This window comes from Vigna unguiculata, chromosome 4 (assembly GCF_037176805.1).
Source record: "Vigna unguiculata cultivar grain cowpea cultivar isolate G323 ecotype 2 chromosome 4, ASM3717680v1, whole genome shotgun sequence".
NCBI classification, from domain to species: Eukaryota; Viridiplantae; Streptophyta; class Magnoliopsida; order Fabales; family Fabaceae; genus Vigna; species Vigna unguiculata.
Window position 1 is genome coordinate 44,188,828 of NC_140795.1, and position 72,089 is coordinate 44,260,916.

The 72,089-nt window shown below is 30.8% G+C and overlaps 4 protein-coding genes and 1 long non-coding RNA gene across 6 annotated transcripts; all 5 read right to left on the minus strand.

Annotated features, from left to right (window-relative positions):
- Positions 1-935: 935 nt before the first annotated feature.
- On the minus strand, positions 936-5,096 carry LOC146887274 (disease resistance protein RPV1-like). Its single transcript, XM_085671780.1, has 5 exons — positions 4,604-5,096; positions 3,310-4,405; positions 2,930-3,208; positions 1,631-2,290; positions 936-1,555 (listed from the first exon to the last, which is right to left on the minus strand). The coding sequence occupies exons 1-5, from the start codon at positions 5,077-5,079 to the stop codon at positions 1,085-1,087; spliced, it is 2,982 nt and encodes a 993-aa protein (XP_085527906.1). The 5' UTR covers positions 5,080-5,096; the 3' UTR covers positions 936-1,084.
- Positions 5,097-8,959: 3,863 nt separating this feature from the next.
- Positions 8,960-12,591, minus strand: LOC114181202 (uncharacterized). Of its 2 annotated transcripts, XR_003603770.2 has the most exons (5): positions 12,289-12,590; positions 11,832-11,931; positions 11,033-11,743; positions 10,782-10,948; positions 8,960-9,680 (listed from the first exon to the last, which is right to left on the minus strand). It is a non-coding gene; the product is annotated as an uncharacterized LOC114181202 (long non-coding RNA). The 2 variants fall into 2 exon arrangements; XR_014994291.1 differs by having other exon boundaries at positions 10,782-11,743; positions 12,289-12,591.
- Positions 12,592-15,654: 3,063 nt separating this feature from the next.
- LOC114180865 (uncharacterized) lies at positions 15,655-21,692 on the minus strand. The gene is made up of 9 exons (XM_028067157.1): positions 21,605-21,692; positions 21,441-21,497; positions 20,747-20,803; positions 20,499-20,675; positions 19,838-20,276; positions 19,327-19,755; positions 18,827-19,206; positions 17,520-18,737; positions 15,655-17,306 (listed from the first exon to the last, which is right to left on the minus strand). Exons 1-9 carry the CDS (start codon positions 21,690-21,692, stop codon positions 15,655-15,657), a joined length of 4,497 nt encoding a protein of 1,498 aa, XP_027922958.1.
- Positions 21,693-24,439: 2,747 nt separating this feature from the next.
- On the minus strand, positions 24,440-27,202 carry LOC114180866 (replication protein A 70 kDa DNA-binding subunit B-like). The gene is made up of 11 exons (XM_028067158.2): positions 26,998-27,202; positions 26,599-26,866; positions 26,405-26,501; positions 26,192-26,313; positions 26,023-26,107; positions 25,684-25,816; positions 25,450-25,604; positions 25,239-25,359; positions 24,991-25,170; positions 24,813-24,890; positions 24,440-24,699 (listed from the first exon to the last, which is right to left on the minus strand). Exons 1-11 carry the CDS (start codon positions 27,160-27,162, stop codon positions 24,490-24,492), a joined length of 1,614 nt encoding a protein of 537 aa, XP_027922959.2. The 5' UTR covers positions 27,163-27,202; the 3' UTR covers positions 24,440-24,489.
- Positions 27,203-35,095: 7,893 nt separating this feature from the next.
- On the minus strand, positions 35,096-38,483 carry LOC114180868 (receptor-like protein EIX2). The gene has a single exon (XM_085672359.1). The coding sequence runs from the start codon at positions 38,481-38,483 to the stop codon at positions 35,187-35,189; it is 3,297 nt and encodes a 1,098-aa protein (XP_085528485.1). The 3' UTR covers positions 35,096-35,186.
- Between the last annotated feature and the right edge of the window lie 33,606 nt (positions 38,484-72,089).

The window sequence follows — 72,089 nt, forward strand, 5'->3', positions numbered from 1 at the left end:
TTTCAAAACCGCCAAATAATAGTGAGTTTCAAAAATCTCAGACAAGTTTTAAAACTTCAAGTAATAGTGGATTTCAAAATCTTTCAGGAATAACTGGAGTTTCAAACATAACAGGCAGAAATCAGGGTTTCAAATATATTTTAATTGAAAAAAAAATAAAAAATTCTTATTATTATTACATTATATTATTTTTAATATTTAAAATTAATTTTATTTAAAAACAAGTGATTTAACTATGGTCTCAGATCTCTTGTGTATTATGTGTTGATGAGAAAGTTAAAATAAAAAAAAAAAACATTTTGATTTATGAAGTATAAGGACTCCTTTTTAATGCAGTGTTGTAAGATATTTAACTATCAATATTTATGCTTGAAACTGTTTTAAGAGTTAATTGACATTTCATCTATCTATCATATATGTTAGTGAAAATTGAAATTACATTAATCATTATTTTAATATATCCTAAATTATTTTAAATCATTAAATTTTTATTAAACTTATTGGTTTGACATAGTTAATAAATTTAGTTTTTCTCTAGAGTTAAACATGTGTTTGGTTTTTAATTTTTAGTGAAAATTAAAATTATTCTTTTTTCAAAATTTTGACACAATTAAATTTTGATCCAATTAAATTCATATCTTTAAAAATATGTGAAATTAGTTTTTTTAACAAAATCTATTAATTAAACATCAAATAAACTAAAATAAAATTTAATTAAAAAAATTAAATTTATGTATTTCGAAAATTAAAAAATTAAATTAGATTAAAATTTCAAAAATGAATTAATTATAATTTTCACTTAAAATTTAAGAGAAAAAAAAACATATTTAATTTTATTTTAATGATCAACTCATAAAACATAGATTCAGAGTGATATATTTCAAGAAGTTTAAAAAACATAAACAATTGATTCAGATGTTCATACACTTCTCCACTCTTCTATGTACTTCACTTAAATCTTACATCTGAACATAAAACACGTCCATAGAGCATAAAAAACATTAATATTGAAACCTAAAACAAGTAAAATTGGGAGAGAGTGTAATTGAGAACATAACTGCACTAAGGTACTTTTCTTGATGAATCAGATAACTGTGTACTTCCTAACTGTTTCATGATCAATCAGATACTTTTCTTTCTTTGATGAAACATGAAAACCAACACTCTTTAGGGATGCTTTTACTTTCACCTTTGACGAGGCTTCACATATCCCAAATGAAATCCTAAAGTGATTCCAACGATGTATATTGTTGAGGGGCCATACCAAACGACCATAGTTCTCCTTAGTCAGCCACACATGACTTCTGTCCAATGAATCAAAACCCCTTTCTCTCGCAAGTATCCTCTGGTCATTGATTATAATCTCGTATACACATGAAAGAATGCCGGTTGTAATAACATCTTTGTCCAACTCAAAAACTGCACCAAAAAACATATCCACTGCCTTACCATACAACCTTGAAGACACCTCAAGAGAAATTAAACCATTAGTACTTTGTTGATGAAACCAATCAGGGATGCTGCTACCCGGAAGCATAACTTCACGAACCGATTCCTAAAGCATAAAATTTAGTTTTAAGGTTTTGATAATTTTGTGGAAGAACACATACAAAGCATATACGTAGTGTACCTCATGGTATAAGAGATTTGTTATGTGGTCCTGGAACTGTTTATCGATCAGTTTAGAACAGTTAATGAACATCATTTGAGAAAACCTTGGTAAATTTGATGAGTTGAATAGTGTTGGAAAGCTTTCCAATGATCTACAATTGGTTGTGTTTATATATTCTGTATTTAGTGGAAGATTTGGAAGTTCCTTGAGCTGAAAGCAGTCACTGAGACCAATTGCAGTAAGGTGTTGCAAATTATGAAGGGTACTAGGGAGATGTTCAAGCTTTTTGCAAGAATCTAAGAGTAAGGTTTTTAGCCCATTTAGATATTCAATTGATTGTGGTAGTTCTTTTATGGAAGTCCCTTGGAGAAGGAGTTTTTCAAGATGCACCATTCTTTCAACAATCTCAGGGAACTTTCTAACTTTTGAGCAGCCAGTAAGGATAAGAGTACGTAAAGATTTCAACTTGAAACAACTTGGGAGGATCTTCAGATTAGAGCACAACAAGATGTCTAAAGTAACAAGTTTATCAAGAGATCCCACGGACTCATGTACCTTAGTTAAACTCTTGCAGTGGTCTAGGCTCAGACTCTCGAGGTTTGGAATCATTGAAAAGTCTGGAATTTCAGTGAGGTGCTCACAGCAGCTAAAGGATACAAGTTTCAAATCTCTGAAAATCTGAGGAAGATTAAACAACATTAATAAAACAAAATGAAAGACAATTATCACCATTAGTAAACTACAAACAACAACCCTTGACATTTAGAATAGAATTGTCAATTTGGGTCAGTTCAGAGGGTTGATCCTGATCCATGTGGGTTGGAGCCAAAAGAGTCCATAAAACCAAAAACTCCTCATTCAAAAATGTTTACAAAGTCAAAAAACTCACAAAAATCTTGTAGGTGAGTGTCACGGACTTTCTTTTTAAGCATGAAATATATATATATATATATATATATATATATATATATATATATATATATTTTAGATATATTATTAAACTTTTGATTAGAACTGGTCTGTCTCAGCTTTCAGCCTGGACTGGTCTAAGATGACTCAATTCGATCTTTAACTCAAACTCAAGGGATTATTTTTAAGAATTAATTAAAGTTTTTGATTGGAGTCAAATCCACCTTAATCTTGTCTCTAACCCACTTGAGAAGGATTTTGGACCTGTAACTTTTTTTTTGTCCCCTCATTTGAGACTCCCTAAGAGGGGTTTAATGAAGGTTAAGCAAGGGCTAGTCCACGAGGCAGTAGTCAAATTGACACCTCAATTTAAAAGTTCATTACATTCATTGAGAAAATGGTGTATACCTTAATTCCGTTCCACAAGGTTTTCATGAGACCATCAGTCAACTTCAAAGAAACAAGCCTCTTCGGTTGGAAGGTTGGTGGTAGAGTTGAAGAAGGGTATCCGGGCCAATCAATTAATCTTAGCTCATCAGATAAATATCGAATGTCATGTGAAATCTGTGCATTATTGATCATAAGAAGTCTAAGTCTTTTCATTTTTGTGAATGCTTTTCCACTTATGCTGACATGTTCATTTGGTTCTGGTAGATCTAGCTTTATTCCTTCAATGTTATTAGTTCCCTAGTGACAGATAACAATCCACACAAAAATAGTTAGGTACATTATGAGTGAATCTTTGAAGTTGCATAGTTGCATAAATATGTTCAAGGAAAAGTGTATACCATATTTTGGTTCAATACATGAAGAACATCCTCATGAAACCAGAGTCTGCTACGCTTACCAGGCTCTTTGGGAGATTCACAACGAACAATTTCCTTAGCCATTTCCTGCAGCAACTCATGCATCCAAAGCTTGTTCAGTTCTACAGTAATGAGAGACTTATCTCTTAAAACTCCAATCCCAATATCCGAGTGGAAGTCACAACCATCTAATATCATTTTCACATACTCTTTGTCCTCTCCCTTAAAGAAACATGCAATATCCAGAAATATGGCTTTCTCATTCTCTTCCAACCCATCAAAGCTGATTTTAAGTACTTCATAAATCTGCTTATTTGGAACTTTTCCCAGTTTAGCCAATGCACTAACCCATTCTGCTCTAGCTCTACCACACAGGTGAGACCCCAAAACTGTTAGTGCCAATGGCAAGCCCTTGGCATGGTTTATTATGTGTAAGGAAAGTTCCTCATAATTTGTTGGAGGAAAGGGTTTTTTGAAAGCAAACCAACTGAACAATTCAAGAGCATGGCCATGACTTAATTCCTTGACCTTGTAAGCTGCTTCCACGTTGTGAACAATTAGCAAATGCTCATCTCTAGTTGTTATGATGATTCTGCTTCCTGCTCCAAACCAACTACATTCCCCGACCAAACACTCCAGTTGCTGCACTGAATCAACATCATCAACCACTATGAGAACCTTTTTACAATAAAGTTTGGCTTTTATCAGATTAATTCCTCTATCCTTGTTTCCCACTTTAAAATCTCCATATTTGAAAACCTCTGAAAGAAGTGCTTCTTGTAGTTGAACCATGCCAAGTCTTTGATTCGAAACTTCTCTAACATTTGCAATGAAAGCACTAGCTTCATACTCATTAGCAATGTGGTTATAAACAGCTTTAGCAGCAGTAGTTTTCCCTATTCCCCCAATGCCATAGATTCCGAGAAACCGCACATCATCTAATCCAGTTTCCAAAAGTGATTTAATATCTTCCACTACTGAATCCAGTCCAACAGCATGTTTAGCTACATTGAGAGGTGTGTGGTTCAACTTGCTCAATATCTCTTCAACAATTCTTTTCACAAACTTAGATTCCAACCTGCCACATAAAACCAAAATGACTTCAAACTATGTTGTAAACTACAACAATGAATGACATTTACCATCATACATCATCATACATCATCTTCAGTTCAAAATCTTAAAGCGAAAATTTATGTCTTTCTACTTATATATATATACTGAACAAAAAGCATGGAACAGAAGAAGGGTAAGTAATCTCTTAAAGGATACATACCCATCTTCTATGTGCCACCCAGACAAAGTACTTACTTCGCATAACGCTGCTCTCCACCTTTTCACCTTGTCCACATCATCCCTAAACATGTCTTCATGGTTGGTCAAAGCTTCTTCAAAGCTTCCCTTTTGTTCTCTCACCTGAGATGGATTAATGTGATAGAAAACAGGCAAAACAAGATGAGCTTTGGAATTCTTACACTCAAGGATCTTAAGGAGTTCATCTAAGCAAGAGGTGGAAGAAGCATATGTCTTGGATAATACAACAACTGATATCCTTGAGCCTTCAATAGCACAAAAAAGTGAAGGTGAAATTTTTTCTCCCTTCTTCAGTTCTTTGTAGTCTATGAAAGTGTTAACTCCTTTCTGACAAAGAGCATCATGGAGATGGCTTGTGAAACCCTTTCGGGTATCATCCCCTCTAAAGCTCAAGAACACATCATACTTCCTCTCGTAGGACTCACAACTCAAACCCATTCTTCCAGTTTTAGAAACTAAATGGAATTTATGTTGGTTATGAGCACAATTTGCAACAGAACTATGTAACGAATGTTTATACGTAGGAGATTCAATATTGACTAGAGATAAAGAATAATCTATACTATATATAACTGGCTGCAAAAACTTAATATAAATAATAGTAAAACTTTGGGAGAGTCGTGATGATCCGCTATGGCGTCATATCTATAATATTATACACTCTTGGATACATGGTATTATAAGAAGTAAATATCCACGTCTTTTCTTTAATAATAACGTAGCCATTTATTAGTTTTTCATCTTCACTATGAATAAATTATGTAGTCTTTTGCAGAGCAAAGCAAATTCAAAGGTTCTTTTCAAAAATGAAGGCACACTGATGATGTAAGAATTAACCAAATGGCGTTTCGTAGGATTAAGGGCCGTGAGCCAACTTATTATAACAAAATATTTGAGACGTTGTAAAAATTCCACGTTCTCCCTCTTGATCAATGGCCACCACATCTCGATTCAGCCAGAACCTTTAAATAATTTTTACTCTTTGACTACGAAAATCCACAGTTTGTTCCAACCCTACTCAAATTCTTAATCACGAACAAGTATAGCGTTCTCGAGATATTATAGAAATTTGTCTCTGTTTTATTTTTAAAAGACACCTCAGGTATCAAAGAGTTTTAAAAGACACCTCAGGTATCAAAGAGAATATTTAAATTACATTTGACATCAATTCTGAATGATATAAAATTTCTTGAACATACCGAAACACAATCAAATTAAGCAGATCAGACAGAGATGAATGGCTGATTTTGTTTATCCTATTTAAACAGACAGCAAAAGTTATATTTAATTAAAGTAATGTTTTATTAACTCTTTTCTACACTTTAAATGCGTTTTTAGTTTACATGGATTTCTTATTGCTCGTCTATATTATGAGTTAGTATAAAATTAACATTAAAATATATTGTAAAGACTCTTTATAAACAGTCACACTTCACTATTAAAAAATATTTTATTAATAATTATTTTTTAACTAATTTATAAAATAAAAAATTATTAATTACTAAAATAATAATTATTATAAATAAAAATTATAATTAATTTTTAAATTGATATTTTAAATATTATTTGTTCCTCGTATCCTTATACGACATAATCTTCCCTTTTAAAACTTTAATCGTTCAAAATTTGATCGCGTAATTATGCCTTTGGTCTCTATTTTGGAGTTAAAATCTCAAAATGGTACCCAAATTCTTAAAAGTCTCAAAATAGTTCCCTTTTTTATTGAAACGTCTCACGTTTGCCCTCTTCGTTAAGTCAAGGTTGACGCTGTTAGAGGGAGTGCCACGTGTCAGTTCCTCGATTTTTTGAATTTTTTTAAAAAAATCAAAAAATTGTCACGTGTCAAGCTACCATCGTGCCACGTGGCAATAACAGAGTGACGTGGCAGTGTCAGTGACACATGTCAGTACTATGCCAAGTGTCATTTTCTTATTCTCAATTTGGTCCCTTTATTTTAATTTGTCTCAATTTAGTCCCAAATTTTGTAAAAATTAGCAATTTTGTTCCTCTTCAAATTGAAACACAAATTAATTTTATATAAATGTTATACAAATATTTTTATTAAATTTGATATTTTTATTCAAATTGTTATTTTTATTATATATTTTTAACATAGCTAAATTTATTTAAAATTATGTTTTATATTCGACTTTACTTAAAATTGTTTTCAAATTTTAAATTTATATGTGTTTTATTGTTACATGAACTAGTTAATTTATGAATTTTTTTCTATTAACATTATTTTCTATTAGCAACTTTTAAACCATTTTAAATAAAGTTAAATGTAAAATATTAACTAAATGAACTTAATTTGGTGAAAAATATTTACTTGAAATATAAATTTTGATGGAAATATTTGTGTACATTTATATAGAAATTAAATTTGATTTCAATTTGGAGAGGGACAAAATTGCTAATTTTTACAAAAATTGGAACTAAATTGAGACAAATTAAAATAAAGGGACCAAATTGAGACTAAGGAAATGACACGTGGCGTAATACTGACACGTGTCACTGTCACTGTCACGTGGCACGATGACAACTTGACACGTGGCAATTTTTTGATTTTTTTAAAAAATTCAAAATAAATAAAAATTCATAAAAAAATAATAAAAAAATAAAAAAAAAAATCGAGGAACTGACACGTGGCATTCCCTCTAACAGCGTCAACCTTGACTTAACAGAAAGGGCAAATGTGAGACGTTTTAACAAAAGAGAGGACCATTTTGAGATTTTTAAGAATTTGGGTACCATTTTGAGATTTTGACTCCAACATAGGGACTAAAGGCATAATTAAACCTAAAATATTTGAATTGCAATTTAATGATGTTAGAGGCATGAATAAGTTTCAGATGAAAAAGTATTCAGATGAAAAAGTGTGGAAGAAAGAAAGAAATTCTGATCTTACATTTAAAATATATAGTTGAAATTAAATTTAATCAGAATATTTTTTACCGTTAATTATTTTAATACTTTTCTTCTTCCCCACTTTTTTGGCGTTCCAAGACAAAAATCTTGTGTTAAGTAAATAACACAAGTTCTGTATTATTAACTTAATTCTAGCTTTTTTTTTAATCCAATCTCAATAGATAATTAATTTTAAAAAAACGAACTACTAGATTTTATTCAAAATATAAATAATTTACAGTAAATTTGTTTTCTAACACCCACTTCACAGAGATTTACTGGGGTTTGATAATTTTGTAACAAAATTGAAATTGTGTTATTTTTTATGTTTGGATAAATTAAAATCTTAAATTTTTTTTTTTTTTGTTGGAGAATACAAGAGCATGAAGCTAAGATGTCATTACAAAATTTAATTATGGTCTCATCTTAAAATTGTGTTAAATTCTTTTAGAACTCTCTTCGATCACGGAATTGGATTCCTCCCTGAAACGAATAAAAATAATGCAGATGGATGACATCATATTGAAAGAAAGAAATAAAATCAAAGTATTGCAAAGACTTAATTAAATTTAGTCTTTCATAGAAATAAACCTCACACCATTACAAGACATCACATAGTAATATGTATTATTTCAGAGAGGGTCTACTTAAATTTAATCTTATTATTACTACTACTATTATTATTATTATTCTCGTATTATAATATAAGTCAATTAAGATTAGTTTACATGCGCTCTAAATTCTTTTTACTTTACATGTTAAAAAATTAAGCGCACGACTCACAATAAAAAGAAAAAAGGATTTAGTCTTTAAAATGTTAGTCTTTATAATGTTATTGACTTTGTTGATTGCAAAATTAGTTCTTCAATAAAAACGAAAAAGGGAAAGAGATATATTGATGGAGATGCTTTGAGTTGTTGATATTTCTAGTAGTGCACACATTTGATGGGTTAGAAAATAGCTCACTAGTAACAAGGAAATAGAAAAAAATGTATAACTAGTCCAAAATTTTTAGTCTTTCTAATTGTGCCCATTTTATGGATTAGAAGATTAGGTTGTCATATGCAAAGACTAAGCTATTTCAAAGATGGAGTTGTTTGTTCCTTATGTGTTAATAATCAAACAATAGAAAAATTATTTTTTCTAGCAGAAGCACACCAATAAAATAAGAGTAAAAATAAAAGTTTAACATAAGTATCCAAGTAATAGATTTATTGAATTGTAGTAACAACACTTAAATTTACTCTTCATATTTATAGTAGACTTATCCTTTTTCATTCTTCATATTTATTGATATGAGACTTTAATAAATACTCACTTAAGAGTTGTGGCCAAATATTCTGTCTCCCAAGTTTCACCAACTTAAGTCCCTACCTTTATCCTCACAAAACATACGTAGATGGAGAACACATAATACAAAACTATAATTTGGAAACTTGGCATTTAAAAGGAGAGTGTTTCTATAATTGGCCTTTCATACAAGACACAATACATAGTAGTTTTCAATTATTCATGTGAGATGTTCAAAATGTACTTATATACACTTAGGTCTGTCACTAGATGTACATCTTTGATCCCAGCAATGCTTGTCGGGTCAACAGGTCGGTTGGGTCGTTGGGCTTGCCCGACATGTATGAGTCGTCAGGCTTGCCTGACACCTCTAGGTCCTCTGGTCCACCAAATCTGTGTGGGTCGTTGAGCTCGCCTGTCCTACTTGGGCCATCAGACTCGCTAACCTGTCTTGGTTGTCAGGTCGATTCAGCTCGTCTATGTATTCAAGCCCACCTGACTCGTTTGGGTCGTTAGTCCTAGTTGGGTCGTCAGGCCCATCCGACCCGTTTATGTCGCAGGGCCAACACGACACATCTTGGTCGTCAGGCCTACCTGGGGCGGTGTGGGTTGTCGGACTTGATCAACCTGTTTGAGTTGTCAAGCCCGCCCGACCCATATGTGTCATCAAGTCACCCTCGTCCGTTTAAGTCGTCAGGCCCGCCTAACCCGTTTGGGTTATCGGGCCTGCTCGACCTATTTGGGTCGTTGGGCCCACTCAATCCGTCTGGGTCATCGGGCTGCTCAACTTGTTTGTGTTGTTAGGTCAGTCTAATCCGTCTGGATCGTCAGGTCAGCCCAACCTGTCATTAAAGAGGTAAAAATATTAATCAATTTAGCTTCAACTTCAACACCAAGAACATAATGGGAAAGAAAATCAATAATTCTATGTCAGTGTAACTATGACTGAAACAAGCTTCATTGGAGTTCATCCATAGTCTGTGATTTCTTCATTATACAAAGAAAAATTGCAAATTACAATATAATACAGAGAAAAATTCAAGAACATGTTGTCAAGGTCCATGGTAGATAATTTGACATATTTAGTTCTTCACAAAATATTAAAATCGTGTAACTTTTAGTAAATGTAACGACAAAGAACATAAACTTTTATAGTATTTTAAGGCACCATAACCATATATTTTATACTACTCTTTGAAGCATGAGAGGAAATTTCTTCTAGTGTTAACTTCATAACATAATCTATTCTACAAACAATCTCATAAAAATAATATTTGAGTTGTGTAGTGTCAAATTATAATTTTTGTATATGTTAAAATATTGTTTTTTATATACTTTTATTTGACAATCCTAAGAAGTATTATTTTATTTTTATTCACGTAAGTATGATATTTTATTATTATTAATTAAGTATAATAAAGTTTATTTTTATTAATTAAGTATAATATTTTGTTTTCTGTGGTTTCAATGTATAATTTTTTTTTATATACTAAACAACATCAAAGGCATCTTGCACAGTGAAACTCAAGCGTCTTCCATCCTCACCGTTCCCTGCATCAAACCTCCCAATATCGAAGCAATTTGGTAAGCCATTGATGCAGAACACAAGCTTGTAGTCGGTACTATCATTTTCTACTTTCCCTTTATCTCCTCATTAGCCCCTATCACCTTACACTTACATTTAATAACCCACCCTTCAGATGCATTCCCTCTTTGCCTTTTCATGCTCCAAACCACATGTTCATGCCTCTCAATCTTCACTATTTAATTACAAAATAACACTCACTTCTTCATTCTAATTTCTCTTTAAATGGAAGGACTTGAAAAAAAAATAGTAGATATTAAACCAGCAAAGCTGTTTTAGCCTAATGATTCCATTCACTAGAAGAGCTCTTGATTTGGAAGAAAATTAATTGGAAAAATCAACCAATTAAGATACTTACTTTCCAACCAAAACACCATCTCCAGCAACAATTTTTATTATGATCTGTAATTCTCTTCAACTCCACGATTTCCATTCCCATTCTCTCTCTCTCTTCTTGCTCTTGCACTCCAATATATTTAACTCATTGGTTTAACTCATTGATAGGGCAGTAGCTGAAGAAGCATCCTGTAATCAAATATTGATTAATATATTTAACTCATTGATACCAATAGTGTTAAAAGACAGAGAGGATGAAGAACTTGGCATTACCCCAGTTTTTCTATAAGTAGGAATATTTTCTTCAAATGTTCTAAGTATTGGCTTAACATCATCCTTATTGGTGCAACCTTCAAATAATTTCTCCCTATCTCATAACTTATCTACGGCAGAAGGAAGAAACTGCTACTAGTCTTTATAGTCAAAATGTAATAAATGTTTTGAAAGTGATTTACCTTTTTGTTTGTTTTTAACATCAAGAGGTGAAGTATAACTCTTAGTTATTTACGGCTTGGGCTCATCTATTTCAATATAATTTGTGCCAAAATACAGAATCTGTTAGGTACCTGCTACAGTTTTGCTAAGATAGGTAAGGGAAGGAAAAGAAAACTAGGTTAAAAAAAATTTATCTCTCTGCCATTCCATTACGTTCCAATCCCTTAAATAGGGAACTTGTGGTCCAGTAGCTTACAGAGGAAAGAAAATGCATATTGGACTTAAAAGCCTCTTTCATAAAACAAGCATATTTAAACTACTGAAAAAAAACATTTGTTTTTTTTTTAAAACAAAATCCTTCAGCCAATTAGGTTTCTTGTGCACTCTAGTGGGCCTCTTCATCATTAAAGCCCGTGTTGTATCATAATCCAAAAGAAAATGCTTTTCAAATTCCAAAATTGGAGGCTGGACTTTAGTCACATTTGTTTGAGAGGGTTTTCCTGCTTTAAGTCCTTTGACAATGCCACCTAGAATCTCTAGCACCATGGTCTGCACCAAAATGGTTAAGTTGATTAAAAAACTTGTTAATGGTGTGAACATTAAGATCCAAAATAAGGCAACTCAAAGAACCTCAAACCTATTTCTTCTTCTGTAGAAAATCTAAAGGCATCATCAGTTGTGGTTGCAAGAACTTTGTGATGAAGACAAGGTAGATGATCCATGAACTTCTGTGAAACCTTCGAAATAAGCATCGGTAAAAGATGAAACAAGAGAACATAATAGGATCGTGTAAATTGAAGACATAGATCATGGAATAAATTTGAGTGAGTTAGGGCATGATTAAGAGAGATGAAATTGAAAGAGGGAGACGAAATCAAAAGCAATGATGTAGGGAAACGAAATCGAAACAGATGACGCATGAAACGAAATCAAAAACAACAGGGAAACGAAATCAAAAACAACAGGGAAACGAAATCGAATTAGCAGAGAAACGAAAACGAAAACGGAATCGAAATTGAAAGCAGAGAAATGAGATCGGAAGCGAAATAATGATAAAAAGCAAGGAGACGAAATTGGAATCAAAAATTCATTACCTTGAACTTCATACAAGAACGATGGAGGTACAGTGGAGGCACGCACACGAAGCGTGCATTTTCTTCCTTACACGATGAAGACGAAAGAAAGGAAGAGGTAAGGGAATGGACGATTTATTCGTTTAATTAAAATTTACCAAAAAAGGAAATATGAATAGAAATAGAAAAGGTGGAAGAGAATTAAAATGGAACAGTTCTTCATCACACCGTCTTTGTATATGAAACTAAATCTTCTTTTACAGCAGAAATCTTGGTTCTGCATATTAAACTCTCTCTATTATATATACTCCTGGCGCAATGCCTTCTTTCTCCATTCTAAACATGTTCACTCTTTTATATCAGTAATTCACTTTAAATTTTCATATGGTTTAATTATATGTATGGCCCAATTTTAGAGTCAAAATCTCAAAATGGTACCTAAATTTTTAAAAGTCTCAAAATGGTCCCCTTTTTTGTTGAAACGTCTTACGTTTGCCCTTCCCGTTAAGTCAAGGTTGACGCCGTTAGAGGGAGTGCCACGTGTCAGTTCCTCAATTTTTTGAATTTTTTTATTAATTTTTTTTGAATTTTTTTTTATTTTGAATTTTTTTTTTGAATTTTTTTAAAAAATCAAAAAATTGTCTCATTGTGCCACGTAGTAGTGACAGTGACACGTGTCAATATTACGTTGTTAGTCTCAATTTGGTCCCTTTATTTTAATTTGTCTCAATTTAGTCCCAATTTTTTGTAAAAAGGAGCAATTTTATCCCCCTTCAAATTGAAACAAAATTTAATTTTATATAAATGTTATACCAATATTTTTATTAAATTTGATATTTTTATTCAAATTGATATTTTTATTATATATTTTTAACATAGCTAAGTTTAGTTAAAATTATGTTTCACATTCAACTTTACTTAAAATTGTTTTCAAATTTTGAATTTATATGTGTTTTATTGTAACATGAACTAGGTAATTTATGATTTTTTTTTCTATTAACATTATTTTCTATTAACAACTTTTAAACCATTTTAAATAAAGTTCAATGTAAAATATTAATTAAATGAACTTAATTTGGTTAAAAATATTTACTTGAAATATCAATTTTGATGGAAATATTTGTGTACATTTATACAGAAATTAAATTTGATTTCAATTTGGAGAGGGACAAAATTGTTCAATTTTTACAAAAATTGGGACTAAATTGAGACAAATTAAAATAAAGGGACCAAATTGAGACTAAGAAAATGACACGTGGCGTCATACTGACACGTGTCACTATCACTGCCACGTGGCACGATGACAGCTTGACACGTGGCAATTTTTTAAATTTTTTTTAAAAAATTCAAAAAAAAAATTAAAAATAAAGAAAATTCAAAAAAAATTAATAAAAAAATTCAAAAAATCGAGGAACTGACACGTGGCACTCCCTCTAATGGTGTCAACGTTGACTTAACGGCAAGGGCAAACGTGAGACGTTTCAACAAAAAAGGGGACCATTTTGAGACTTTTAAACATTTGGGTACCATTTTGAGATTTTGACTCCAAAATGGGAACCAAAGGCATAATTAAACCTTTCCATATCAACAGAGTTCGTAGATTATGAAAAGTCTACACTCATTTTTATTGGAAGAGTCTTCGTATTGAACGCTTTGTTTTTTGTTTGAACTTTGTTTACTTGAAAAGTCTTCCCATTCAAAGTCTTTGGATAGGTTGTTATGTTGTCTTTCCAATTCAATTTTAAGTTGAACAATACAGTATCATGAAAAATGATCATATTAAAGAAAACATTTTAATCCTTTATTATTAAACATTATTAGTCATGATTATTAGAGAATACATGTTTAAATTTTTGTCTTGTATAATTTTGTTTATTTTTATTTTCATTATATTATTAAACATATTGCCCATATTTTATTATTTTATTTTTTTGAGTGTTTTATATATATATATATATATATATATATATATATATATATATATATATATATATATATATATATATATATATATATATATGCATAGGCCTTTTTTTCTGATGAGATTAGGTTATAATTAATAAATGTTGAAAAATACACACTTGAGTATGTGATATGCAAACCCATGCAACTCTTCCATTAATATTTTATTTCTTTAATTTATTTGATTTTGTTAAACTATGGACTTAATGCTGTTGAGCTCATAAGATTTAAATATACAATTTTTTATGTCATGTTAGATATTGTAAGTTTTTTTAACATTTCTTATTAGTTTGCTATGTTTTAATTTTTTTTATTTTACTTTTCATTTCAATTATTTATTTTATCAGCATAATATTTGTAGCTTAACCCCATTGATTTTAAACAAATAAAGAAAACCTTTTTTTTTTCATAATTGAACCAAATACAAGGAGTAATTATATTTAGAAGAATATTCCACACTTCTTGTTGGTCCTCCAAACGGAAATTTAGATCTGGACTTTTCAAATGAAAAACTAGTGTAAATCACAAACAATAAACAATACGAGAAAAATTAAGTAGAAAGAACGAAAGAGAAAAACAATTAATTTTAAGAACAAATCACTCTCCATTCAGTGATCATAAATTATAGATTAATTTGGAATTTATTAAATACGTTCTAGGAGCTAATTCCCAAACACCTTACTCTTATGGTTCTTGAAATTAGATTCAAAAGATGACCAGTTTTGAAAAAAAAAAATATTACAAAAACAGGGAGAAGTGTCCTTAAAAATATTGCAGACACAGAAAATCTTTAATGTCAAAAGAAGACTATCGTGTATGAAACAGAATTGAGCACCTTTCATTTCTCAATACATAGATGGAGTCTGCAATTGGTCTTTCATAGAGGGCACAATAGATTATAGTTTTCAATGTTTCTCAAATGTTCACAACTAGTCCTTCTACCCGTGCAACGCACGGGTTTTTTTAATATGTAATAATTGTGGTAATAGCAATGGGTTTTTGGATATTTAATAATCTATATGATGATAATCTAATGTTTTAAAAAGATGTTGACGTGTATCAATGGAATAGATCAATTTAGAATGTAATTAAAGTTGTATGTCAAGTTAAGATATGATTTCATTGAATATTGTCGTCAAGCACCAACAACAAAAATATGACTAATATACTACTTTGTTAATATAAGAATTAAAAAAGAATAAATGACATACCTAGAATGTATCCTTTGGTATTGAAGTTCATAAATTCCTTTTGGACATAATTTCCTTTTGTACACAATGACTTCTTTGTTCAACTTTTTCAGTACAATGATTTTCCTACATGGCAGAAAATAACATAAATCAATTGATATATATTTATAACAGTTTTGAAATGAAAAATAAAATTCGAAATGACATACCTATAATTGATTTCTTTTCAAAGAGTTTAAAAAATTTCTTTGTACACAACGTTTTTAGTTGTGTTTGTTACCTTTCCATCTTCATCCAATATAAGTATTTTCAATCCTCTTTTGGTTTTGACTCTAGAAATAGCAACATATAGTTGGCCATGTGTGAATACAGGTTGTGGAAGATAAAGGCCGACTCTAGAAAGTGTTTGTCCTTGACTTTTGTTAATCGTCATTGCAAAGCATAAAGATATCGGGAATTGTCTTCTTTGAAATTTGAAAGGCAACCCTGAATCAGATGGCACTAAATCCATTCTTGGTATAAAAATGCTGTCACCAATGTTTTTTCCAGTAATTACAGTTGCACATATTACATTCTTGCCTAAATGGTTGACTTGCAATCTTGTGCCATTGCATATACCTTTTGCTTGATCAATGTTTCTCAAGAGCATAATAGGAACACCTGTTTTCAACTTCAGTTTATGATTTGGTATCCCTGAACATTTGATATCATTTAAAAATTCAGATGTAAAGCATTCAGATTGCACTTCATCTTGTTCATCAGATTGGCAAGGTGTATTTGAACTTAAATAAGTCACCTCATCACCACCAATTAAGGACAACATGAAATCATTTACTTGCTCTACAGAATCATTTGTTGGGCACAAAATTGCTCCATCATCAAAATAATTAGGATTCAACATGTTAACCACAAATTGAGGATAGACAAATTCAACCAATGACAATAAAGGTAAATCTGTGTTTGTAATCAGGATCTGTTCGGGAATTTCAACCATGCACTCACCATTCTCATTTAGATCCATTTTTGCGTCTCCAATCTTCAAAATCCAATCAGCAAATTCTTGAATATCATTGGCTGTTTCAGTATTTGATGTAGTACTTAATCTCATGTTCTTGGATAACTTTAGCACTTTACAACAATTCCATAACTCTGAATAGTTGATTGATGATTTTATGATATCAAACCTAGATCCTTTTTTGATAACTGGTAGAATTTGTCTAAAGTCACCTCCTAACACAACTGCTTTGCCACCAAATGGTTTGTCTTTATTGGCATCATCAACATTTCGCATAATATCTCTTAGTGTTCTATCAAATGCCTCAAAACACATTCTATTCATCATTGGTGCTTCATCCCAGATAATCAAACTGGTAGCCATAAGAAGTTTTGCCCTAAGACTACCTTGTGCTATGTTGCAAGTTGATTCTTCATTAATTAACAGTGGGATGTAAAAGGTAGAGTGTGCTGTTTTTCCACCAGGAAGTAATAAAGAAGCAATTCCACTTGATGCTACGTTCAAAACAATCATGCCTTTGCTTCTTAGACCAGCCGACAATGTCTTCCACATAAAAGTCTTACCTGTACCACCATAGCCATATAAGAAAAAGAATCCTCCCTTCTTTGAAAGAACTGCTGTCATGATATCCTGATATACATCAATTTGTTCATCATTCAGTGCTTTAAACAAACTGTCATGTTCTTTCGCCATGTCTTGTTTATTATATTGCAGCTCATCAACAATAAATCTATTATTGAATGTATGTACATTTGAAAGATCAAGTTGAGGTAATGAAGGATAATCTTTCAAACTTCTACCATTTGACATTAGCATTTCCTCTATTTCCAGCAGACATAGTTTTTGTAATTCAGCAGTCTCAATTTGAAGACCTGCAAATACATATATATAATAATCATATACATATATATAATATAATAATAAACAACTAAACTTGAGAAGATCTGTAAATAAGTAAAAAACAAAAAATACAGATTATCAATCTGTAAAGTAATATTGTGTATAGATTGAGAAGACCTGCAATAAGTAAATAATACAATTAAAATATATATGTATACGAAATTAAAAGAAAAAATATGAAGTACCTGGTAAGTTCATCTCCTTCCTTTTTTGGTACAAAATTCCATCACATAAGATACTCCAAGTAGAATTCCAAACTATATCTGGTTTAGAAATTGTATTCATGGACAACAAAGTAACAAATAATCTTCTAAGTTGATACCCACAAGCAAATTCACTTGCTTCTTTGATTGCATCAATATATTCTTTGTCGTCAGCCAACAATCCCAAAACATAGCAAGCTTCTTGGTATGTTTCATAATACTTTCCATCAATTGTCTTAATGCTTTCATAATCAATACAACCTTTTTGAATGGTCAGTAATATCCTCAAATAATAAAGTTCTCCAGACCCAGGAGGAATATAAGTAAGTCTACCAATGTTGTAGCCTTTCTTCCTTGGTTTCCATTCTTTTTCTTTGGCAAACCACACAAATTTGCTTGGAAATTCTGAATAAGTCAATTGTTTTCCTTCCTCATAAACTTTGTTAGCCTCAAACCAAGCTAGAAACATTGTGTTAGCATTTTCGTATCTGTTGAAGATCACATTAATATCATCATCATCTTTAAACAAAGCTGATTGTTGGCCAGGAAGATGAAAGGTCAATCTCTGAACAGGAGGCCATCTGTGATGGATGTCAAAAGAAAATATTCTCCAAGCAGCTTCACATGGTGATAGATACCTACAGTCGTAATACCTTTTGATCTCATCAATAATGGTTGATTTTTCAGACTGTGCAGAGTTGTTGCTTATTTTAAGAGTAGCTCTGTCCGGACCTTTGTTCACATATTTGAACAAATATTTTATTGAATTGGTCTTGTTGCAATACTCTGTATTGACGTGTGCTTGATACCTCATTAGAAGTGGTGGATTGTAGGGAACAACACTTCTATTGTCCAGCTTAATTCCATTCTTCTCAACAAATCTACCATTATCAAGTCTTCTATAGCATGGATATCCGTCTTCATCAATTGAAGTCGAAGATGTGAATTTTTTTGGATAAAATTTAGAACATCTTCCTTCCTTCATGCAAGGTGAATTATGTCTTGCAGGTCCGCATGGTCCATGAATCATGTAACTTGAGACAACTTTTTCCAATTTGGGGTACAAATCAGAATTTGGCAATTCAGCTGATATTACTTTATCAATATCAGTTGAATTCTTCAACTTGCTTTCTCCATCCAACCATAAAAGTATATGTGCATGAGGTAGACCTCTTTTTTGAAATTCTACTGTGTACATTCCTGCATATATAAATAAAAAGTAAATATAGTTGTGAGAATTTAATTTAAGAGAAAATTATATAATGTATATAACTTCATATATAACATACCTGCAGTGCTTTTTCCAAAGAAGTCCTTTTTCTTAAAATCTGTCATCATTTCATCCAGCTTCATTTTGAACACTCTACATACAATATCAGGTCTATCCGAAGCTAATAAGCCTTTTGCTAAGACAAATTCTTTGATTTCACTCCAATTGACATTGCATGTTATAGTAATGAACAAATCCGGATATCCAAATTTTTTACAAATTGCCATAGCATCTTGACAATTGTTGAACATGTATCTGGTACCACCGGTGAAAGAAGCAAGCAAGACAATACGTCTTCCAATTAAAGAAGGATCTGTCTCTCCTCTATTAACAGCTTCTTGTAATCCATTAAGAATATCACAGCGAATTAACTTCTGATTCACTCTGATGAATGACAACCTTTGCGCTTCAACCATTGTATAGCAATCCACCAGAAACTGTTGGAACAATCTGCATGCATTCACAATATTTCCTGGTTCTACAGCTCTTTGTTGTATTCTAAAGGCAATAAATTCTCACAAAGAAATTCTAACTCTTACCCTGGATTTTGTTTTTGAATGACATTCTCTTATTGGTATATCCTCTTGATAACCATCTTCTCCATATGGAAACATGAGAGGATATTGCAGTGGAATGAAAGCTGTGTGAGTTTCGTGCAGTCTGGTTAATTCACCAGAACATTTTTTGACCACTATATCTCTGCCTACATCCATATTGCCAAAATCACCAACTATAAGTGCAGCTATTTCATCACATGAAGGTGTATTGTAGACTCTAGGGTCTTTGTTTCTGCCTCTAAATAGTCTTAGCGTGAAATCGGATTCCATATGTTCCAGTGACAAATCTCTTACTCTTCTAAAAGTTTTCGCAAGAACATTGTGATTGTCAATCATTTGAATCAAATCAGCAACCAATGATTCATCTATAACATATTCCTTTGTGTTTGAACTAAAAAATAATAAAGAGAAAACATGACAACACATTTATTTAAATATTTCATCTAATGAAATTATTTAATAGATTCACTGACCTGAAATGGTTGACTCTGTTAGTCATTTCATTTTCGGTATCATATATGTAGAGCTGTGCAAACTTTGGCTTTGATCCATGCTCTGGCAATAAACTGCCAATACGGTGATAGTTCTGTCCATTCAGAATAAATTGTGGAGGAGCAGAACCATTGTTCGTTGAATTATCAATCTTACCACCAATTGAAGTAAATGAAAACATGCTATTGTATACTCTTATGTTTTGTAAAAATGATTTGCTTCTCTGATCTTCACCATTTAACAAACCTTCAAGAAGATTAGGTGGTCTTTTTAATAGTGGAATTTGTACTTTTCCCTTTTGACAACACAATGAGAATTCAACTCCCTTTGATGTGTTACATTTTTCTGCTCTTTCTTCATACCAAAGTTGAGCTTTACAGTATTGGCATTCCAAGCAAGGTTCTCCAATATTGAGCAATTCTGAAAATCAATATAAAACATTAGAATGAAGCTGCGAATATTTTAATCTGCAGTTATATACAATTGTGTTGGACATTATGTACCTTGTAACTCTCCTTTGCAATACAATTCGTTTGTAGTTGTAGTACTTGTATGATGTTCTTCAATATTAGTAAGATGAAAACTAATTAATGATTTAAAAGGAATTTATATTAACATCAATAAGTTTAATATCAGAATTACCATCATCTCTTATTGTTGCTGAATCATCGTTTGTTGTGTCTGAATAATTATGTTGTCTTGTTGTTTCATCATCAAGATTGAATCTGTTTTGAAGTGATTGTATGACTTGAAAAGGATATTTCACAACTTTATTCTTAGAAACAGAATGCGACCCAGTTACAACATCTGATCTCCCACCTATGAAAAACAACAAAAAACAATTGTCCTACCTGCATTGGCATTGTGAGTATGAATCCAAATGTAATTACCTGCACTGGAATTGTTTCTATTTTGTCCATAATTTCTCTGACTGTTATTGTTAAAAGCTGGAGTCATTCAAAAACATTGATATAAAATCTAAAATTGTCATCTCAACATTTATATAAGAAATTAAGAATGATGTACAAATATACCGAAAGGACTATGGTAAGTTAAAGTAGAAGTTGCAGATTGTGAAGTGATTTGTTGTTCAAGTAAAGTACTTGAAAAACTTGAGAATTTGTTGACAGTTTCTGCATTGAAACGAAGGTTAGTTTTAAGTGGTACGGAATTAATATTATTCATAAACAATGTTAAAATTAAGTATTGGAAGAACTTCACAACTGACCAATTTGACTGTGAAATAATGAATTCATATTGTGAAGGTTGTTGTTGTTGTTGTCAACATCTGGAAAAGGATTATTGTAGAAGCATTGTTATTAAAGAAATAAAAAAAAAAGACTTCATTGATTCATTTAACAACATTCTTTAAAGATATAGATTAGAAAGAAAAGAACTTACTAATATCCAACTGTTGTAATGGATTCCTGTCTATATTTTGGTGAAATGATGTTTGTGTTACAGTTGGTATATCTGTGAGTAAAACAACAAAGATGATTGAGTATGCATCTGTGTTGTGAAGTTAAAATCCAAAACATACAGTTACAAATATATATGTAAAAAGAAATTCTGAGATTTATTTACTTTGAGACGTATGGTTTACAAATTTAGTTTTCTTTCTTGCATTCTCTTCTTTGTCATCTGCAACATCGAAAAACATAGAAACATACAAATGCATCATTTATAAATAAATTATTGATGAAGAATTAGAAAACATAAATGGATTAAGTAAGATGTTAATGACTTACATGAATGTTGATGATTTTTTGCATTGAACCTCTGTTGTAGAACCAGTTTCCTTCTCAGCCTTGCATTTTTACAATCGTTATGCTCCATTACAGTACAGAAATGTTATGGAATAGTTTCAAAGGTTACAATGGAAGAAGCAAAAATAAAGGTAAGTTGACTCAATGGATGAAAAAGTGATTACTGTTTTATTTCTATATTGGTGAATGTCTTTGTTCAACTTTTTTGTGTAGCTTGTACCTCTAATCACAATTGTGGAAACAGAAATATATGTAATTATAGTACGAAGCAGTTTTTTCAGAAGAGACAAAGATTAAAATAGAAGACAAACATAAAAAACAGAAAGAGCATGCAGTACTGAGTGTTACTATATCTGAATCATTCATATATATAGCACTTATTTCAGAGTTTATTTGTTCTTGCAACTAAGAAAACATTTCCTTTTTATGTAGGTACAATCAGACGTGTTTTTTATGCAGTACTATATATAGTAAAACAAAGAGAACTTTTTCAAAGGAATTATGTACAATGTTAACCTCATTATGTATAAAAATGGTAACATACAGTAAGTGTATGCACATACTAAAGCAACATACATCCATACATATGATTATAGACATGATAACTTTTCATTATTCGTCCAACTATATATCTTTCAATTTCATCATATATATTTCATTTCAATTATAGAACAAAATAATTTTATTTATGAATATGATACCATAACATGTATGAATTTTCATCTTTCAGAGTAATTCAGAGAAGCTTCAAAGAGATTTCATTGATAAGAAGGTAGAACTATACATATGCATTGCTGAAAATAAAAGAACTTGTAGGTTGAAAACTACCTAAGTGGCAGAAATAAAAACAAAACTATTTATTGTAACTGTAAATTAAAAATTACAATATGTTAGCACTTTGACATTCTGATTGCTTTTCATGTGGTCCACTTCAAACACCAAGTCAATAGTTTGATGAAATCCATGAGCAGTACAAAATTCCTTCCAGCCACTTCCAATTTTGCTAGACTTCTTAGGATGATTTCTCAACAGTAGTTTGCACTTAACTGTTTTACGCGGTCCATAAAGAAAAATGTATTTAAAACTTCCTTGACGAAGATAATTGCCAAAATCAGCTGGCAAATCCTAAAACATACATAAAGTATTAATGAAATTAGTATATGGATTAAATTTTAAAAATAATCTCGAAATATAAATAAAAATATGATACAAACATCCATTCAGTAAAAAATATGAAATTAATCTCACCAGATGGCTAGCATTGCATTGATTTGGATTCAGAAAAATTTTGAAATGCAACTTCGGTCCATTGAAAAGGGGTTGATCTGCCTCAATTCTTTTAAGAAAACGTGCAATAGACAAAGGTTTGCATTTACTGGGAAAAATAGTGATGTGGAAGCAAGAATCACCAACATATCCAAAATAAATAGTGTGAAAATCGTGAAGATCATATATGTGCCTTAATTCAGTCCATCCTCCAATTAGCATTGGTTTTTGTAAATTCTTGTTATAAGTAACCACATGTCTATTGCCTTCTTCATCTCTTAAAGTCCATTGACGGTCAAGATCGTCATCATAAAAAATGGCGAATGCACGATCCACAAAACCAACAACCTCGAAAGACAGAATTTTTTGAAGAAAAAATTGGATTAGTTAAGGTGAAAAACAGGATATTGTAAAAGAGAAGAAGAAATCCGTCTATGAAATAGAAAGAGTAGAAGAAATCTTGTAAAAGAAAATACGTCTGAAAAATTTGACAATGAACTTACCTCGTCCTGAAGGTGAATAATAGAGAACTGGTACCTACACATTCTATTAATAACATCATCTTCATTGAAGTTGTTTTCCATTTGCTTGGAATTTGAGAGAGATAGTACAGTAAAAGTTTGAAGAATGTAGAATATCCTTGAACTGATCTTGCCGTTTAATGTTCATGGTAGAATGGAGATGAATATTTATTTATAGAAGACAAATGACACATGAAAAGACGGGACGATTACAAATAGATTCTTGAACAGTAATGTAATTATTACTGCATTGGAAAACAGGAAGAAGATAATAACAGAATAAAACATTAAAAATATATAACGTTATTAAAGATATATTAAATTATTCTATTATGCTACAAATATAATAATATAATATATGTAATATAAACCAATAACAAATTTCCAAAAATAAACTTCTGTAATGTATGATATTATACGTAAAAATATAATATTTCATTCGTACTTATTGTATAATAAAATGTCAAATATATCGTAGAAGGTTTATAAGTTAGTAATTAACAGAAGATAAGCCAAAAAAAATATTGAATAAAAAATGTATATGGCATCCAATTCTGTTGTCAAAACTTAAAATCTGTCAACAGATAATTCCTTTGCCATATTTATATTATTTATGAAAAGTAAATATTATGAAAAATAGACATTTATAAATAATGTTATGAGAAAAAATATAGATATGTTATTTATGAGTGGCACAATTTTAAAGAAGATTTCTTTTTCACAAAAAACAGGTTTTATACGACTTTCATTACATGATGCTACAAAATGAAATCAATTTCAGTAAGTTTTGATGTAGCTGGTAGTCATCCTTGTTGACAAAAATTGAAAAATGTCAACAATATCTTGTGCACCAGCATATAAAATAATTTTAATTCTAAAAAATTTAACTCAAAAGCGCATAATATTGTAATCATGAAATTGAACTAGAAGTTGAGGTTCAGATGAAATTAAAGATGAAATTTAACATAGAAGTTGATGTTTAGATGAATTTAAAGACAACAAATAACGTAGACATATTACATCCCCAAAATGAAAGCCATAAAAATAATTGTCTTGAAATATAATAACTAAAAGTGGATCTCAAATTGCTGATTTTTCCTTCTTAATATTTCTTTTTAAAAGCTTCAATGAAACATTGTCTTCTTCGATGGATTCAAGTGATGCAGTCTTCTTTCCAGATTCTCTCTTATGTGAACTGCTAGCATCATCGTTGGTTGGATTATCTTGAATTAGTTCAGGTGATTGGGATCCAGACTCAATTGTTTCTTTGGTAAATCGGACTAATAAATCCTACAGTATTAAAAGTAAATTTATTAAAACAAAATCCACATACAAAATTGATAACATTATTAAAATTATTAAAGAAATCATTGTTTTTAAAAACAATAATATAAGTTGTATACCTCTGAAATATTAACGGTGGACTCATTCACTATACGCATTTTTTCCCTGCTAAACTCACCATTCCCAGCATAAACATCCTTCAAATAGGTAGAAATAATGAGATTATAAAAAAGAAAAAGATGACTGCATTATAAAGAGATTACAATGTAAAAAATATTATCTTAAATTACATCTTACCACAGATTTCAACGAAGAATCATTGAATTTGTCAATGATATCATCATCAACACATATTTTCTTCACTCTGAAAGACTGTTCAAGTTTGAAATTCTGATCGTTCCTACTTTCCACTTTAAAAAGCAGACTTCTATCAACTAACTCATCAAACTGCTTAGGCAAATTTCCAGAAGAATTCATCTACAAAAAAAAAAAATAATTAAACATTGTGTAGTTAAATATATAAGTGGACATATTGAAGAGTATACCTTATCATGAGCGTCTAACATATCAGCACAAGTTTTTTTGAAAAGGGTTGTTGCATCCCTATCAAAGAGGACAAATGTGGTTGAATCGGAAGAGTCCATAACTCGGATCTTAATCCTATATCTGAAAATTGATAAATAAATTTCATCAACCAAAGTTGTAATTACCATGTTGTTTTAAATTGACATTAATATTAAAAACCAATTCGTTAACCTTGGAAAGACTTTTATAACATGCTTGTTACACTTCTCACAAAAGAACATCTTGGAATCTGGATAAACAGCTTTGTTGCACACACAAACAGTATACCACCAGTCATCGTCAACCAAGATATGCTTAATTGTTCCAAACAATATGAAAGTGGTGACCTTTCAATATAAAAAACATTAATGAATGTATTATTGTGAATAAGAAAAATTGCACAATGATACAAAAATATATTCTAACCTCTTTACAATCTTTTAGACCTTGAATGTTGGTTCTAGGTGTAAGTGTTAAAAAGTCCTCTTCGACAGTATTTTTGGAAGTCTGAGAAAGTTGCGTTAATCCTTGAGAAGGAGATTCATTGTTCTCAAACATTCTGTGCAAAAGGAAATATAGTTATACTCATAAAAATTAAATATATTATTGAATGTATGTATATCTGAAATATCAAGTTGACGCAATCAAGGATAATTTGCATTACAAAGTAAAGAAAAAATTGTTAGTTGGAATAATATAGTGTATGTCATATCTGAAATATCAGATACACTATATTTTGAAATATAAATATCGAATAAAAATTACCTTGATTTATGTTCAGATGCTTCCTTGAAGTTAACATTGTACTTAATACGGGTGCAGAACTTACAATTTTGAACTTGAACCTTATCTATATTTAAAAATATAGTGTATGTGAGAGTAACATGGAATAAGTAGTACAAACTACTTTGTAAAAGTAATAAGAAAATTTTACCTTGAAAAGTTTTGACTTTCGCAAATTCTATACTTACAGCAGTATTTTGTACTTCTCCACTCGAAAGAAATACATTCAGTTCATCCACATAAATACCAAACAAAGTACACTCTATTCGAAACCTAAAAATTAAAGTGCAATATAATGTGATGTAGTTATTTGGAAAGAAATATTAAAAGAAATTTAATATAGTATAGTATAGATATACAATACCCATCAGCTTCTATTGCTATGACATTTAATTTTGTTGTCTTTCCATCAACTTGCAATTCTCTTTCAGTCCCCACTCCGACCAGTAATCCCAAAATATCTAAAATGCATTGTATATGTATTAAATCATATACTTTAACAAAAAATGTTTATTAATAAAAAAATTAATAGTAACGGAACTAAAAAGATTAACTTACCAACCAAATAATCAGTATCAAATGCAGTGGTTGTCAATAAAGACAAAGGTGTGTATTGTGGTTTAATATCAGGAACCAAATTAACATTAACCAAAGAAACTTTTGTACCAAACTGGAAATTTATCTTATAAGGGTGGTGTGTTGTTCTGTATATTCCAGAATTCGGAGCAACACTGAAGTTTTGTATGGCATAAACATGGCCTTCAGAAATGTCATTTTGAAATTTGTAAATTAGAGTACGTCTAATTGAAGCATGTATTTTAGAGCCCTGAAACAGATAAAAAGAACATTTATAAATTTTAGTATAAATATGTTTAGCATACGACTATTTAATTCATACAAATTTTTAAACGAAAGTAGGTGTAATGGAAGAATTTCAAGAATAACAATAATAATAACCTCTTTGTCTTGAATAACGAACTCCATGGAAAAAGGACACCTCTGTTTAGTGAAATCAGGAACAAACCATGAACGAATGACCCTAGCGATAATATTCCAATTTTCCTTCTGAGGGCTTACTTCGCTTATGCTCTGGCTTTGGTTTGGAACTTCACAGAGAGACATGTTGAACTCACAAGAACAATATTGAAAAGTGAAAAGTAAAAAAGTCCGGATTAGATTGGAGACATATTTATACTTACATAGATAAATAAGGAACTAATAAGACAAAATTTTAATGCATACAACTAAAGTAAAGAAATACCAAAAAAAGGTTGAAATAATAAGACAAAATTTTTATTAGTCAAAGGAGAGTAAAAGAAGTTAAACGATTAATCAAGACGTGGATATGGAAATTTTTGAAATGCTAGAAGAAAGCAAAAAGTAGAATATATTCAAATAAGGACTCTTCAAACATGGAGTACGAACGTTTTGACAAAAGTCATGGGAATATATATTGGTGAAACCTGCAAATAACATCTATTGATGTCAGAAGAAATAAAGTATTGATATTCATTTATTGAAAGGTTTCATAGAAAAGGAAAATTCAGAGAAAAGCATTCTGATGAAAATAAAGCATGAAGCAGATTACTTGAAAGTCATTAAAAAAAGGGTTGGCGTGATGGAGTAAGCAATGAACAATTAATTGAAACAGTAATGTGGAAACAATGAAAAACTGCACATACATGCATACATGCTGGTTTCTTATGCATTTACGAAAGAGGAAATGTAGAAAAAAGTGATACCAAACGATAATGTCTTAGACGAAATTTCAGAACTGCAAATGTCATATCATTTCGTCTGTAAAGCAAGAATACTATATTTGTATATAAAACAAATGAAGTACATACCTGTGATGACTGGAAACGTTAATGGCTTGTAAGAATACGTTAATGTATGTGAAACGTCTTCTGGATGAAGAAACTGTGTTGGATCTATACAAAAAGACAAATAAAAGTATGGTGCAGAAGCAAAACAATCTTCTAAGAGAAGGAACTTTGTTAGAAACTTCGAGGAGAACTTTGGATTATTTAAGTTAATAACGTGAAAAAATAAAAAACAAAATATATCAATAGTACAATTAAATATTTTATGAAATGACGGATGCTTACAGCAGAAGAAATCTCGTGGAAGGTGGAAGATAAAGAAACATAATGAAGCAGTGCAATATGTCATATCAATAGACATTGAAATCAAATATTAAAAAAGTATTATAAGGGATGTGTATGAAAAATGTTCTGGAAAGTTATATATTTAAATATATATAAAAAAAAATTAAAAAGCAGAGACATGATATGATTTGTGTCTGACAGTAATTAACTGCCACAGATTTACGTATATGGAAGAAGATATGGAGCAGGTATGAGTAAATAACTTTGCAGAAGTTCAAAATACACCGACTAAAACATATACATATATATAATATAATAATAAACAACTAAACTTCATACAAAACATACAGATTATAAATCTGTTAAGAAATATTGTTTATAGATTGTTCATAGCGGATGATAATAATCATTTATATTAAGAAGAACATTGATATCATTGCTTGCTTGTTGACCGTCAACCTCAAAAAGAATTATATCTTTTTCCTCGAGTCCATGAACTTCACGAAAACGTTTCCATCCACTTCCTATCTTGACTGATCTAGGTCTAATCAACAACTTGCATTCAACTCGTGCCTTTGGACCGTAAAGAACAATGTGTGAGAACTGAGTGTTGGCAAAATATTGTCGTAAGTCTGAATTTAAGCCCTGAGAATAAAAAATATAAAAAATAATATCGACAAAAATTAATTTTGTACGTGTCAAGATTAAAGAAAATAAATGATGGAAAAATAAGATAAAAAAAATCACTAGAAAGCTTGCTTTGCAGTTGTACTTAGAAAGCCGGAACTCAAAATGAATTAACTTGGTCCTTATGAGAGGAGCATTTGTTCTAACATGACTTAGGAATTTATGGACAGTTGATTCTGAACAATGATCGTAAAAGTGTATTTCAAAAACAGAATTCCCGGTATGCCTTAAATAACATAGTTTCGGTGGTTGAATTTGATAAAACTTTCTTATATCAACCCAGCCATCAGTAATTCGCGGACCATAGGTATTCATGTTGAAGGTAACATGGTGAACATGGCCTTTTTTATCATAAATAGTCCAACGTGGACCCAGTTCAATGCCTAATTGAATGACAAACAAACGATTGACGAACGCAAAATCCTTCATAATAAAACCAATATAAAAACAGAATTAGTAAAGGATGTCGGAGAACACTGATGGTAAATTTTTTATAATAAGCAAGTTCACAAAAACCTGGTCTTCCATGAAAATAGTAAAGAATCCACCCTTCCATTTTGAGCCAAGTATGGATTGTTCACCAAGGATGCATTGCTTAGTGGTCATCTGTAAAATTGGAAAAATAGGTTTGTTTTGGGAAATATAAATTAAACGGACTGTAACAGTGTAGAACAAATTGTTGAACATGATGAAAATAATAGCTTCTAAGAACGTCTGTTTTAAAAAATGAGAGAAAGATAATGAACAGAACCTAATATAAAAAAGACTGCTTAAAAAAATCAGAGAAAGATGAAGAAAAAATATTATAAATACCACTGCTTATAGAAAGGTCTTCTTAGAAAAATGAAAGGAAGATGAAGATCAAAATCGATTATAAAAAAGGCTGCTTATAAAAACATGCATACAATATGGCGAGAAAGATGAACAGAAAATATTATCAAAACCACTGCTTATAGAAACGTCTGGTTAGAAAAATGAAACGAAGATGAAGATCAAAACCGAATATAAAAAAGTCTGTTTCTAAAAACATGCATAGAATATGGCGACAAAGAAATATAGGAGATGAAGAGAAGTAGAGTTGATAAAAGGGTTTAACAGTCATACCTTTTTGTAATGAATAAGAACTTCTTGAAGTGGAAGCGGATGGCTTGTTATCGCAGTGTAATGGTGTTAATGTGAAGCAGAGAAGATAAGTTAATTACTTTCATCCTGCAAAAAATATTAATGAAACAAATATATACCAGACAGTGGAAGAGTCTGGAGAATGAGATAAGTATGACACGGCAACAGACACTGCAATCATCATTCTCGTGAGATGTGAAAAACATAATGAGAAAAACGTTTCAAATATCTAAACGTCTCTTGGAAAAAGAAATGGTCATTAATTTAATCGGCTGAATGATTTGAAATAATGAAAGAGTGTTGCAGATGATCGAGGAGTTCAATCATCATTACCTCGAGCAGTGGAGTAATTAATGCGGGGAAACCTGATAGACTGGTTGAATTGAAATTAATAAAAAGAAATATTTATTGAAATATTAAATAAAATGAATTACACTAATTAAAAATATAAATATTGAGATGTTGCTCAGCAAATATATAATGATTAATATTTAATGTCTTTTAATGACGTGTCTGATTAAAATTATAATTGTAAAACACATTCATTTATATTTTGTTTAAAGTTTTGATTTAAATGTAATAGTTTAATTTTATAAAAATATATTAGTCATTAATGTCTTTGATAAAAATGTACAAAAGTCGTAAACATAACAAAAAATAAAAAAGATCATACAGACTAAATGTATAAAAGCAAACACATAGACTAATATATGTTATAAGTGCATACAAAATATAATTGACCTAAAAATCTTCTTATAGATTGATATATATATATATATATATATATATATATATATAAAAGAAGATTAACAAAAAGAATATACAACATGTTATAACTTAAAACCAGATTAATGGATAAAACACTTTGATATGGTTCGTTGTTGTGTGTCCTTCAACTTCAAAAAAATCCTCACGATGATCATCTGCAGAAAGTTGATGAAGATTACAAAAACTTTTCCAGCCAGTTCCAATCTTAACAGAATAAAGTCTTATGATCAGTTTACATTCGACTTGTCCCCGTGGTCCGTGTAGAACAATAGATCTAAGACCACTATTTTTAAAATAAGTGGCAAATTCTTTTTCAAATACTGCAACAAAAAGGAAAAAATATCTTACTTATTCAGAATCCATGTAAATAAATAATCAAAGAAAAAAAAAACTAACCAAGTGGCTGGATCGACAGTAGTATGTTGATAGTTGAACTTCAAAATGCTTTAAGTCTGAAGTATGTAGAGGACGACGAATAGAAAGATGGTTGAAGAAGTTGGCTTTCAATGTTGAGTCGCAAACACGTTTAGAGACGTGTAGTTGGAAGGACGAATTTCCAAAATATTTGAACACAACCAATTTGTCAGACTCATCTGCATAAAAAGAGATTAAATCATTCCAGCCTTGGGTGATCATTGGAGTGTGAATATTCATGTTGTACGTAACAGTATGAACATTCCTTTCGTAATCAACAATGGTCCACTGTGAACCAAGGTCCTTCAAATTACGTATTATGAAGAGACGGTCGACGTACCCAAAACCCTTCAAAATAAGGAAGTTTAGAATAAAGAAATACAAACCAAAAATAGAAAGGAATGTGAATGAATAAAAAAAAACCTGGTCTTTCAAAAACATAGTGACGAAACCGCCAAGCATTTTGCCAGAAAGTATGGCTTGTTGTGTGCGCACGGATTCCATTGTTAGAGAAAATAGTGGGTATGAAGAATAATTGGAAGAGAAGATAATGGGTCACACAAAAGAAATAAGATTTGTCAGTATGTAGACGCCAATATATAGAAAGAGAAAACGAAAGGTCATTACTGTTGCAAATATATAGAAAGAGAAAAGGATAAGTCATTCCTTTTGGTAGGGTCCGTACTTACAGGTGAAGCGTGCATCACAATTTATTCAATTAATTGTGAATATAAAAGTGAAAAAAAAGGACGACTTAAAAGATAATAGGGTTGAAATAATAAAATAAATATAAATAAATAAATAATTACAATTACAAATTTAAGCTTTGTGAACTGTTATTTTGAATACACAGAGAATACAAAGGGGTTTTAAAAATTAAAAGAAGAAGTCGAAATAAATTAAAAATAATAACAAATTACGACATGAAAAAAGCTCACATCTATGTGTTGGTAGTCTGGCGTTCAAAAGAAAAATGATGAACATAAGAATCGTTATTTTGCGGTTTAAAAAACATGTTTGTGTTTTAATCTTCATTTCAAGAATTAAAAAAACTCAAACTTAAGATGAAGCAATATCGAGAAAAGAAGAACAGAAGAATATGATCTGCAGAAAGCTCAGGAAAATAGATAAAGAATCGCCATACTGGATTTTTTGGTGGTTAAAAAAGATGTATGTGGTTGTACTCTTCATTTCAACCTTGTATATACCTGGAAAATAAAATGAACAAAACAAACCATCAGATCTTTGCAAAAAACATAAAGAACCATAAAAGTTCGGTTGAGAAACCAAAAAAAATAAAAGGTTTCGACAAAAACAAAAAAATCATAGGAAAATATAACATGAATGTGTTTGTAGTCTTCAGTTGAACGCAAACCCCTTCAAGGAAGATGATGAACAGAAGAAGATGAACAGATGAAATGTAAGAAAGATATAAATAGCCTCGCCAGAGTCGAGTTTTTGCTGCTTTAAACAGAAAATTGTGCTCCTACTCTTCATTTGAAGCATTTAAACACTGAAAAATAAGATGAAGCAAAGAACCAATAGATATTTGAAAGAAACATAAAGAAAAATACCAGTTAGGTTCAGAAACAAAAAAAGTAAAGAGATGAACAACAAAAATGGACAGATGAACGGCAAATCTGACATTCAGATTTTAAGCGTCAGTTGAAGCCTGTAAAACAAAAAAACATGATGAACAGAAGAAGACGAATGCTTCAAATGAAAGAAAAATAGAAAAAGCAACTCCAGACTGGTTTTTTGGCTGCTTAAAAAAAACCACTGTGGTTGTAGTCTTCATTTCAAGCATTTACACTGAAAAATAAGATAAAGCAAAAAAACCATTAGATCTTGGTAAAAAAAATCAAGAAAAATACCAGTTAGCTTGACAAACCCAAAAAAAAAGATATCCACAACAAAAATGGACAGATGAACGGGAAATCTCAGATGCATGTCTTTTTAAGCTTCACTTGAAGCCTGTAAACAAAACAAACATGATGAACAGAAGAAGATGAAACGATGAAATGTAAGAAAAATAGAAAAAACATCTCCATATTCAGTTTTTTGGTGGAAAAAAAAGATGTCTGTGGTTGTACTCTTGATTTCAACCATTTATATACCTGAAAAATAAGATGAACAAAAGAAACCATTAGATCTTTGTAAAAAAATTCAAGAAAAATACTAGTTACGTTGACAAAGCCAAAAAAAAAGATATCCACAACAAAAATGGACAGATGAACGGGAAATCTCAGATGCATGTCTTTTTAAGCTTCAGTGGAAGCCTGAAAACAAAACAAACATGATGAACAGAAGAAGATGAAACGATGAAATGTAAGAAAAATAGAAAAAACATCTCCATACTCGGTTTTTGGGGGGTTAAAAAAGATGTCTGTGCAAGTACTCTTGATTTCAACCATTTATATACCTGAAAAATAAGATGAACAAAAGAAACCATCAGATCTTTGGAAAAAACATCAACAAAAATACCAGTTAGCTTGAGAAACCCAAAAAATTAAACATCCACAACAAAAATGGATAGATCAACGGGAAATCTGAGATGCATGTCTTTATAAGCGACAGTTGAAGCCTGTAAACAAAACAAACATGATGAACATAAGAAGATGAACAGATGAAATGTAAGAAAAATAAAAAAAGCATCTCCAGAATGGTTTTTTTGCTGGGTCGGTCAGAGAGAATGAGAAGATAGAGAAAGAAGAGAGATGGTTTTTTTGCTGGGTCGGTCAGAGAGAATGAGAAGATAGAGAAAGAAGAGAGATGGTTTTTTTGCTGGGTCGGTCAGAGAGAATGAGAAGATAGAGAAAGAAGAGAGAAGGCGGTCGCAGAGAAAATGAGCAAGAGAGAGAAAGCATTGAGACAGAAGAAGCTGAGAAGACTCCGGAAGAGAGAGAAAGAAAATATCAACTTCAGTTTTTCATCTGCTTTTGCAATTATTTTTAAAACTTGAAAACGCTGAGAGAGTGACACGTAAGCTGTTTTACCTTTTGTAGATAAAAATTTGAATTATGAAGAAGATCATATATATTATTCAATGTAAAAAGTTTCCTTTTGTTAGTTCCCAATTGTATATAGTATTAGATGTAATGATTTCAATGGTTTTTTTTTTTTTATAGATATTAAGCACTTTCTCAATCCATTTATAAATTATAGAGGTCAATACAAATCAATCAAACTAACCTATTTTATCCTGCATCTGCTTCCTTTCCATTACTACTTTTCTTTACTCTCTACCTCTTTCATGAATCACTTTTCTTTTATAAGCTTTTATTTATGGCATTCAACATTTACCTTTTAACAATGAAAACTGAAACTAACAATACCAATTAATGAAAGCAGTACTCCTCCGATTAATCCAATGTATGAGAATTTTTTACATATCTTTGATCAAAAGTCTATCAAATGCAGAGAAGACAATTTTGCCTATTCAACAGAGTTCCAATGGGTGTCATTAGAGCTTCATACCAGAGTCTCATTTTTCTCCTGTTTATATGTAAAATGTTAAAATAAAATGGAATAAATTTAAAAAAATTAAGAGATAAAGTTAAAAATGTTACATCCAAAACTAAACGTTCACAAAGTATTTGAATCTTGCTGTTGAGAAAGAAAGTAGTCTTTTTATAATGCCTTTGAATCTTGCTATTGAGAAAGAAATTATAACCATCTATAAATTTGAATACGAATGCCTTTGAGTATCTAAAACTCAAGCAACTCATTAAATATATTGCTTCAATTCTTTTCAACAAGAGTTCTACATGGTTCAAATTAACTTCACACTGTCTAAATTTTCTAACAACAGATTGCAATTTGTTAAATTAGCTAGAATTTATCCATAATAAGTTGGACATGTAGATTCTTTAGCTTTGAAATCCACTAGTAATTTAAATAAATAACACTCCCATATTTGAAAATAAATCAAACAAAACAGAAATTACCTGAAAATTTGATCAACTATGCAATACAGAGTAGTTCAAATTAACTTCCATGTTTTATAATAACTTTATTTCTCACCACATTAGATATATTGTACTGACATTAGAAAAAATATTGAAGTTTGAACCACACATGATCAAGGAAATGAAAATAGGCATAACGCCATGATCTACAAATGACCAGAGGACCAACTACTATCCAAAATCCCACCATATATCCAAATGTCATACCCACATAAAATAAGTTTAATCCATGCCTATCACTCCCTTTGCCATTCTGAATATAGCTTTTGTCATTGGAGATGCAACTGATGGGTAGTGGTGGGCCACAAAGATTGTTGCCAATAAAGTTTGAGGCATCAAAGGTTTGCAACTGAGTTCCTGTTGGAATTTTTCCATTCAAATGATTATAAGACAAGTCTAGCATGCTTAGAAAGCTCAAATTTGAAATAGTTGGAGGGATTTCACCAGAAAGTTCATTCCTTGAAAAATCAATGGACAACAATGATCCCATATTACCAATGTTTTGTGGAATGTGACCACTAAGTTGGTTGTGGGACAAGTTCAAAAACATCAAACCATTTAAATCTGTGACTTCTCTGGGTATTTCTCCTACTAATTTGTTATTTGACAAATCAATGCTTGTTACCAACCCGAGAAAGTTTTTGTATTCATCTCCTCTTCCTTTCAACCAAAGACGAACACTGATTACAATATAATCTGAATATAGAAATGTATAGTTTCTAGCAGAAAAATAGATAAGAGCAGTTGTACTTTTGTTCATCTGGGTCATGGTCTTCAAACTATTAAAACAAGTAGGTATGTTTCCAGTCAGATTATTTTGTGCAAGGTCTAACACTTGAAGAAGACTCATATCACATATTTTATTAGGAATATGATCCGAAAATCTATTTGATCGAAGGATAAGAACCTTCATATCTAAAAATCTTTCTCCAACCCAAGTTGGAATTGTTCCTGAAAAATTATTTTCTCCAAGATCCAACAAAATCAATTTATTGGTCTTTTTCAAAATTGTAGGAAATGTTCCCGAGAGCAAGTTTTTACGGATGCTTAATGATTCTAGCTCTATCAAGGAACTCATGGATTGGGGAATGTTTCCAACAAAATTATTATTTTGTAAATTTACATCCAATAGATATGGCCAGATGTCCCAACAATCTGGTATTTCCCCTGATAAGTTATTCGATGCAAGATTGAGAAATTCTAATTTCATTGGCTTCTCTTGACCTTTGCATAAAAAATCATCCATGGATTTGGAGAATGAATTGCTTGAAAGGTCCAAAAAACCCACACCATTTGAAAGTGAAGGAAATTTGCCACTTAACTTATTTGCACTTAGATCAACAGTAATTATAGATATTGGATTCTTTAAAGTAGTCTGAAGCTCACCATGGATATGATTATGAGAGAGATTTAGAAAAGAAGCTTGAGAAAATGTTTTCCAAAACCAATAGGGAATAGAATCCAAAATTCCCGTGTTAGGCATCGCTAAATAATCAAGTTTGTCTTGTGATTGAATCCATGAAGGAAAGTTGGAACTTAATTGCCAAGAACTCATATCCAAATAAGTAAGTTGAAAAGTAGGATGCCAGTTGGTACCCACTTTTAAAGTCAAATTGTTTCCTGGTGCATAAAGGTCACTTAAACTTGTAAGGTTTGTGAGATGATCCTCTGTGACAACTCCTTCAAAATGATTATAACCAATATCAAGATTTGACAATTTAGAAAGTGATCTAAGACTTTCAAACGGATTTCCACTAAGTTGATTGTTGGATAGAGAAAGAGTTCTTAATGATGAAAGTTTTCCAAGAGATAGTGGAAGATTGCCAGAAAGTTGAGAGCTTTGAACTACAAGTCTTTCGAGTCCATGGGAGATACAAGGAATAACAATATCTAAAATTTCATTAATACATTGGTTGAGTTTAAGATATGAGAAATATATTGCCCTTAAGTTGCAGAGATAACCAAAAGAAGTTGGAATTGGACCTTCAAGTTGATTGTATGACAAATCAAGTGTAACTAGAGAAGTCATATTTCCAAAGGCATCAGAAATATTTCCTTGTAAGTTGTTGCTTGATAGGTGCAAGAACTTGAGATGAGGAAAACTACTATAAAACCAATGAGGTATAGAAGATGAAAATGAATTTTCACTCAAATCAAGATTTTCAATAAGTGTGAGATTTCGAAGACCATTAGGAATTTGACCTTCAAAGTTGTTAACATATAAAAAGAGAGCAACAAGTTTCTTTAGTCCAAACACCCACTTTGGAACAAATGAAATTTTAGAATTATAAGAAATGTCAGAAACATCAAGAGTGACGAGAGACGAGGAGTTAAGAAATGATGGTTGATTGGAGTAAGGAAGTGTGCATCCTGACAAATGTAGGTGCAGCAAAGAAGAAAGAGGTTGGAGGGTGTGAAGCAAGTGAAATGATTGGGATAGGTTTGCACCTCCTAAATCAAGATATTCAAGCTTAGTAAGACTTGACAACCAGTCAACATTTCCAATAAAATAACTTTTGTCAATAGAATCACCACTTCGAAGATCCAGGTAGAGCAAGTTGGAGAGATTTCCAATTTGAGAGGGAAGTGTTCCATTGGCAGCACCGCTTAGGTCTAGATACGCCAAATTGGAAAGATTTCCAATCTCAGGAGGAATGTTGCCCATAAATCCAGAATAAGAGAGGTCCAAGTGAATTAAGGAGGTCATTGAGCCAAGACAAGAAGGAATTGACACACCTCCTTCAAATGACCAAGTGTGGCTCAAGTCAAGATAACGAAGTTTGGACATACTAGATAGCCAATCAACATTTTCATAACTTTCAAAATAAAGATAACTGAGATCAAGGTAGAGTAAATTGGAGAGATTTCCCATTTGAGAAGGAATATTTTTCTTGAATCCAGCATAAGAAAGGTTGAGATAAGTTAAGGAAGTAATTGTTGCGATGAAAGAAGGAATTGGAATATATTGAAAAATATTGCCGCTGAAATCCAAGTAATTCAAATGCTTCAAATCAACCAAACAAGGATTTATCTCTCCACCCAATGCCACTCTATTATACTCTTTCAATGCTTCTTGGTATGCTTCTTCATCCAATGGATAAGGAAGGCTGTCATCGAAATCAGGAAATGAAGTTCTGAGGTGAAGCTCTGAAACATGAGATGTAATGTTGTTGCAGACAACTCCATCCCAGTGGCAGCAATTGGGATTGATAGAAGCATTCCAAGAAGAAAGTCTATTTGAAGGATCTGTGAGATTATGCTTCAACTTTAACAATGTTGCTCTCTCACTTCCCATGCACACCGTCTCTCTGCCCACACCAAAAGTTGACATAAATAGTGAATAAACAAACACAACCGTAAAAAAGGAGGAAGTCATTTTTAACAAGCTATTATAAAGAAACAAGTGCTTTTTCATTACAAAGAAGTGGTTATGGGTTATGCTTACATACTAAATGCCCTATTTATAGAGAGAACTGCATCGCCTTTTCATAGTTGCGCTATCTGTTTATCAATTTTAATTTCTATGCTAATTTTATTAAATCAAATTCACCTCTCAATATCACTTTCATATTTTATCTTCTCTTTTATGGGACCTTACAAAAGATCAGCATTCCTCCTCTTCATCGATGCCAGCCAAAACGTTTAAATATTTTTCATTCTTTGAGGATGTACTAAAGAAATAAACCAGAATCATATATTTAAATAAACAGTTAACTTTCATTTAACCAAAATAATTTTACAATTAACTAACTCCATAAATCACTTCTAACTTTCTACTTTTTTTTAGCTTGATTTCTTCTCACTGAAAGCCAAGAATTACTTTTTAAAATTAGTATTCAAATCCATTTTAAAAACTCTCTTCATAAATAGTGAAGGTCTCACTAATAGTGAAGGTTGGTTCCAACTGGATGAAGATTTTAATGATTAATTTGTAGATAAAAATAACGAAAGGATTTATGCCTCATGTAATTGTAAAAACATTATTCACTAAATTACACTTGAAAAATGTTTACTGGAGTAAAAGAAAAAAAAATCTAATCAAACTTATATTTTGTATTAAAGTTTTCATGAACAAAGATTAAAAAAAAATATTTGAGTAATTAAATCTGAAAGAATGAGAGCTAAGTTAGTAATTTTTGTCTAAAGATTAGTCAAGATTCTCGATAGTTTTAGATCCCTTTATTTGGTTAGAGTTCTTTCTGGTGTAACTTTCTTTAAGTACTTACATAAAATAAACTTTACTACGATCCCTTAAGTTGGGCTCAAACCTCTTTTTATTAAACCATTATAGCATATCAAAATCCATTCCACAAGTAGGAAAATATATACGCTATCTATTTAACAATTTGTTTTGTTTAGACTAAGAAAAAGATAAGATTTGAAGGGTAAGATTCGAAGGGAAAAGAAAGGAAAGTTAATGATAATTAGTGAAATATGTGATAGCTGCGATAAATTAGAAAAAATAGCTTAATGGGTAAAAAAATTAAATTACCAGTTTACACTTATATATATATATATATATATATATATATATATAGTAATTTAAATTAAATTATAAATAGTGTATATTATATTATAATGAAATATAAGTTATTATTTAAATTAAAAAAATATTGATAAAAATATGATTTTTAGAAATTAAGATGGAATTAATTTTTTGAGATTAGTTTAAAAAAATTTAAGTAATAATTTGACATTATGAAATTATTTTAAACTTATATATGTTTTAGTTTAAAATTAATATAAATTAAATAGGAATAATTTTGTTAAAAAACAAATTATACATTAATAAAAATAATTTAAATTCAAAATTATACATTTGAGATCAAGTCTAAGTATAATAAAAAAAGTAAAAAAGTGTAAAAGTAAAAAATTGAAAAGGTATAAAAATAAAATGATAATTGCACGAAGAAATTACTTTATTTTGTACTTAAATCTTCTCGCTTCAAAAAAAGATCACTCTCTTCTCTGTTTCTCTAAATTTGGTTTTATAAATCAACTCAAATCAATAAATACTAACACAACACTCACTTCCACTTTAATGTTTTGCTACAATAAAACAAAGACTAAATGTTAAAATCAATTTGACTTTTCAAAAAATGAGTAACATCTTTATCTTTTGTATAATCTTTTTAAAAGTATCAATTTAAAGGAGGAGAAGAAACGTAAACGTAATTTAGATGCTAAAAAAGTATGAAAGGATTGTTTGAATTGTAAGTGTACACAAAATGTTGGCATTCAAAAGTCTTTGTCTTTTTGTCATTTGGTTTTCAATATTCTTCTTTCACTCCTTTTCTTGCTTTTCATTATTTCCATTTTCGTAGGTATTATGCTGTTTATTTCAATTAGGAAATCGTGACAAGGAAATTCTGGAAATGAAATCGAAAGACTTTTAAAGTCCTATCCATTATATGGGTTACAAAATTACACACCACACATAAATCATAAAATCAAACCTATTTTAAAGATCCACTTTTTTATTTTCGTCAATGTATGAAAGAAATAAACGAGAATCATATATTTAAACAAGTTAACTTTTTTCAATCAAAATAGTTTTGCAATTAACTAACTTCTTAAATCACTTTTGATGTTATTATTTTATTTAGCTTGATTTCTTCTAATTAATTGACAACAAAGAATTATTTTATAAAATTAATATTCAAATATATTTAAAGAATCTTTATAAACCGTCACACTAAAATATGAGATGTATTAAATGTATTATCGCTACTCACATTTCTAAAAGTCTCTCTTTTTGTTTCTTTCTCTTTTTGCTTATTTTTTTATTTATAAAATTTGAAAGAGCTTGACTATAAATATCTAATTCATTGTTTGACTCAGTCTTACCCATTCACTTCACACTCACTCACTCAATATCAGGCCAAGCCATGAAGCTTTTTTTTTTTTTTTCTTATGTGCTGGAATATTCTATGCTGTAGCAAAGAAGAAAAATACAAGTCATAAAAAACCCTAACTTGTAAAGATTTTTTTTTTTCTTTTAGGCAACTTTTTGTTTTCACTATCAATTATTTGAAAAAGTTATTGCCGTAGAGTCTTGGAAATATCTAATATAATTTACAAAATATATAATTAAAATATAATCTTATAGTTATTTATATTTTTTTAGACTTTTAATTTTATGGGTAAATATTATTTATGGTTAATGTCTATATTTTTTATTACAAATTTACATTTTATTTAATCAAATTTATTACAATTGTTTTGTATTATTTTCTGTATTATTTTTTAAGATATTGATATTCATAAAAAATTCAGAGATCCTTCACTACATTAGAATGACCTAACAGGTAGTTGTATCTTGGGAGAGCAGCATACATGATTTTGTTTTACCATGTGTAGTAGGACTTTTCTCTCTAAGATCAACACTCTGCAGTCTCAACCCAGGATATTTTTACTATTTTTCTCATTTACTTGTTATATCTTATTGTTGTAAGAATTGTTGGGTCCGATTCATATTCTTTCATTCATATACATGTCAGTATTATTATTGCTCTAATAATTGTTATCACATTATTCATATTTTTATTATTATTAGTATTATTTGTATAATCATTTTCTAACATTATTAAAGAGAAAAACTTATTCATTTCTAACATTAAAGACAATATAGAATAGAAGACTCAAAATATTTTTTTTATATGAAATAATGTGTGTTATAGTTATAATTAAATCAGTCTCAACTAAGCCTAAAAAATTATATATAATTGTTTTTATTTATATTGATTGTGTGTGTGTGTGTGTGTTGATAATAATATTTTTATAAGATTTATTAACTTAAAAATATTGTTTATGACATTGAAATTAAAATGAATTATTTTAATTGACATCATGCTTATGATCATGTGTGTGCTGAAAAAAAAATCATATTAAAAATTGAGGGGATGGTCAAGTAAAATTAAACTTGTCTTCTAGAAGTTATCTTCTTTTTATTAAAATTAATATCTCATTTTTATGAATTTTGAAACTTTCTTGCTGCTCAACAAGGTTATAAAGTGGTTTTTTTATTACAATGAATTATTATTTCTAGACATGTGATTTGGTTGGTAAATGATGTATTTGTGATCAGTGGCGGATCTTGATCAACATTGTTGTGGGAGCCAAAATAATACGTTCAAAATTTATACATTTAATTATTGTCACTAATATAATAAAAATGAATACATAATTTAGTATAACGATAACTAAAAAAAAGATTACAAATAAATATATGGAAGACTTGAATTTGTATACCCATTTAAAAAAAATACTAAAAAATAAATTTTCATAATCTAATAAAAAACTGAGAGACGTAAATATCAAAAGAAAATTCGATGATAATCAAACCACACTTAAGATCCAGTTATAAAAAACACACAGTACAATATTTTTTCTTTTATGTTCATAAAATAAAAAATTAATATACAAGCTCATTAAATAAATTAATATACAATTATTAAACTAATATTTCACTATCATGTGATACGAGAGAATTACTTTCTTCTTTATTTTTTCGAGAATGGAAGACAACAACTTATATATGAGAGCAAAAATAGTAGATCTTTTTCTCTTTAAGAAACAAAAAAAAAAAATAGGTGAGAATGGGAGATGAGAACGATTTGTGAGAAACTCAAGTCATATAATGAACCACAGTATCCGGTTATAAAAAAACACACAATAAGATACTTTTACTTCTATGTTCATAAAATAAAAATTAATATAAAAGAGACTTATTAAATAATTTATTAAACTAATATTTCACTATCAAGTAAGATAAAAGAATTACCTAATTCTTTTCCTTCTCGTGAATGAAAGAGAACAAAGAGAAATAAGAGCAAAAAAATAAATATTTTTCTCTTCAAAAACAAAAGAAAAAAATTTAAGAATAAGAAATGAAAACGATTTATAAGAAGGTCAAACCATAATGAAAAATAATAATAAAAACATCTTGATAAATCTTTGTATTCTTTATTCTTTATTATGTTTGATTTTATATTTTATTATTTATTAACATTAATTATTATATTTATAAAAGAAATAAAATATTTAATTTAATCATCATTAATTTATAATATATTATCTAATATCTATAATATAAAAAAATTTAAAATACCTAAAATTTAAAAAAAAAAATCAAATTTTTGGGGGGGCCATGGCCCCTCCCTGCTACCACAAAGGTCCGCCACTGTTTGTGATGATTTGTTTGAGTTAGTACCTTTATCTTGTAATAAAATATTTAGTAATTTTTCTTTGATCATTACAAACGTAATTTGTGATATATGATATACTATTATTAGAAATGTTGAGAAGTTTGGTTAGAGATAATTCAAATTATATAATTTTGAGGTACAAAATTAATTAAAAAGGGAAGTGATAAATATATGTCTTTAGAAATGAGAATACATGTCTTTATAAATGAGATTTTGTGTGAAACTCATAATATTATTTCTTAAGTAACATCTTCATATAGTGTATAGTGCTAATCTAATGGTACTACGAAAGAAAAAAATGTTTCAATATAGTTAATGTTATTCTACAAATTCTAGCATGCTTAAAATGATATAAGATGAAACTTTATATTTTGTTTGTCATATCCTCAAATATATTTCCTTACAAAAGGTTCTAATAAAACTCTTATGAGTTAAAAAAAAAAGAACCAGATTTAAAATATTTCAAAGTGTGAAGATACCTTGCAATGGTTAATATACCTCTTAATAAAAATAAATAAAATTTATTCGTTATATATTCTAAAGTGGATGAAAATATACCTCTAGTACTGTTTTGTCATCTAGTAATAATATTTTTTTGTGATTCTTCTAGTTATGACAACATGTTCAATTTCTAGAGATTATTGAAGAATATATTAATGTAAATTACATAGTAATTCTGGTGACACAAAATCAATTACTAATTATGGTTATGTTTTAATTTTGGATAGAAGTCCACTATAATGAAAATATATTTAAAAAAAAAAACTATTATTCTGTCATAATCTATTATATAAGAATCGATCAAATTGTTATATTTAAAGTTTACATTAAAAATGTCAATGGAAAAAATTGACATAAGACAAAGTTTAAATATTTTTGTACTACAGACATAAACCAGAATCATATATTTAAATAAACAGTTAACTTTTATTTAACCAAAATAATTTTTACAATTAACTAACTCCCTAAATCCCTTTTAATTTTCTACTTTTTGTAGCTTGATTTCTTCTGACTGAAAGCCAAGAATTACTTGAATCCAATTTACAAACTCTCTTCATAAACAGTGAAGGTCTCACTAATATCTTACCTATTTTTCTGAATGTCTCTATTGTTGGCTCCACTTTCTTTTTCTCTTTGTTTTCTAATAAACTTCTAAGATGTATAATATTAATAACCCAACTTCTTGTTTGACTTAGTCTTAGCTTTTCACTCTCATACTCACTAATTCATATATTATGGCAGGAAAGAAGAATAAATATACAAGTCATCAAAATATCTGACTTACAAAGAATTTTTTTTTTTCTTTACAAGTCATATTGCTCGACAAAATTATTATTCTTGCCTATTTTAAATATGGAATGTTACAGTTTTTTTTTCACATAAATTAATTATCAGGGAGACCCAAAAAAGTGTAAAATACTTGTATAAATTTTATATTTATTGGTTAGTGTGATTTTTCTTTTTTAAGAGTTTGTACATATTTTTCACACATGACGCATTCACACAAAAAATAAAATAGGACGATCGGAAAAGTGTTGAATATTTTCAAAAATATTATCCGTCTCTCATCCTTATACTTCATAATCCTCACTTTAAAACTTAAATTTATTAAGAAAGAAATGGTAGAATTTCATACAATTGTAATATCTCTCCACTTTGTTTGAGTTGTGTAGGAAAAGAATTTTTTTTTTTAATAAAACACTAACATTTGATATTAACATTGATATGTGGCCGTGTACTGTTATATGGCACAATGTCACAGGCTACATAAAAAGTAATATGTGATAACAAAAGTTTTACAAAAAAGAATATTAAAATTTTAAAATGAATTAAAATAAGTAAAGATAAACTCGTGATATGTTATTAACATTATTAGTAATATTTTGTAATATTTTTTAAAGAACCTAAGAGACATTTTTTTCTAAACATTAGGACGCAATTAAAATATTTTTCAAAGTGAAACGAACTTCAAACGTTCAAACTGAAGTGAAAACGAGTAATTAATTCTTTTCATTTATAGTAAACATTGTTATGATTGTACTTCTTACAAAACTTGAACTCTAATTTTACAAGTTGGTTCGAATTGGATTAAGATTTTACTGATTAGTTTGTGCATATAGATAACGAAAGGATTTATGCCTCATGTTATTGTAAAAACATAATTCAGTAAATTACACTTTTAATTTTTTTTATAGGAATAAAAGAAAAAGAATCTAATCAAACTTATATTTTGTATTTATTTTTTCATGAACAATAATTAAGAGTAAAAACGTTTATTTGAGTAATTAAATTTCGAAGAAAGAGACTTAAGTTAGTAATTTTGTCTAAAGATTAGTTAAGATTCTCGATAGTTTTAGATCCCTTTATTTAGTTAGAGTTATTGTGTAACTTTCTTTAAGTACTTAGATAAAATAAACTACTTTACTAAGATCCTTTTATTTGGGCTCAAATATCTTTTTATTAAACCATCATAAGCATATCAAAATCCATCCCTCAAGTAAGAAAATATATACGATATTTATTTAACAATTTAAATTTTCTACACTAAATGTTAAAATCAAATTTTGAATATTTAAAACTATCAATTTAAAGGACTAGAAACACATAATTTATGTGCTAAAAAAGTATTCATTATTTAAATGTCTTTTAAGTTTACATGGATTTCTTATTCCTCGTCCATATTATAAGTTAGAAAATTAAGCACACTAAAAACATAAGAAAGAAAAAAAAAATGGAAGTAGTTCAACCCATCTTATGAGTTATGAAATTGGAACATCGTGACAAGGAAATTCTGAAAATGAAATCAAAATACTTTTAAAGTTCTACCCATTATATGGGTTGCAAAATTACGACACCACACATAAATCATAAAATCAAAAGTATTTTAAAGATCCAGTTATTTATTTTCGGCATATAATCTTTTATATGAAAATGTATGAAAAAAATAAACGAGAATCATATATTTAAACAAGTTAACTTTTTTCGTTCAAAATAATTTTGCAATTAACTAACTTCTTAAATCACTTTTAATTGTTATTTTGTTTAGCTTGATTTAATTTTATAAAAATATTAAAATATATTTTAAAGACTCTTTATAAATAGTCACACAAAACGTGTATTCGTTTGGATAATGATTTACTATTTACACAGGCGTGAATTTACAACAGGTTTTTTTTTTTTTTTTTTTCCTTTACAGTGAATTGAAGGTAAAGGAGAATACGAAAATATGAGATCTGTCCTTCAAGATTTTATGTTATAAACAGATTTGTAAGTGAATTTAGTTATTTGACAAAATTATCTTGGTGTAACTATTACTTGCAACAGTATTTTTTTTATCGGATGCCATTGCTTTTGTTAGTTTTCTTTCTTCACAACTTTTACCATTAATTACATTTAAGAATAGTAATAATTTTTAGAAATGAAAAAACATATCCTTTACGACTATTATTAATGTCAACAAAAAAAATGTGACTAAATTTTTTTCATAATAATCAATAATATCTAAATATTTAATAGCAATGAATAATAATAATAACAAATAATAATAATAACAAATAATAATAATAATAATAATTATAAGGGTAAAAAAAGTAATTTTACATTTTAGTTTAATAAAATATCTTTTTTAATCTTTCTAAACTTTTATTAATTTTATTTTTAAAAAATCTAGTCATTTTATCCTTTAAATCTATAAAAAAACACACATATTTAACCAATTAAATCTAAAAAATTTCATCTTCACATCTATCTTTTTTTTCCAGAGAACACAACTTAAATGTATTTTCGCTGCAACATTTCTAAAGTTCTCTGTTTTTGTTTCTTTCTCTTTTTACCTTTTTCTTTATAAAATTTGAGAGAGCTTGACTATAAATATCAAATTCATTGATTGACCGGTCTTAGCCATTCACTTCACACTCAATCCAATTTCATGGGTAGGTATTATTATAAAAAAATTCTCAATTAAACATTAAGTTTAAAAATAAAATATAATTAATTATTATAATAACTAATTTAGATATTAATTTACAAAATTAAAAATTATTGCTTATTAAAATAGTTATTATTATAAATAAAAAATTATAATTGATCATTAATTAATTAAAAACTAATTTATTCTAGTATCCAATGTAACGTCCCATTTAATTATTAAGCGAAATTAGAAGACACGTCACACAAAATAGTAATGTGGAGTAGTCCGGGGCCCTCAACACAACCCCTACAACCTGGGCACACCACGATGCCAACTGGAAACCAGATACAAGACTATCGAAGAGAGTAGAGTAATAATGCATAAAGCGATACATGGGCCATAGCCCTAAAGAAATCATGAATAAGATAAATCCAGCCTAAAAGGCTAAGCAGCGGAATCACCATTTCCTTGCTGACCACGAGAACCTCGCCCATCTGCTCCCATCAATCAAATTGATGATCATCGCAAGAAAGAAGAACCACATACAAGACAACCATACAACAAACAGGGTAAGCTAGAGCCAACAATATTTTCATCATACAGTCAAATATACGTTCACCATCCAATATCCATACAACAACCAAGCATGTTATGAATTTTCAATCAATACATTACGACTCGACTCGACTCGACTCATCCGGATACGTATAACTTGGTCGGATTCAGCGGATGCCCGCACTTGTGGTGGATACCTCTGCTCACCCCCGAGCTATGTGTTACAAGTGTTACGATTAGGGATGTCAAAAAAATCCGTACCCGCGGGTATCCATGGATAAAACTCGCAACGGGTAGGAAACGGATATTAAAAATGGATACCCACTATTCGCGGGTACGGGTATTTTTTATACCCGCATGTTAACGGGGCGGGTATGGGTATCATAGTATCCGTACCCGTGGATACCCGTACCCGCTAAACTTTAATTCAGAAAAATACCTTTATATATATATATATATATATATATATATATATATATATATATTAGTAAAAAACATTATGAGTCTTCATTTAATAATGGTGGTCAGATTCTTACCCCACAACGGAATAAATTACTTTCAGATACTGTGGAGGCATTGATGTGTCTCCAAGACTGGTTATGGACCAACATGGAAGGTAATGAAATTAACACTTTTACTTAGATATTTTAATTAAGTGATTGTTAGAAATTTTTAATGAACTTCTTATGTTTTCAGGCTCTTCTAGATTAAAATTGGACAACATGAAACTTTATAAAATGTTGCAAGAGGGTGGACATTGATGAAGTTAGTAATTTCTTTAATATTTTATTCAAAAATAAACTACAATATAAATTGATCGTGATTTTTTATTTGTTTGTTTTTCAAGAATCAATCGGAGAAAAGAGACTTCTTGATCCAAGCACTAATTATGGTTAAATATTTATTTTTTAAAATACTTTTGTAAATACCCGCGGATATGAAAAAAATAGATGGATACCCGCATAACGGATACACGACGGATATGGATACGGGTACGGGGCGAATATTTATTCAGCGGGTAGGGTACGGGGGAGCTACTACCCGTACCCTACCCGCCCCGTTGACATCCCTAGTTACGATGGATCAATTTTTCCTCACCACAAGGTTAGCCCTTAATGAGTTTCGGGCCTCCTGCTACTCTCACCACGGGAGTCAGTCCGCTCTAGATGAGACTAACTAACTCCTTAGAGCGTCAGGATGCAACCTTATCTTGAATCCTTACCTAGTTATACCGATTAGGCACCACCATGGACACCCACTAACAGGGGCCATGGAATTACGTCCCGACCACTGAAGCGTGACCTCGAAAGTCTCACCTAGAGACCCCAAGGAATTATGCACTGACACATACGAAACATAATCACGCAGCCAAAAATAATATTCACCATGCATGTATACGTTAATTGTACCAACCCTTAAAGCCAACGCCTTTCATGTTCCAGGCCCAACTCATTTCATCTCATCATAAACCATCCATGTACCAAGGACTTCCAAATCATATCGTTATCATGCCTCTTTCATACCAACCATTTCATTACAATCTCATGCAAAACTCATGTTAACCCATTATTCATAATTCATGACTTGCATCACTCAATCATACTCATTCATATCAAACCTTTAGCACAATACTCAAAACCAAGCAAGCATTATCCATACAAAGCCAAGAAAACAATCTCACATTGCACTGTCTCGCCCAGCACCTCGCTTAGGCTGGAGGGTCTCGCTCAGGTGAGACGTTCTCGCCCAGGCGAGCCCCCCTTCGCCTAGGCGAGGGCTCGAAAAAGACAACAGGAGCACTCGCGGGATCTCGCTTAGGCGAGACCCCTCTCGCCTGGGCGAGATGCTCGCTCGCTCAAAAAGCCGAGTTGGTCGCCTGGGCGACCTTTCTTGCAAAAGTCCTGGGCGAGCTCCCTGTTCATCTCGCCTAGGCGAGACTGGCTCGCTTGGGCGAGATTGGCTCGCTTGGGCGAGATTAACATGTCTCGCCACTGTTCTCCTGTAACAGCCATGTTTCCCAACCAAACAAATCATACAAGACATTCTCACGCATCAACAACCAACTCAAACACAGTTCAAAACGACTCGAAACTAGAAACCCTAACTTCCCGTACCTGGAAAAGGGCTAACCGAGCTTTGACACGGGACCTCGGAGCACAACAACTCAAAGATGGGCTCGTAGAACTTGCGGGACATCGGAACAGAACCAGGGAAACTGAGTTAACGAAGGCTCTTAATCGAAAATACAAAACAAGATAGCAAAAGGGAACTAGCACGACTGGGAGAGACACTTACATGGAGTATAAGTTCCTTCAGCCTAACGTGACAGTGGAACAAAACCCTAGCGGAGGGGGTTGACGGCTGCAGCTCAAGTTCTCTGAAAATGGAATGAAAATGTGACTTAGTGCAACTGAAAAGGATTTTATCTACTGGGTCAGCCCCTTAGGCCCACTTACAAGGGCAGCCCTTTAGTTTAGGGCAAAAAGAGTACTGAATAATATTAACGGGTCTTACATCCAACATCTAGGTAGCTGATTTGCAGTGACCTATTTGATAGTTAAAATTATGATAATTAATTTTAAATACTAATTTAATAAATAATTATAATTTTTTATTTATAATAATGAGTATTTTAATAATTAATAACTTTTAATTTCATAAATTAGTATTTAAATTGATCATTATTATTAACGATAATTATAAATCATTATATTTATTCAGTAGAAGTTTTCTCATAATAAAATTATTAAAGATTGTTTTTTCTTATGTGCTGGAATATTCTAAGTTGAAGCAAAAAAGAATAAATATATAAGTCATGAAAAGCCCTAACTTCTAAAGATTTTTTTTTTCCTTATATGCAACTTTTTGTTTTCATTTTCAATTGTTTAAAAAAGTTATTTGTGGAAAGTGCATGTGTAAATTTTACATTTATGGTTTGATTATTCCTTTTAAAAGTTTCTATCTATTTTTCACACATGGTAAATTTAACACAAAAAATAAAATATAACGACTTTCAGAAAGAGTGGATTTTTTTTTTCAAAAATATTATTTGTCTCTCATCCTTATACGCAATAATCTTCCCTTTGAAAAATTTTATTATTCAAAATTTTATTGTGTAAAATATTTCATACAATTTTCTATTTGAGAGGAGAAGATCTCTCCATTTTTATTTAAGACTATGATATTTTTGACAATTTTTTTTAATAAAGTTTGATGAAGTTTATTTTTTAACACATACTAATTTTTGTTGTTCTTTTCAAGTTATATCAAATTTTTCTTTTTCATCTATTAAGATAGTGTCACATGTACTTTATCAAAAATTTGTTGATAATGTCAAAACATAATTTCCTTTTATTTTTATTGAGTAATGGGATAAAATATTTAAATTTCAATTTGGTGGTATACGGAGACATGAATAAGTGTCACTGTTAGATAAAATTAAATTTAATGAGAATAATTTTTACCGTTAATTATTTTAATACTTTCCTACTTCCCAACCTTGGCATTCCAGGACGAAATCTTGTGTTAAGTAAACAACACAGGTTCTGTATTATTAACCTAATTATAGCTTTTATTTAATCCAATATAAGTAGATGATTAATTTTTTTTTTTTAAAACTAACTTCTATATTTTATTCAAAATAAAAATAATTTACAGCATATTGTTTTCTAAAACGCACTTAACAGAGTTTCTAAGCTTGATAGTTTACTGGGGTTTGATATTGTGTTATTTTTAATGTTTACATAAATTAAAATGGCTTAAATATCTTTTTGGTTCTCATTTTCGTAGTGTTTGTTGTGGTTAAAAATGATCCTTATTTTTACCGAATGTTTAAAATGGTCCTCATTTTTACAATTCGTGTTTTGTTTGGTCCTTTTCTGTAACGCCGTTTAAATAATTAACGGAGCATTGTACATGTGATATAGTTTATATTAGGATGTGTTACGTGTACTGTACAGGTGTGGTAATTAGATATTTAGGGATAAATAAGTGAGCTAGGGTTTTGGTAAGGAATGTTTGGGCAGTTGGTGAGTTTTGGCAATCTTGTTCCTCCATTCTCAATTGGTGTTGCTGCAATCTTCTTCTTCCTGCAATCCCATTATATATGTATGTAACGGTCCCAATCTTCTTCTTCCTTCCAGCACCACTACCAACACTAGAAGAACCATCTCAGCAGTTTATGATGAAATTACAAATTAGGAGGAGGCCATGATAGCAACTACAAACGTCTTAGTTATTTTTTGGAATTTCTTATGTAGAATTCATTATTGATATACTGCATTTTGACTTTCCTTAAACTTCGTTCAATTTCACTTTTGCCAAACATTGATGTAGTGCATTTTGATAAGGATGAATTAATGTTATGAATTTAACTTATTCCAGACTTAGATCAATTTAATTTTTTCCAAGCTTAAATCAATATCACTTACTTCAATGCTAAGATTAAGATATCATTTTGAACATGTTGGGACTAATATCAACATAATCAAACTAATTCATTTCTTCATTTAACAATAGTACAAAACAGATTGGACTTTAAAAGATTACACACAATAACAGTACGAATAATACAATAACAACACAAGTGAACCCTATTACGAATTACAGCTTCTTCTCAGTAACCTTCAATGACTTCTCCAAATCATTAATCTGTCTCATTTGTGTCATGATGATGACATCATTTTCATCAACACCACCATTTGAAAAAGTTGCAGCCCACATTATTGAAACCACCACTCTGTAAATCAATAAACCAAAAATTAAAAGCAATTTATTATTAACACAAAAATAAAAAGAAATTGTACCCAAAATTTTCTACCAATATTTTTTGGAGTTTTTGTCATCCTCACAGCTCCCATATCTTCGCAGCTACAAATTGGGGTTAATCCATTTCTCGTTGAACTACCAACAGTGCACGAAGTGATACAATACAAAGTGCAATTGAGAATGGAGGAACAAGATTGCCAAAACTCACAAAGTGCCCAAACATTCCTTACCAAAATCCTAGCTCACTTATTTATTCCCAAATATCTAATTACCACACCTGTACAGTACACGTAACACATCCTAATACAAACTGTGCCACCTGTACAATGTTCCGTTAATGATTTAAACGACATTACAGAAAAGGACCAAACAAAACACAAATTGCGAAAATGAGGACTATTTTAAACATTCGGTAAAAATGAGGTCCATTTTAAACATTCTGTCAAAATGAGGACCATCCGCAACAAACAGAACGAAAATGAGGACAAAAATGTATTTAAGCCAATTAAAATCTTAGAATTGAAAGTTTTTTGGAGAATACAAGAGCATGAATCTAAGATGTCATTACAAAAATTAAATTATTGTCTCATCTTATTAAATTGTATTAGAACTCTCTTCAATCGCGGAAACAAAAAATAATAATGCAGATGAATGACATCAGATTGAAAGAAAGAAATAAAAACAAAGTATTGCAAAGACTTAATTAAACTTAGTCTTTCATAGAAATAAACCTCACACAATAACAAAACATCAAATGGTAAGATGTATTATTTCAGAGAAAGTTCTGTCACTATTTGCCTGTTTAAAAAAAAAAAATCATTCTTCTCTGCTGAAATTTAATCTATTTATTTTGTTCGGATTATAATATAAGTAGATTAAGATTAGTTTACATGCGCTATAATTCCAAATTCATTTTACTTGTTAAAAAGTTAAGCGCATGACTGGCATAAACAAATATTAGATGAAGGATTTGATTGAAGTTTGAAAAATTGAAATGGATTATATTTAAATTATTTATAATTAATTTTTTTTAAATAATTTGTTTAAATAAAAAAATTTAAAATATTTTATATTTTTTTTTAAATAAAACAATTTATTTTTTTTAAGATAAAAAATTTATTTTGATAATATTTATTTTAGGTTTAATACTTTTAATTGAATTTTTAATAAATTTTTATGTTTATTAAGTACTTCGAATACCAGCCGGGACCATTCCCCGTAATGGAATGCGTTTCCCAACCCGTCCTGGTTACCGGATGGGTTATTCTTTGTATGTCGTTAGATAATATTTTGTTATAAGAGAAGACAAAATCCTTTCCAAATATTTACTGTATTTAATAAAATATATTTTTAAATTTAATTAAAATCAAATAAAAACAAAATTACAAAAATATAAAACATATAATTATAAAATCACAAAAACAAAAGTATAAAATTAAAAATTAAAAAATATAAATTACAACAATTAATAAATTATAAAAATATATAATTTCATAATTAAGAAATTATAAATATACAAATGTAATTTTTTATTTTTTATAATTTTATAATTTTATAGTTTTATAATAATTATAAAACTATAAAAAAGATAAAAATATAAAACTATAAATTTATAAAAAAATTAAAAGTTATATGACGACATTTATGAAAAGTGACCGTGTAAGACAACTGTCGCTGTGATAACCCTTTTATTATTTCTTCTTCCCTCATTCCAGCACACTGAAGCCATACACTACTCATGCGTTTTCTCTCCTTGCTTCACCACCACTCTCTGCACAGTCACCTTAATTCCTCTCTATCTAAATCTCTCTCCTTGCTCTTGGAACAAATTCTGGGAAAGTAGCCTCAAAAGAGCCTCATGCTGCCTCCACTCTTAGCCTCCCTCCCTCTAGGTAAGTCTCCATTTTCGTTTTGGGGTTCAATTTCAGATTACAACTCGAAATTATGTTTCTGTTCTGAGTTTGATCAAGTGTTCCTCCTTTCCCTGTGTCTTGATGATGAATTCTCTAGGTTGATCTAAAGAATTATGCTTATCCTCTCTAAAGTTGCTTTCACCCAAAGCATTCACCAAAAATAGGTAAGGGAAGTTAACTCTTCACTCAATTTTCGTGTAAAATGTGTTTCTGGGTGATTGAATTGCATGATCATGTGTTTAATTGATGTTTGGAACTGCTTGTTGTGTGAAATTGAGTTTTGGATGAATTTGCGTGGTTCTGCATGTGAAGAACAGATGAGAATCCTAGTAATTTCGCCCAGGCGAGCAGCTCTCGCCTGAGCGAAAATATCAGAGGATTGCATCTGTCACTGCGTGAGGTCTCGCCTAGGCGAGCTGGGGTCGCTTGAGCGAGAGGTCCTCTCATCTTGCGAACCAGCTTAGCCTGAGAGAGAATTCACTCAGGATTATTGAATTGTCACTGTAAGAGGTCTCGCCCAGGCGAGAGCAGCTTGCCTAAGCGAGACAACTCTCTAGCCCAGGCGAGATCCTCTAGCTTGAGCGAGATTCATTGCCGAATTTGATTTCCTTCTCTGTTTTAGATTAAATGAAGCTGTGCTAAGTGGATTGATGTGATAATTGTCTATCCTGTATGTGAGTTTTATGAATGATAGTCAGTGTGATGGAATTGTGTGAATTTGGTCCGTATGAGAATGTGGTGGAATTAGGATTTCAAGGGAAATTCTAAAGATGATGGTTTTAGTGAATGTAAGGACATGAGGACTCAAATTGGTGGTATCCTGACGCTCCTATAACCATTAAGACTCATATAGAGGTATAATGGATTATGTCGGGAGGAGTAGCAGGAGGTCCTAATCTATGGACCCGATCTGTCATAGATGCGAAGGGGGCTTACCCTAGGAGTGGTTGGGTGAATACCCCTTGTGCCCAAAACTCTGCAGAGTTTGGGAACTGTCATAGGTGCAAGCCACCAAGAGCTCCAATGTCACTTACATAATCCGAATATCGAGTCTAGAATGGTGATTGTGTGGTATGATTGTGGTGATTTGAACAATTCTGATAAATGTGATAAACCTTGATTGAAGCTTAATTATTTAATTGCATGATTTCTCTTTATTAAGTTAGCTTACCCTTCTTGCATATGTTTGTTCTGTGTGTCTTTCTCTTTTGCAATGATCGCCCCTATTCGTTTGGCGTGGGCAGCTAAAAGTGCAGGTGAAGATACACCCCTCCTGGATAGGAGTTGAGTAGTGTTTGAGCGCTTCCAGAAGTATATTTCACCCTTAGTTTTGCTTAGATGTTTGGGTGTTTTGTAACCCTCTCTTAGTGTAGGCTATATGTATAGGCAGTACATGTATAGTTATTTTGAGGATGATTGTATTGATACCTTATACCGGCCTATTACTATCATCTGCCTTTGAATTATCATAATTTAATGTTTTGTTTGATAGCATAAAAACTATTAAAAGGGAATGTTACATTTTCGGGATGTTACAGTCGCATCACACAATTAACCATCATACTTAATTGTAAGGACCTAATTAAAATTTTTTAAAATTTTAAGGAGCCATATAAATTTATTAGGGACTTAATTGAAAGTTCTCAAATTTTTCAAGGACTTAAAACATATTTAAAACTTTATTTTGATACATAAAATTTTTAATTTAAATTTAAAAAATATTAGACAACTTAAAGTATTTAAATAATTTTTACTATTTAAGGTTCACAAGTTCAAGGTGTCAAGTCATGAGTGGAAATGATTTTAAATTCCACCTTTATTTAAATTTTTATTAATTTAACTAATTAAAATACTTTAAAAAAAAATATTTACATTTTAAATATTTTTTTAATTTTTTTATCCAAATAGAACATTTCGTTAAAAAAAATCTAAATTCTTGAAAAAAAAAAGAAATTAATTGTTTCATTAAAAAAAACTAGGATAGCATATAGCCTAGCCTCTAATAAACTATACCCAATGCCTACTGTTTTGACTATTTACACAATGTTTAAAGTTACATTTTGTTGCAGAAAGAAGAAAATTGTTGATTAATTAACAAGTGATGGCTAGAATAAGTGACTGAATGAAGGTACCCAAACAATAAATATGGAAATGGATGCAAATAATGAGCGAATACAAAAATTCTTTTCCTTTTCCTTTTCACTTCTTTGTCTTTTGTACAGAGTCTCATTTTGTTTTGTTTTTCTATACAAATGCTAAAATAAATTAAATTAAATTTTAAAAACTGAGAAATGAAATTAAACTAACACTGCCAATCAATGAAAGCAGTGACTCTGAACTTAGTTACACACATCACCAAAAGTACTACATCTCAAACAATTAAGTCGGTCTAATGAGTCACTCTAAACTGCACGCATCCTCTAATATGAAATACACAGAAACTGGCATGCTCTTCAAATATTATTAAATAACAGAAAATAAAACATAAATGACCTGAAAATTTGATCTATTATGCAATACAGAGTAATTCAAATTAACTTTGTGTTTTCACCACATTAGATATTGTATTGACATCAGAAAAAATATTCATTTTGATTAAATAAACATTTCAATTTTGTATAGTCATTAAACGCATCAAGTTTAGTGTCAAATACAATGTCTTCATATCTTCTCACTAGTTTTCAACATCCTTGAACCACAATACCACCATTATCCTATTCTTTATCAACAAATAATCTTTAGGTACGATGCATATTAATAAATCTCAATAAATTTTATTGTGCCAAAAGTCGGCAAAATTGATAAAATTAGTCGACATTTGATTTAATTTTAGAAAACTCTACTCATATGAATACATTCAAACAACAAATGATAGTTGTATTCATAAACTTAACATGTCAACTAAAAGCCACAACTTAAATAACAAGATTAATTAACTGAAAATAAATTACAGATCACACTTAATTTTAATTGGTTGAGTTAACTTTTATTTAAAATTAAAAAAAATAGATTTTCTCTTTCCATAATAATTTTACAGTTGCAATTCCGTTATTCCATGTTGATTATAACTATTTAGTCTCAACTGTATTTCCATCATTTCACGTGTTTTCTTGCATTTTCTCGCCGGTTTTCCTTTCTGCCAAAAACACACCACGCTTCTCCTTCGTTCCGCCGGTAAGTGAGTCTCACTCCTCTTCATTTTCGTCCTCAATGTTTTTTGATTTTCTTATTCATTATTGACTTAAATATCTTTTTATCCTCATTTTCGTAGTGTTTGTTGCAGATGGTCCTCATCTTGATAGAATATTTAAAATGATCATCATTTTTATTGAATATTTAAAATGGTCTTCATTTTTCCAATTCGTGTTTTATACTCTTAAATTCATTAACTGAATCCTTTTATATATATATATATATATATATATATATATATATATATATATATATATATATATATATATATATATATTTAGAATATTATAAATGTACAAAATGAAGTGACTTTTTAATGTTTTTACTATAAAAATTTTTATCAAAGAGGTTGTAAAAACAATTTATAGGATGAGTATACATAAATTATACCTGTCATTAATCTTGACAAACTAAAATTGTGTCCTCTGTGATTAAAATAATAAAACTCATGCGTGAGTGATTTTTGATACATACGAAACTCATGAAATAATACAATATTAAAAAATGCTATTAAAATGATGGAAGTCATACGATAGTAATCTTTGATTTATATGAAACTCATGAAACATGAAAACCAACACTCTTTTGGAATGCTTTTACTTTCACCTTTGACGAGGCTTCACATATCCCAAATGAAATCCTAAAGTGATTCCAACGATGTATATTGTTGAGGGGCCATACCAAACGACCATAGTTCTCCTTAGTCAGCCACACATGACTTCTGTCCAATGAATCAAAACCCCTTTCTATCGCAAGTATCTTCTGGTCATTGATTATAATCTCGTATACACATGAAAGCATGCCGGTTGTAATAGCATCTTTGTCCAACTCAAAAACTGCACCAAAAAACATCTCCGCTGCCTTACCATACAACCTTGAAGACACCTCAAGAGAAATTAAACCATTAGTACTTTGGTGATGAAACCAATCAGGATGCTGATACCCGGAAGCATTACTTCACGAACCGATTCTAAAGCATAAAATTTAGTTTTAAGGTTTTGATAATTTTGCAGAACACATACAAAGCATACACGTAGTGTACCTTATGGTATAAGAGATTTGTTATGTGGTCCTGGAACTGTTTATAGATCAGTTTAGAACAGTTAGAACATCATTTGAGAAAACCTTGGTAAATTTGATGAGTTGGATAGTATTGGAAAGCTTTCCAATGATCTACAATTGGTTGTGTTTATATATTCTGTATTTAGTGGAAGATTTGGAAGTTCCTTGAGCGGAAAGCAATCACTGAGACCAATTGCAGTAAGGTGTTGTAAATTATGAAGGGTACTAGGGAGATGCTCAAGCTTTTTGCAAGAATCTAAGAGTAAGGTTTTTAGCCCATTTAGATATTCAATTGATTGTGGTAGTTCTTTTATGGAAGTCCCTTGGAGAAGGAGTTCTTCAAGATGCACCATTCTTTCAGGGAACTTTTTATTAAACCATTATAAGCATATCAAAATCCATTCCTCAAAGTAGGAAAATATATACGATATTTATTTAACAATTTAAATTTTCTATACTAAATGTTAAAATCAAATTTTGAATATTCTTTTTAAAGGACGAGAAACACGTAATTTAGATGCTAAAAAAGTATGAAAGGATTGTTTGATTTATACGTCCACACTAAATGTTGGCCTTCAAAAGTATCTGTCTTTTTGTCATCTGTCTTTCTTTAAATACATGTGCATACGAATTTTTTTGACGACATCCGTAATTCTGACTAATATGATACCATTATAAACGAGAACATTAATAATATTCTTGCTAAGTGGAAGACACAGTCCCATTTGGCATTTGAATTGTTTGAAGTAAGCAAAAGTTAAGGAGAAAAAACTCAACCATACATGTGGTGATTTTCGTACTCAACAAAAAATTATGATAGCATATACCCTAGCCTCTAATAAACTAAACCCAATGCCTACTGTTTTGACTATTTACACAATGTTTAAAGTTACATTTGGTTGCAGAAAGAACAAAATTGTTGATTAATTAGCATGTGATGGCTAGAAGAGTTGGTCAGCTAAGAGAATAAGTGACTGAATAAAGGTACCCAAACAATAAATATGGGAAATGGATGCAAATAATGAGCGAATTCAAAAATTCTTTTCCTTTTCCTTTTCACTTCTTTGTCTTTTGTACAGAGTCTCATTTTGTTTTGTTTTTCTATACAAATGCTAAAATAAATTAAATTATATTTTAAAAACTGAGAAATGAAATTAAACTAACACTACCAATCAATGAAAGCAGTGACTCTGAACTTAGTTACACACATCACCAAAAGTACTACATCTCAAACAATTAAGTCGGTCTAATGAGTCACTCTAAACTGCACGCATCCTCTAATATGAAATACACATAAACAGTTAGGGATGTCAACGGGGCGGGTAGGGTACGGGTAATAGTTCCTCCCTATCCTATCCGCTGGATAAATATTCGTACCGTATCCGTACCCATATCCGTTGGGTATCCGTTATGCGGGTATCCGTCAATTTTTTTCATATCCGCGGGTATCCACGAGTACCCGCGGCTATTTACAAAATTATTTAAAAAATAAATATTTAATCATAAATTCAAATAAAATAAAATAAAATACATCATTGTCATAAATTTTAAATAAATTTCAAACAAACTCAAGTTCATACAAGTCCAAATAATTATAAAAATAAATATAATTAGTGTTTTGATCAACAAGCTCACTTTCTCCAATTGATTCCTGAAAATAATCAAATAATAAACCCCAACTGCCACGTGTCAAATATTCTTATTTTGATTTCATCATTTAACAACAAACATACTATAAATGTCACTGTTTATCTAGAGTTTGATGTATATATCCAATTTCAAAGAAGGAAAAGAGAAGAATGTCAAGGGGTGTACTTGGAAGAAGACAACATACCAATAGTTGAAGCTAAAAGAATTAAGACCGAAGAAGATAAGATGTGCAACTTAGAAAATAATATATCAGAATGTTTTCTACTAATATATATATATATATATATATATATATATATATATATATATATATATATATATATATATATATATATATATATATATATGTAAGGGTATTTTTGTTAATTAAAGTTTAACGGGTACGGGTATCCACGGGTACGGATGTGCAACCCGTACCCACCCCATTAACATGCGGGTATCAAAAATACTCGTACCCACGGATAGTGGATATCCATTTTTAATATCTGTTTCCTACCCATTGCGGATTTTATCCGCGGATACCCGCGGGTACGGATATTTTTGACATCCCTAGACATGCCCTTCAAATATTATTAAATAACAGAAAATAATACATAAATGACCTGAAAATTTGATCTATTATGCAATACAGAGTAATTCAAATTAACTGTGTTTTCACCACATTAGATATTGTATTGACATCAGAAAAAATATTCATTTTGATTAAATAAACATTTCAATTTTGTATAGTCATTAAACGCATCAAGTTTAGTGTCAAATACAATGTCTTCGTATCTTCTCACTAGTTTAACATCCTTAAACCACAATACCACCATTTTCCTATTCTTTATCAACACATAATCTTTATGTATGATGCCTATTAATAAATCTCAATAAATTTTATTGTGCCAAAAAACGCCAAAATTGATAAAATTAGTCGACATTTGATTTAATTTTAGAAAACTCTACTCATATGAATACATTCAAACAACAAACGATAGTTGTATTCATAAACTAAACATGTCAACTAAAAGCCACAACTTAAATAACAAGATTAATTAAGTGAAAATAAATTACAGATCACACTTAATATTAATTGGTTGAGTTAACTTTTATTTAAAATTAAAAAAAAAAATTTCTCAAGTCAGCTTTGCATAGGAATTTTACAATTCAGTTCCAATTCCGTTATTTCCACGGTTGATTATAGATATTTTGTCTCAACTGTATTTCCAACCATTTCACACATCCTCTGTTTTCTTGCATTTTCTTGCAGGTTTTCCTTTCCGCCAAAAACACATCATGTTTCTCCTCCGTTCCGCCGGTAAGTGAGTCTCACTCATCTTCATTTTCCTCCTCAACGTTTCTTGATTTTCTTATTCATTATTGGCTTAAATACTTTTTGGTCCTCATTTTCATAGTGTTTGTTGCGGATGGTCCTCATTTTTGTAGTGTTTGTTGCGGATGATTCTTATTTTTATAGAATGTTTAAAATGGTCCTCATTTTTATCGAATGTTCAAAATGGTCCTCATTTTCGCAATTTGTGTTTTATTTGGTCATTTTCTGTAACGCCGTTTAAATAATTAACGGAGCATTGTACATGTGACACGATTTGTATTAGGGTGTTTTACGTGTACTGTACATATGGCTAATTAACGTTAATTTTTCAATCTAGGGGAAATTTTTCAATTAGGGAAATTTCTTCATCTTTATCTGTCTTGAGCTCGAATTTGCAGAGGAAGCAGCTAAGACTTGCCATTTCATCATTGGACTGCAGTTGCGCTCTTCATGTCAATTTTCCAGTTAATCATCATCAACGAGGTAAGTGGGTTTAGGGTTTTTTGGGTTGTGTTTGCTCGTGGGTTAGGGTTTTCGTAATTCTATTTTGGGGTTTGTTTGTCTTTCGATTGTTGTGATGTTCTGCATGGTTTCTAAATTACTTCCATGATGTTCAATTTATTAAGTTTTGTTTAATGTTGTAAGTACTAATAATCTTATCATTGCACAGGATTAGTGTCTGCCATTCAGGACCTATTACCCACTGCTGAGCACAGGTTTTGCATGAGGCATCTATATGCAAACTTTAGAAAAAGATTCTCTGGCCAAATATTAAAGATACTCATGTGGAAGGCTGTTAGGAGCACACATCCAGCAGTTTGGGAAAGAGTGATACCTCCAAGAGTAATAATTAAAGAGTTAAATATTGATACTTACAAATACCTTATTGTTATACCTCCAAGGTATATCTATTGTACAAATACACTAGTGCAGTAAGGGCGTTTTGCCCCTGTTGTTTTCCTCATTTTGCCTCGGGTCTGGAACCGAGGCATATTGGGACGAGGCCTAAAGACACCCCTTTTGGCCTCGGTCGTTACCCGAAGCCATAAAATTCCTTTTATGCCTCGGTTCTAAATGAACCGGAGCCATAGTGTTCTGTAACCTCGCCGGCGAAAAGCAGCAGCCACCACCATCTTCTTCCACCGTGACCGCGAGTTCCGGCACCGCAACAACAGTCAGCGTTCCGCAATAGCAACAGCACTGTCTGGACCTGCAACCACCAAGGCAGCACCTGCAACGTTCACCATCAACACAGATCCACTGCCTGCACGCGAGCCAGATTCGAACCATCATCAACGCTGCGCAGATCTAAAACTGCGACCAACGCCTCCATTGCAGCAACGAGAGCAAGATGCATTCTTCGCAACGCTCCAACTCTGATATGCACCATTAACGCTCACGCAAAGCTTCATTGCGCCGCGACACACAACCTACAACAGCAGCGTCAACGAGCCATGGAACCTGCACTAGCCACCGCAACTCCACCATCTCCGTCGCACAGCCACATCACAAGAGAAGAAGAAGCACAGGTAGCAGTGCATCCAACCATCACCACTGCGCCTGGAACAACCATGCCAGAGGGAGAAGAGAAAGGGTACTGTTGCAGAGAGGGGCGCGGGGAAGAAGAAGAGAAAGGGGGCTCGCGAATTTGGTGCCCTAATTAAACCATATGGCCTCGGTTATTAATTGAACCGAGGCATATAGCCCTATTTGGCACCGATTCAGACCCACCCGAGGCCAAAGAGGTAACGACTAGTGGGTTTTTGGCTTCGGGTCTGTGTAACCGAAGCATATGAGCCTCCTTTGGCACCGGTTTTTGGCGAACCGAAGCATATACATCTCTTTTGCTTTGGGTTAAGCTGAACCGAGGCATAAAAGTTGTCTGAAATTGCAAAAATGTCACCGCGCCATTATATGCTTCGGTTCCTGGACAACCGAGATAAAAATCAATTTCTGCACTAGTATACCTGATTTCTGTACAAATACCTAATTTTTGTACAAATACTTGATATCAATAATGACGCTATTATTCATGCAGCTTCTAATCCAAGTCTAAATACGCCTTGTGCGTGTTTTGGATTCCAAAATAATATTTACTTTGTTTTGGTCTTTCCCTTCAAATTAGTGATTGAAAACTTGTGCCCGTTAACTATAATGCTTTTATACATATCGTAATAAATTTAATAATTTTTTATTTAAAAAATAAAATTTAATATTTAATTAGATTAAATTAACTGGTAAATTTTATATTATTAAATTATTTACTTTCACAATTTGTTGCTTCTTAATTTTTCTATTTTAAAAATAAAAATAATATTTAATTACATTAAATTAACAATTGATAAATTTTGAATTAATATTTAATATAAATCATAATTAACTAAAATTTCTACCATTGCAATTTTGTTCTTGCTTGAAGAAAAACAAGTTCCCTTTTGAAGAAACTTAAACTTTTCGTGGTCGTCATCATTTGGTCCTTTGTACAAATCAATGCTCGGAACCACATACACTACGTTCATAAAAATATTTTTAGTATTTGTAAATATTTATTATTTATGGATAACATGTATTTTAACAATTGTTTATAAATAAATTAAATGTGATATTATACTATTTGTGTATGTGAATACGTTATCAAAATATTAAAATGTAGTTTATATTTAATTGAATTTAATTTAATTACAATTAAAAATTAATGTATATTTTATTATGTTAAATTTAATTAAAATTAAAATTTAATTTACATTTTATTTAATTTAATTTATATTATAATATTTTTTATAATTTTATTTAAAAATTTATAAAATATATATCTGTTTAAAATAAATTTATAAATTATTAAATATTTGTTTGAGTCAGGTAGATTATATTTGTAATAATTAATGTCCATAAAAATTATTTGGTTATTTAGTTGTATATTCCAAATCAAAATTATTCATATTCGGTTGATATTCCAATCAAACTTTAAAATTTTTCTTATTATATTTAAGTAATTTGCTAAGTTAAATCAAATACTTTAATAAAAGTTATTAATGTAATAAATTGTTTTTAAAGTATCAACACTTGATCTCTAGTGAAAATGTTTTTTACTCAGTTTTTAATTAACTTCAATCAAATTTAATGTGAAATTTTAAAATGTTGATATAATATTTCAATATTAATATTAATTTTGAAGATATTTATATTTTTTCTTAAATACATAATGTTTTTCTAAATTTGGTGAAAGTATAAAATGTCTTTAAATGTAATTTTTTCAATTTTTTACATTTGTTCCTATTTCTATTATAGCATTCGGGCACTTCCACTTCCTATACGTCCCGGTCTCGTGCTAACTGCAGTCTTCAGGTCCTTTCAAATTGTTTTGGGGCGTTCAAATAATTTGGGCTTTATACACTTTCATATTTAAAGGCGGTATTAGTTCAAATGGTTTTCTTCTCAGCTTCCTAACTTCCTTTGCAGTGAATCATATAAAATCCAAATAAATAAATAAAAGCAAAGTAGTGGAAAGACTTCGGTAAAGTTGGTCTTTCACAGTAACCCATGGGTTAGAAAATTAATCACACTGCATAAATTATTATAGCATTGATATTATTATTGATATTATTATTTAATTTTTTTTATAAGAAAGAACATAATTTTAGTTAAGCTAATATAAATTTCTATATATGAAACATGTATTACATATAAATAAAATATAACATTAAATCGAACTAAGGTTGTTAATAAAAATTATTTAATGTGCAACATGTATTACATTTTAACAAAATATATTATTAAATAGGTCTAGGCAAAATAAATATTGTTTTAACATTTTCTAAAGCTCTTATTTTTTTATCAGATAGAGTTTATATTGTCAGAAACTTTAGAAAATCTCACACAATATATTTTCTAGAATTGATTCTTTATCTCCATGTAACTATGTAACTGAATAATTTAGTTAAACAATTAAAAAATAGACAACTAGTCTGTTCAAAAATATTGTAGTTCAGTTCAATAATAATGTAATTGGAATAAAAAATAGTGAAGTTTAGTTTAAAAATAATGCAGTTCGGTTTAAGATTGGTGCAGTTCGGAGAGAAGGTTCAATTCATAGTCATTCAGTTCAATTCAGTTCAGTTCATATTGTAATTTAATTTAGTTAAGTGCAGTTCAGTTTCTTAAAATAAAAAACAATTAAGTGCAGTTTATCTAAACTATTTTTTGGTTTAATTCAGTTCAGACAAACTATTTTTTAGTTCAGTACAGTTTTTAATAATGCACTACAGCTCGGTTCATTTTGACCGGTCCTATTTTTTGCCATATCTAATGGATTTTTTTATATATTAAAAGGACAATGATATTTTGACTACTAAATTTTGACAACTTTCTCTTATAATATGATGTGTCATCTTTTAAGTGATTTTGGAAGATTGAAAATGAGAAAAATGAAAAACCACTTAGAATATGACACCTAAGATTGTAAGAAAAAGTTGTTAAAATTTAGTAGTCAAAAGATAATTTTCCATATTAAAAAATGGGTGAGAAGAAGTAAAGCAAAAAAAAAAGAAGGAGTAGAGAGAGAAAGACGAAGAGGAGTAGAGGAGATGGAGGATGATCTAAGGGATATAAAGTTAAGAAAAGATGATAAATAATTTATCTAACTGTCCATTCCTTTTTTTTTAGTGTCACGCGTGTCAAATTTTGATTTTTTTTTCTTGGAAATGTGAATTATCCTTAGTATACATGTTTATTTTTGTGACATTTGTCCCGTATGATAATTTTTTGGTCATTTTGAAATGGAAATATTTATCCATTTCGATTTCTTTCTTTTCTTTCTGTCGCAAATAAATCATGACGAGATGATAAACTAAAATGAAAAACGGGTTTGAAAAGAAATTTGGAGTCTCTACCATAATTATTTCTGAAAAACTATAAAAAATCATAAAAATAAAACAAATATGCAAAAATGGATTCAGAAGTTAATTATTATTTGAAGGTGCTGATCAGTAGTAATTCCATGTTCATACTAAATACGCGTTGTGCGTGTTTTGGTTTCCAAAATAATATTTACTTTGTTTTGGTCTTTCCCTTCAAATTAGTGATTGAAAACTTGTGCCCGTTAACTATAATGCTTTTATACATATCGTAATAAATTTAATAATTTTTTATTTAAAAAATAAAATTTAATATTTAATTAGATTAAATTAACTGGTAAATTTTATATTATTAAAATAAAATTTAATATTTAATTAGATTAAATTAACTGGTAAATTTTATATTATTAAATTATTTACTTTCACAATTTGTTGCTTTTTAATTTTTCTATTTTAAAAATAAAAATAATATTTAATTAGATTAAATTAACAATTAATAAATTTTGAATTAATATTTAATATAAATTATAATTAACTAAAATTTTTACCATTACAATTTTTTTCTTGCTTGAGGAAAAACAAGTTTCCTTTTGAAGAAACTTAAAATTTTTCGTGATCGGCATCATTTAGTCCTAGGTTTTTTTCTACATATCAATGCTCGGAACCACATACACTACCTTCATAAAAATATATTTAGTATCCGCAAATATTTATATTTATTATTTATGGATAACAGAATTTTAATACTAGTTTATAAATAAATCGTTTATAAATAAATCAAATATGATATCATATTATTCGCGTATGTGAGTATGTTATAAAAAATTTAAAATTAAAATGTCATTTATATTTTATTAAATTTAATTTAATTACAATTAAAAATTAATTTATATTTTATTGTGTTAAATTTAATTATAATTAAAATTAATATTTAGTTTACATTTCATTTAATTTATATTGTATTATAATATTTTTATAATTTTATTTAAAAAATTTATAAAATATATATCTATTTAAAATAAATTTATAAATTATTAAATATTTGTTTGAGTCAGGTAGATTATATTTGTAATAATTAATGTCCATAAAACTTATTTGGTTATTACTTGTATATTCCAAGTCAAAATTATTCATATTCGGTTGATATTTCAATCAAACTTTAAAATTTTCCTTATTATATTTTAAGTAATTTACTAAATTAAATCAAATACTTTAATAAAAGTTATTAATGTAATAAATTGTTTTTAAAGTATCAACACTTAATCTCTAGTGAAAATGTTTTTTACTCAGTTTTTAATTAACTTCAATCAAATTTAATGTGAAATTTTAAAATGTTGATATAATATTTTAATATTAATATTAATTTTGAAGATATTTATATATTTTTTAAATACATAATATTTTTCTAAATTTGGTGAAAGTATAAAATGTCTTTAAATGTAATTTTTCAACTTTTTTACATTTGTTTTCAAATAGTTTTGGGGCGTTCAAATAATTTGGGGTTTATCTCAGGCTCTCAAGCTCCGATACCAATTTGTTGATAAATAAGTCTCTCTGAATAAACACTCTTTGTATTCAGATTTGTTGTGTCTTGAAATGAAGCACTACATGGTCCTTTTATAGGCCTTTGGACATTACCCTTCAACTACATTCATTAAATATAACTACTACCTAACTCACAATTAATACAACAACTTCCAACTACTCACCTTCCAACTACCAACTACCCACATTTAAGTTTACCTAACAATTACCTAACAAAATCCCCCCATAAACTTAAATGCTCTTCTTGTCCTTCATTCCAAGTATCATCTTGTTGTTCTCAAACAGAGAGGATGACAGCGACTTTGTAAACATATCTGCAGCTTGTGCACGACTTTCAATGTGCTCCAACTCTACATTTCCTTCTTTCACTTGTTCTCGGATGAAGTGAAATCGAACATCAATGTGCTTGCTTCTCTCATGATTGACCGGGTTCTTTGCTAGTTCAATGGCCGACTTGTTATCAACTCGGATCATAGTCCCTTTTCTTGCTTCAATTCCAGTTTGCTTAGAAGGTTTCTAAGCCAATCTGCATGACAGACACTCCAGGATGCTGCAACGTACTCTGCTTCACATGTTGACAGTGTTACAATGGGCTATTTCTTTGAAAGCCAGGTGAACGTCGTGCTCCCCATGAAGAATACATATCCAGACGTGCTTTTCCAGTCATCAACATCTCCACACCAATCATTGTCTGAGTAGCCGACTAGTCGGTAATCATCCGTCCTAGTATACATCAGACCAAGTGACACAGTTCCTCTCACATACCTTCAAATTCTCTTTAGGGCCTTCCAATGAGTATACCTTGGTTCCTCTATATACCGACTTGCTATTCCAACACTCAGCATTAAATCTGGTCTGGTATTTGTAAGATACCTGAGACTTCCAATCAGACTTCGGTATTTGCTCGCATCAACTCGGTCTCCATTTGCATACTTAGAAAGTTTTATGCCCGGTTCCATAGGGGTGGAAACCGGGTTGCAACTCGTCATCTTGAACTTCTTTAAGACATCCTCAGCATACCTTTCCTGCGACACAAAGATGCCGTCCTTCCCTTGTATGACTTCCAAACCAAGGAAATACTTCATAAGACCTAAGTCGGTCATCTCGAACTCCTTCTTCATCACTTCTTTAAATGCTTCAATCAGCTCAGCATTATTCCCCGTGAAGATAAGGTCATCAACATAGAGAGCAATGAACATCACATCTTCTCTTTTCTTCTTTATGTAAAGAGCATGTTCATATGGGCACTGCTCATACCCATTCTTCTTGAAGTAGGTATCAATTCTTTCATTCCATGCTCGTGGAGCTTGCTTCAAGCCATAAAGTGCCTTCTTCAATCTCAACACTTTCTTCTCTTCGCCTCTTCGCCTCTTCGCCTCTTCGCATGTATCTGAGTGGCTGTTCAAAGTATACTTCCTCCTCCAAGACTCCATTTAGAAATGTTGACTTCACATCCATCTGCAAGATTGTTCATCTGTGTTGAGCTGCTAAGGAAATCAGCAACCTGATTGTTTCCATCCTCGTCACTTGAGCGAATACTTCATCATAGTCTATTCCTTTTTTCTGTTTGTACCCCTTCACTACTAGTCGAGCTTTATATCGCTCAACTTCTCCTTCAGCATTTGTTTTCTTCTTGTACACCCACTTTACGCCAATAGGTCGAGCTCCTTTGGGCAGATCGGTTAGCTCCCACGTGTTGTTGCGTTCGATTGCTCCGATCTCTTCATTCATTGCCATTTGCCACTTTTTCTCCTGTACGGCCTCTTCAAAGCTTAAGTCTTCCGAATCTGCCAAGAAACATACAACATGTACTTCGTCAGTCGAGTTGTATATGTCTTGCAAGCTTCGCACTCTAGGCTGTAGAGGTTCATCTTCTTCATCAGAAGTCTCATGATCTCTCACAACTGGTGGTGTATCTACTTCCAAGCTTCTAGACTCCTTCTCCGAGTTGTTCCACTTCCACTCGCTCTCTTCATCAACTTGAACATCTCGGCTCATAATCACCTTCTTTGTTATTGGGTTGAACAACCTATACGCCTTAGTTTTTTCATCGTACCTAATAAACATGTACTTCTTGCTCTGATCTTCAAGTTTGGTCCTTTGTTGAGTTGGAACATGACCATAAGCAATGTTGCCAAACACTTTGAGGTGAGACACACTCGGCTTTCTTCCACTCCAGACTTCTTGCGGTGTTTTCTCGTTCAGCTTAGCATGTGGACATCTATTTTGCACATAGATGGCACATTGCACTGCTTCCGCCCAGAACTCCTTAGGCACGTTCTTGCTTTTCAACATTGTACAAACCATGTCAAGTATGGTTCGATTTTTCCTCTCAGCTACTCCATTCTGTTGAGGTGAGTATGGTGCTGTCAGAAATCTCCTTATTCCTTGCTCCTCACAATACTTCATGAGCTCGGATGAGATGAACTCGCCTCCTCGGTCAGACCTAACATATTTGATAGGCATGTCGGTCTCCTTTTCAACCATTGCTTTGAACCTTTTAAACACTTGGAACACCTCGGATTTCTCCTTCAAAAAATACACCCATGTTTTTCTTGAAAAATCATCTATGAAAGAAATGAAATACCTTTTCCCACTGAAAGATTCAGGGGTAATTGGTCCACAAATGTCTGTATGAATTAATCTGAGTTGTTCCTTTGCCCGGTACTCGGCAGTCCTTGGAAATGAGGTCCTCGGATGCTTCCCGAGCACACACTCTTCACATAATTTCTCTTCAAACTCCACAGTCGGGAGTCCTCGCACCATCTCCTTTTTCACCAACTCGGCAAGTCCACCAAAATGCAAGTGGCCAAACCGGAAGTGCCACATCATAGCTTCATCCTTCACGTCAAGTTTTAAGCACCTCTCTTGGACTATTTTCAAGTCCAGCTTGTACATCCTGTTCTTCTTCATCTCTACTCGAGCAATCAAACGATCCGACTTGTCTTTCAAGTATAGTACTCGGTTTTTCATCATAACCGAGTAACCTTTCTCCATCAGTTGGCCCATGCTTAATATGTTGCTCTTGAGATCGGGTACATAGTACACATCTCTGATTTCTCCAACTTGGTTGTTCTTCTGCAGGTACTAGATTGTATCCCAACCTTTTACTGCCACCTTTGATGCATCTCCAAATGATACGTGTCCAGCTTCAACTTTGGTGAGTTCCTTAAAAAGATTCTCGTCCTCACACATGTGGTTGTTTGCTCCTGTATCAAGGTACCAAACTGAGTTGTCAGAACAGCTCGGACTTAGCTCCCTAGACATCATCAATATTCCTTCTTCCCCAACATCCTCAGAAAGGAAGTTCGTTTCCTTCCTGCTTTCAGATCGGCAATCCTTCGCGAAATGTCCAACCTCCCCACAATTGTAACATTTGACTTATGAGTAGCAGTCTTTAGCAAAATGACCGTACTTACCACATTTGAAGCACTCAACTCCTGAGTTGTTCGAATGACCTCTTTCATATCCTCCTCTGCCTCTACCACCTCGGCCTCGAGTGTTCTGAGTATAAGGAACCTTCTTCTCCCTAATGGTTGCCTTTGCTTGAAGTGCTTGATCAAGGGACTCCTCCTTCTTCTTCCTTCTTCGCTGCTCATGCGCTTCAAGCGACCCAGCATGCTCTTTCATCGAGAGAGTTGTCAAGTCCTTTGATTCCTCTATTGCGCAAACTATATTCTCGAAGTCGTCGGTTAACGACCTCAAGATTTTTTCCACCACTCGACAAGCGGGCAGCGTCTCTCCATTTCTACCGAGCTGATTTGCTACGGTCTCAACTCGGGAGACGTACTCGGCAACCCCTTCATCTTCCTTCATCCTCATCCTTTCAAGCTCGCCTCTGAGAGTTTGAAGCTGAACTTGCTTCACACGGTTACCCCCTTTGTATGCTTTCTCCAGAATATCTCACGTTTCTTTTGAAGACATAACATTTGCTATCTTCTCAAAGTCAGACTCATCAACAGCTCGGTACAGCACGTACAAAGCCGTTTTGTCCTCTGCTCGTGTTGCTTTTA

Bases quoted from the DNA above. Each gene is read 5' to 3' on its own strand.
- LOC146887274 (XM_085671780.1), bottom strand. From the start codon at position 5,079: ATGGGTTTGAGTTGTGAGTCCTACGAGAGGAAGTATGATGTGTTCTTG. The intron at 4,406-4,603 runs GTATGTATCCTT...TTTATGTGGCAG, and splicing joins GGGTGGCACATAGAAGATGG to GTTGGAATCTAAGTTTGTGA. The intron at 1,556-1,630 runs GTACACTACGTA...TTTATGCTTTAG, and splicing joins CAAATCTCTTATACCATGAG to GAATCGGTTCGTGAAGTTAT.
- LOC114180865 (XM_028067157.1), bottom strand. From the start codon at position 21,692: ATGGAGCATAACGATTGTAAAAATGCAAGGCTGAGAAGGAAACTGGTT. The intron at 19,207-19,326 runs GTGAGAATTTAT...TGAAGCGCAAAG, and splicing joins GTAAGAGTTAGAATTTCTTT to GTTGTCATTCATCAGAGTGA. The intron at 18,738-18,826 runs GTATGTTATATA...TTATATATGCAG, and splicing joins CTTTGGAAAAAGCACTGCAG to GAATGTACACAGTAGAATTT.
- LOC114180866 (XM_028067158.2), bottom strand. From the start codon at position 27,162: ATGTCTCTCTGTGAAGTTCCAAACCAAAGCCAGAGCATAAGCGAAGTA. The intron at 26,867-26,997 runs GTTATTATTATT...TATCTGTTTCAG, and splicing joins TCGTTATTCAAGACAAAGAG to GGCTCTAAAATACATGCTTC. The intron at 26,108-26,191 runs GTAAAATTTTCT...TTTTAAATATAG, and splicing joins GAAAGTCAAAACTTTTCAAG to ATAAGGTTCAAGTTCAAAAT.
- LOC114180868 (XM_085672359.1), bottom strand. From the start codon at position 38,483: ATGACTTCCTCCTTTTTTACGGTTGTGTTTGTTTATTCACTATTTATG.